A 72,089-nucleotide genomic window follows, 5' to 3' on the forward strand; every position below is an offset into this window, starting at 1 on the left:
CATTTCAGAAGAGGAACACAAATCCTTTGTACCACGCCCCTGCCAGAAGCCCTAGAGAAAGATAATAGGAGTTCAGACTAGGTATGCAAATTATGTTCAGAAGAATTTGTCTTGCCAGAGGTCTTTTTCCCACAAAATGAAAGGTGGACATATACATTGCATATACTTTGCCACCTCCTCTTCACAGTGCCAGCTTCTCATTTCTTAGTGCAACATTTTTGCTTTTCTTCATCTCTGTAAACAAGATGTAGTTTGGTTTGTGGTTTGTAGCTAGTCTCACTAGGACTCTGAAAGGGTAAGCAGGCTGTAGCTGAAGTGGCATTGAAATTGTTACTGCTGCTTTCCTGTTTCACCAGAGAAGTCCCACAGCAGTCCCACTCGGTATCACCACAAGGTTGGAGAAGAGAGTTAGTGTTTTTTTTTCTGTTTCATCAGCTAATTCACACTCCTGAGAAACGATCTGGTGCTTGTGTTTCTGACCCTTGCAAAGTGTCAGTAACACAAAGGGGGCAGAATAAACCACAGAATCTATTCTGATGCATTATATGTGTTAAAGGTATCGGATGTTTCAAATATGTTCTGCCCTCAGAATGACAAATACGAGCTTTGATATAATCAGAGACTGTTTAGAGGGGGTGATGCAAACATGTTTTGATATTCATGTTATCTGGTATGTATAAAATAAGGAGGATGTTGTAAAATTTCTCTGTGGACAGCAGCAGATATTTTATTAAACCATGTCCTGGTCCATTTTTCTCTTCACTGACCATGTGTTAGCTGCCCTACACATACTTTGTGTCCTAGAGATTTCTCAAGTGTTACAATAACTGTGAAAAGCAGATATACAAAAGTGCATATATAAAAACTCTCACTGAATCATTCTCCCATCTGTGAGTTACACAGCCTGTTGTCCTAAACTGCTGACATTTTCTTCCTGTTAGGTTTAAACATAGTTTGAAACAGACACTAGGATTTTTTTTGCCATTACATTCAGTAGTTTGCCCTCAGAATAAGAGATGAGACCCATAATGTCTGAATGTGTCAGAATAATCTTCTATGTTTCTTCCACCATTAACATGTCCTTATAGCCATCTGACAACATTCCAGCTTTAAGGCTCTGTGTAAATGTTAGATTCCCATTGTAATAAGACACAACATTCTCTTTTCCAGTCAGAATGCTTCATTATTTCCATACAGTCATCAGAATTATCACAAAAATATAAGCAATATTTTAAGGCTGAAGCCAGCAAGGAAATGTTTCATTTAACTGTATCTTAGGCCAAAAATCTTGTGCCTCAATCACAGTAGATACATACTTGCCAAATGATGCACAGTCTTCAAGTGGTTCATGTCAATAATGCAAATAATTTATCAAAAATAAACTGAAAATTAACCTGGAAAAAGACCCACACAGATGTTTGTAGGTGATGATTTTTACCTAGCCTGCATTTCATTACAAACTATTAATGAAAGATCTGATATTATCTGTGCCAGAAATTTCCTAATGATCCTGCTTGAAATTGTAAGTTTGCCTTAACATCAAAATGTTTTCAACATCAAAATGTTGAAAGACTCTTGCTAAACGTATCTCACACAAGTACCCTACCTTACTGCATCAGCTTCTGAAGCAAACCATTTTAAAATAATGGACAGTATATAAGCCTGTCTGTATATAGCAGATGTTATGCAGATACAAGATATTAAAGTTCAGTGTAACTCTTGGGAGCTTACAAATTCTTGTAACCCATAATCCAAATATTTGCTGTCAGTAATTTTCTTTCATGTATTTAACAAGGCAAAACAAGATCTAAAACTTGGACAGTGGCAACAGCCAATTGAACAAACATTCATTCAGTCTTTTAGCCAAGAAAAGCTAAAAGGAAGGACCTGATGAAAACAGCTAGCTTTTTTTTCCCTTCATCTCAAGACTTTTTGTTCGCATAAACTTTATAACAATGTAGAAAGATTTTGCAAGTCACTCAGCTAGTGACTTGTCCTCCCTTTTCATTTCATTTCTGACACCTATTTTCTGTCTCTAGAAAAAGGACTCTTTAATGGAGCCAGATGCATTTTGACAATATTAATGCTTCATCGTGTGTTTTGCATACCATTCACTGGGCATAATGTTAACATACCTCAGGTCATAATGTACAGAATTATGACTATTCAGCACTCATTCTGCATGAAAATTTATTCAGCTGTATAACAGTAGAATGAAATTTGGTAGAATGAATTTTTTAATGGTCATTTAATTTCATAAATGTTTATTCTAATTTAAGTTTTCTTCCCTAAAAATGATCTAATAACCATTCAGGTTAATATGCTTTACAATATTAAAACTGATTTTTACAAAATCTGTGTGTGTGTTGTAATTTTTTTAATCATGTTTCAAAAATTGTGAAAAGTAAACATCAGGGAGTTATAGAGAGTTCTTTAAATCAGTAGTTTAGATGTTACATTGTTAGCAATTGTGTCAAGGGAAATAGTGAAGTCACTGTTTTTAAAATACATCTTAAAAGTCAGACAACTTCAAAACCAACTAAGAAGGTGGCTTACATATGATTTAATATTATATGTCCAAATTCAACTAGCTGCACACAACAGTGAGCAGGTAAAAGGGAGGGACTTTTTACAAGGCAGGGAAAGGGGGAATGGCTCTAAGTTGAAAGAGGGGAGATATAGATTAGATATTAGGAAGACATTCTTCATGAGAGAGGGTGGTGAAAAACTGGCACAGGTTACCCAGGGAAGTTGTGAATACTCCATCCCTGGCAGTTTTCAGGGTCAGGTTGGATGGGGCTTTGAGCAACCTGGTCTATTGGGAGGTGTCCCTGCCTATGGCAGGTGTGATGGAGCTACATGATCCTTAAGGTCCCTTCCAACTCTAACCATTCTATGATTCTATGAACATCTTGAGCACAAGATACTGGGAAAAAACAGTGGTCAAGAGAAAGAAAATCAAGAAAGACCCAGTTTTACTTCTACAGAAAACAACAGCAACAACAACAATCCTATCTACTTTAATGAAAGTTAAACTGGGTTGAAGAAAAAAATAAAGCAAAACACAAAAAAAACCAGAAATTCCAAGTAACTAAAACACTGCAAAATAAAATCTCATTCTGATTTTAATTGTATTAAGTACAGGGAGAGGACAGTCATTTGAAGGCCTTGTGACTGTTTAAGCCACATAAACATAATCTTATTTATTACTGAAAGAAAAAGGACAGATGCAACATTATAAGAATTTTTTGTATCACTTAGGTTAAGTGAACCACTTCACACTATAAAAAAAACCAAAACTAAATAGGTTCTTGCCTCTGAAAAATAAGTGTAAGTTATTTAAAAGCAAAAATAGAAGAAGCTGCAGTAGAAAGAAAAAATGTTAATCCCTTTCTGGAAACCAGAACACTCTATGTTACTTCTAAAGGATACAATGCTGACAGAAACAAAAATCTCTCTCTTCTGTTTATGCTCAAGGCTATACAACAGACTATCAGTTTGACTTATGCACATCCAGTGTCTCTCATGGCCTAGTTTCTGACTGAACCTCTTACTCATTTTAGTGAGTGTGTACAGCAGTAGACTCATCTGTCTGTAATTCCACTGGAAGTCTTGGTCAGATCCTTAAAAATGCCTACACAGCTTAAGTGGGATCAGTCTGACTCTTTCTCATTTTTCTTATAGAGGTACACAAAATACTAGAGAGGCAGTTCCCAGACTGTCAATCTGGGCTTGAGAGGACAACCTAGGATTTTGGTTCCTTGAAGGAGGGCAAATTGGAGGCCTGAATTAATATAAGTTACAACTACATTGTGGGATGCCTTGACAATATTTCCGAGGGAAGTATGTAAAAACTTTCTAAACTAAATGTGAAAAAATATAATTTAACGACGGTTTTATTTGAAACACATGACACAGACACCTTCCCTTCATGTCTTCACTAATGTATTTTAGTAACTTTTTTTGCTAATATCAAGATGATGTACCTTTAAATGTAAACTTTCAAATAAGTTGCTAAAGCTAGATTTCAGAATTATTAGCAGTTAGAAAGTACGAAAGCTGTTAATCTTTCTTTCCAAAGACTGAGTAATATTTGTCTGTATTTCTCCAGATTCTGTTTGGGTTGAGCAAGTTAGAAGTTAAACACAACAATGGCCCGTTAGTCTAATTTTGCTGTTATCATATGCTTGTAAATGGGAAATAGGCTAATAGCTGAGCACTGGTGTGTTTCTGTGACCTTTTAGGTTTTACAGGCAAAAGTATCTTGTCATAAAGATTGTACAATCCTATCTTAACTGTAGATCCCAATTTTCCTTCATAGAAAGATTTCCCAATGTTTCTTCTGAGATTTAGAAACCTCAGGAATTTTTAGTAAGATACCTGTTGAAGTAGCTTTATTTCAGTGTACTGGAGTGATTATAAGAGTCTTTCTTTGGTAGGAGAACCTCAAGATACAGGAAAACCTTTTTGCTTAGAATTCCAAGCTCCATGAACAATTAACTTGTGAAGCTAAGTCCTTTAAAGAGAAACGTTACTTTCTTTTTAATCTAGATAGGACTTTTTTCAACCATTTTGGTTTATATTTTTCTCTAATTCAGGGACTGCAAGATAAATATTTAAATCTAAGCTGTTAAATTTAAGGCATTCCATAGAAAAAAATAATAAACAGGTAAATCCCCCAAAGGGAAATCTCAGCATAAAACAGTCATGCCTAATTCTTTCCATTAGCTGTAAGGGAATCTAGGCTTACTAGTTAGTATTTAATTAGTTTAAATATCTTTAGCTGAGTGAGATAACTCTGACCCTTCATTTAACGAGGCAGCCTTCTAGTTTTGATCTTGATGATTATTTTCCTTTTCATTAAGACTTTGACAGATACACTCTTACTAATCCAGCTGTTACAAATGAGCAAGTTACACTGCCTGTCTATTTTTCTAGATAATTGCTGGTGATCCCTGTCCCTTACCGTCTCCTGGCAGCTATGTCTTCGTCACAGTTGATTCAGTGTGCAGTCCATCAGCTTATACAACACCATGTTGTCACCAACTAACCTCCTAAAATAAAATAGCCTCCTAAAATTTCCACCAAAGAGGCTCACTTGCTTTTCTTCCTCTGTGTTATAAACATAAACATAAATATAAAAGTTTCCAGCAGGGAAATATTAATGAAAGTTGAGGAAGATATGGGAAACCATGTAGTGGATCTTAAGCATTATAGGTAGTTAGCTGATTGAAAATATAGAGTCATAGAATGTTTTGTGTCAGAAGAGACCCTGATCATCCAGTTCCAACGTCCCCTGCCATGCACAAGGACACTTTCCATTAGATCAGGTTGATCAAAGCTCCAACCAACCTGACCTTGAAGACTGACAGGGATGAGGCAGCCACAATCTCTCTCAGCAACTTGTGCCAGTGTCTCACCTCCCTCACAGTGAAAAATTTTTTGCTAATATCTAAACTCAATCTCCCCTCTTTCAGTTTAAAGCCATTCCCTCTTGTTCTGTCACTATATGCCCTTGTAAAATGTCCCTCTCCAGATTTCTTGTAGGCCTCTTTAGTTATTGGAAGACTGCTACAAGGACTCCCCTGACCCTTCTATTCTCCAGGCTGAATAAACCCAAGTCTCTCAGCATCTTTTCATAGGAAAGGTGTTCCAGCCCTCTGATCATCTTCATGGCTCTCCTCTGGACTTGCTCAAGCAATTCCACTTCCCTCTTGTGCTGGGGGTCCCAGACCCTGCTGCGGTACTGCAGGTGGGATCTCACGAGAGCAGAGTAGAGGGAGAGATCCACCTCCCTTGAGCTGGCTTCTCCCTTGATGCAGCCCAGGATAAGGTTGGCTTTCCTGGCTGCAAAGGAACTCTGCTGGACTGATGAGCTTTTTGTCAACCAAAACCCCGAAGTACTTCAACTCAGGGTTGCTCTGAATCTTCTCACCCAGCCTGCATTTGTGCTTGGGATTGTGAATTTAAATATTGTCATAGCCATTCTTGCACTACACTAATACAACTGCATTAGTGAAAACAAGATGTTTTTCATGGTATACTTATGATGCTTATTGTGGCAAGACTACTAGAGAATAAAGGGTTGAATGTACAATGCTTTCATGAAACACAGTTTAAGATAAATACTGTATCTATAAGAAGTACTTGAAGGTGTGTCTTTGGGGAAAAAAAGGTTTCATCTTGGCACAGATATTCATAGGATTTTAGACAGGTTCTGATTGTCTTACTCATGACAAACAAAGCCACTTAATAACGTTTTTTTTTTCAGTAAAAGACATACCAAGAGTATTTAGAAATTGTTTTTGAAAATATTATTTCCCAATCCTAAAGATAAAATAAAAATCTAGGTGTTTGTATTTGTTCAAAGGAAATATTGTTTTAAGCGGAAAAAAGGTTAATGAGAAAACAGAACTGACTAAAACCACTTAATAAAAATGGTTTTTGACATACATTCAATTTTGAAACATAGAAAAATGAATGTACACTCTAATTTTTCTGTAGCATGTTCCACTGTGCTTCATATTTTGTGAGGGGAAAAGAAGAAACAAGAAATAGTAATGTCCTTATAATAAGTGTCCTAAAGCCATTCATTTTGTTGAATTTTGACTTCTGTTTATCTGTTCATTAAGAATAGATTGGACCCTAAAATGTGTTATAATAAACTTCACAGAGGATCCTAGCATCTGAGATTGTCCTTTCACAAAGTCATTAATCACATGCAACTGCACTACTCTTTTCTATCTTCTTCCTTCTCCTACTTAGAGAACAAAATAAAATAAAAAAGATCATATATTTTTGAAAGCCTTCTTTTATGGGATACAACTTACTGTGTTTTGTGTGTTTTCTTCCTTTTTTATTAGCTCAGGATGTCTGAATTAAATTATGAAACACAGAATTCTTTATAATGTATTGAAAAACTGGGGATTCCAAAACTAATTCAAGTTTAAATGTATGGAATTATACTGCCCTATAATTTGAAAATAAAATAAAAAGTATTAATGCTGAGGAAACAAAATATCTTTGCAGAAATAGCGCCATAAATTACTTCTTTGTAACTCCAGCTGATACAAAAATGTGTTCTGAATAAATAATGGTTTCAGATTAGTACCGAGTTTAGATTTTAGATACAAGAAATTAGTTGAATATATTGTGAGAGGTCCCAGATTACTACTGAATGTAGACTTTAGGTACAAAAAAGGAGCCTGAAAATGAAAGGTGAAGATTGTTATTGTTTATGACAATGGAAGAGAAGCCAGCTTTTTCTTTCACTGAAATAATATAAACATTAGTGTTACTTTAGAATTTCAGAGGCGTTTTTGGTCATAATAATGACCTATTTTTATGTGTGTTATTTTCATGGTTTAACCCCAGACAGCAACTAAATGCCAAACAGCTGCTCCCTTACTCCCCTCACAGTGAGATAGGGGAGAAAACTAGAAGGGTAAAAGAGAAAATATATGGGTTGAGATAAAGACAGGTTAATAGATAAAGCAAAAGCCATGAACAGAAGCAAAGCAAAACAAGGAATTCACTCACCATTTCTCATCATCACGCAGGTGTTGCGCCATTCCGGAAAAGCAGGGCTCCATCACACCTAATGGTTACTTGGGAAGACAGATGCCACCACATGAAAAGTCCCCCTGCCTCGCTCTTTATTTTCCCCCCTTTGTATGCCAAGCATGACATCATAATGATATAGGATATCCTTTTGATCAGTTGGCGTCAGATGTCCCAAATGTGTCCCCTCCCAACTTCTTCTGCACCCTCACTCGCTGGTGAGGTGGTCTGAGGGGCAGAAAAGGCCTTGACTCTGTGTAAGCACTGTTCAGCAGTAATGAAAACATCCCTGTGTTATCAACACATCCAAAACAGTCCCATACTAGCTACTGTGAAGAAAATTAACCCTAAGCTAGCCAAAACTAGCACACTCTACAACCCTGTTTCCTTGTCATTTACATCATGCTCAGGTCTCACACTATCCAGTGCCACCTCATTAATCACAACCCCTTCCCATTCTTTGTTATAATACACAGATATCATTTCCTTAGTCTATGGACCTTGTAAAATGTTTTTAAAATACACACAGGTGACCACTGAGTCTATTTAGTCCATGACTTTGGGCTCCATCTGTTATGGTGATCACTCAGGACAGGAGAGGTAGTGTGTTGCATGGAGTTACAGGGCACCAAAGCCAACTCAGGTCAGGTTGCTGATGCACTTGCACTGCTTCTTGTACAGCTTGTCCTCCACTGATTCAGGTGGTTCCTGCTATAGTAATTCTTATAACATGCAACTCAACTCAAGGGTTACATCGATTTAAAGGTATATCCAGTACAATCTCCACCCCTGTTCCCTTTGGGGTGCAATGAATTCCTCCCCTCACCCCTAGCCTTGCTAGTAATAAAGGGTTCCTGCTGTTCCGGGCTTATCGATGGCCACATGCTTTGAGATGCTCCAGCATGACCTCATGCACAGCTAGAGGTGCTTCAAGGTGTATCTGCTGCAGCATGGACTTATCCACAGCCACAGATGCTTCAAAAATGTTTGAAATGTTCAAAACTATCAAAATGTTTCCCAGCACAGCAGAGATGTGGAAACCTGCACAGCAGTATAGAAAGCAGCAAAAGCAAAAAAGCAGCCACGAACAAGCCTTTACAGTAAGACAATTAAGACTCAAGTACAGGAGCCTGCCAATTTGTAACTAAACATCAATAACAGCTACAAATTTGACTTAGCACATTCCAATAAAATCTATCATTATCTTGAACCCTTTGAGCCTCACATTGGGTGCCAGAAAGGAAGGTTGCGGTTTAACCCCACTGACAACTGAGCCCCACACAGACACTTGTTCACTCTCAGAGCCCCTCCCTCCAACCCCCTGTGGGATGGGGGAAAGAACTGGAAGAGTAAAAGTGAGAAAACTCATAAGTTGATGTAAAGGCAATTTTATAGGTAAAGCAAAAGCTATGCTCGCTTTACCTATTAAATTGTTTTTACTGTGCTTGCGAAACAAAAGAAGGAATTCATTCACCACTTCCCATCATCAGGCAGGCTTTCTGCCATCTCAAGGAAATAAGGGCTCCCTCACATGGAAAGATAAACACCATCATTCTGAACGTACCCCCTTTCCTTCTTCTTTCCCTGGCTTTATAGGCTGAGCATGACATCATATGGTATGAGATATCCATTTGGTCAGTTGGGGTCAAATATTCTGCTGTACCACACCCCCCTCTTTGTTTGCAGGGGACAGTGTGGAAAGCACAGGAATTTTACTGCATGTTTGCTATCTACATTTATTGTAAACTTACACATGCATGGATAGTGGCTGGGTATTTTCTTAAAATGAGGAAAGAGACTAAAAGAGTCTTCTGAACTTCACTAGCTGAAAAAAGAGCAGACTTCTAGACCGTGTTCAGGGAAAGTGAAAACTGAATAATTATTGTCTTGTAACCAAAGAAATACAGGGCAAAAATGACACTGACATTCCTTCATTATCACTGTGGTCAGTAGACACAGTGTAATAAACTGAGAGAAGATAGAGCAATAAGGATACTTGGTAGACCTGAAATAAAGGGCTATTCCACTGAATTAAAAAAAAAAAAAGCTTAGCTATCTGGGAAGTAGTAATTATTTTTTTCTTATCATCTCACTGCAAAATTCAAACAAACTGTATTAATTCTGATCGGATAAAAACACAGACATATTTATGTTGTAATGTGGTCTCACATAGTTGATCTGAGATACTTTCCCCATTTAATTTTGCATTGCAAACTCCTCCTATTTTATGTATCAGCAGTATATTTTAATTACAATAAATGATGAGTTTCCTATAGTGAATAAAATGGAGACACCATCTCATTACTTTGGCTAAATATTCTGGCAATATCCATGCAGAGTAAATCTGTTTTACCACTTAGTAGTTTGTATTTACTCAAGTGTTCCGCTGATTTAAGGTGGAAGATAATGAGTAGCCTTAGCATAGAGCATACAGTGGAAATTGGTGGTGAAAAAAAAAAAAAGACTTTTAAAAATGCCATGTGCCATGTTTCTGGCATAATGCCTGATGTCACTGAGACATTTGTTATTATGTCTTAGTGACATAAAAACAAAGGATATACGCCATGTATAATTATATAACAAAGAATGCATCTTTGGAATGGGCCATCCTCAGAGATCCATTCCTTCGAAGGCCCATCAGTCAGTGACCTAACAGTTCTGTTCTTGATATTGTGAGCATAATCCTTTGCTTCCTAGAGTTTGCATACCAATGTGTTTAACCAATTTTCCTGACTTATTTATTTATTTAATGCTGAATCCTTGCTTACTCTTCTCACAAACTAGAGGTCCTTATCACAGAGATGTATGCTTACATTCTACATATCATTCCAATTTCACACACACTCAGAACCCTATCTTGAAATTGAGATTACTTCATCTGTTCAGTAAATAATAGAATAGTATGATTAAAACATTACCGTTGACTAACTGAAATTTAATATAATAAAATTAACCAAATTAAAGAGGCATTCCCCTTCAGTTTGAAATTAAAACATACAGGTTATCTGAATATATTCAAGAACAGAATAACCATAACCCATTAATATGATGCACCCATGAAAAAAAGAAAGCCTAATTTTAAAATATATGAGGTGAGATATTTCTGGCAGAGATGTTAATATAAATGTCTAACATTACTTCAATGTATCTCACCTGATGGGATGGTAGAAAAATTATTACAAACAATTCAGGTCACCTACATTCTAAAAAAAGAATATATAAGGAAAAGAGATCCCAGTCTTTCAGGATAAGACAATAAAATGCTAGTGTAATCCAACAGAAGGAGGACTGAGGGAGATAATTCTGGTCACTGCTGAAAAAGAAGAATGTAAGCTAATGTGCAATGTTAACACTAAAGTAAAGGGACACAAACTGGACATTAAGAAGTCCAGTCTTTAACCTTCAGAAAACTGATATTTTAAAAACTAGCTTCCACATCAGAATAGAAAAAACAGAAATCTAAATAATTTTAAAAAGAATGTATGATATTAGGCAGCACTGGATTCCACAACAGGAGATACAATGTTTTAACCCTAGGTTTAGATTAGACATTAGGAAGAAGTTCTTTACAGTGAGAATGGTGAGACACTGGAACAGGTTGCCCAGAGAAGCTGGGCAGTGTTCTCTGGCAGTGTTCAAGGCCAGGTTGGACAGAGCTTTGAATAACCTGGTCTAGTGGCGTGTGTTCCCTCCACTAGGGGTTGGATAGACAATCTATAAGTTTCCCTTCCAACCCAAACCATGCTACAATTCTATTGTTACAACATGGCCGTAGACAATGATCAAGGTCTAGGAGCTTACATTTTTCCTAGAGAGATTAGTGGAAAAGGAGAGAGAGATCTTTGGATAAGCATCTACTCCAAAGATGTTTTAAGCTGTGTCTCAGCTGTAGGGCAGATCAATTCTATGGTATTCCTTGAGCTCCTGGTCCCTCAGAAGATTGAACCTAGGATGTCACTAACAGTGATCCTTCATTTCACTCAGTTCCAAGAGAAAGCAGTTGGAGAGAAAGGGAAAGTATATGAATTCAAGGCACAGTCAGGATATATACTGAAAATTATAAAGTACTGAGTTTTTATGAGATAGATGTAGTCTTTTTAAATTCAGTGAAGAGTTAGAGAAGCAGCAGCTTGTGTCTCTGTGTGTCTCTAATGATAGGAGAGGTTTAAGACAGAGATGAAAAATGTTTCCTTGGAGCTGCAGAACACAAAAATCAATGCTTTTGCTGAGACTTTTAAAATAATAGTAGTAATAGCATAACAAAATTGATTGAATTTTTTGTCCTCTGCTGAAAAGCTTGATAGTAATATGGGCTGCTATATAGTAATATATATATAGTATATGTACACTGTTATATAATAATATATAGTTGCTCTGTACCTTCAGAGTCAGACATGCATAGAGAGCTCTGATTTTAATTAAGTATCAGGATAAAAGCTAAGAAGTTGTAATACCTACTCACTTATTGGAAACTGATGCTGGCATGATGGAAATAAAAATACAGTCCAAATGGAAATGACTAGCAGGACTTTTTAATCTAACTATTCCTCTCATAATGCAGCTGAAGTCTAACCAGATGATTTCCCAGAAAACAAGAAAATGACAAGGAAAAATGTAAAATTTTACAATGACATTTATGGATTACTAACTTCAGACAGAATTTGAAAGTCTAGGAATGCCAAACTGAAGTTAAAACAGTCAGATGCTTATGGCAGGGACTATAAAGATCTGTCATGATTTTAACAAGTGCTGCCAGCTGAGATTTAAAAGCTTCTGGGCTGAGCTGAAAATTTATTTAATTTGTGAAGGTAGACTATTTGTGTACTACTAAAATAATTCTCCTGTTTTCTTTTTAATGCTGTGGACCACTGAAATAATTTTATTCTAGACTAAAGCATATTCTCCACTATATAACTCTTAAAAATAGCTGAAATGCTCAGCTTGTATATAATTGATGCTGTATAACTATAGCAACAAGACCCTGAGGAAAACCACCTAGGGAGAAAATTCTTTAAAGAAAAAAGGTGATTCAAAATAATGGGTCTAGCGAGAACCTTACTGAACCTACAGAATAACTTAAAGAGAAAAATCAGCAAGGCATAAAATTTGCTTCCTCAAAATCATCCTGAAGGAAACCAAAAACCTCACAGAAGTGACAGCTACTCTAAGAAACAGGGTAATCCATACTTAACATGAGGGATATGTTGGAGTGTAATGAAGTAGTAATGTCATTCATGTAATCAGAAAAAAAATAGCAAAGACTACATATTACTTGGGACCAAATACAACAGACAATTAAGGTATTGTGATCTTCAACATTACACAATGTAGCTTTTACATGTGTGAGCCCCAAAGCAAAATTTGGCTAGTGTGGAATGCCTGATACACTTAGTCTAATGCATTGAAGAATTAAATGACCATGAATGACAGAATTTATAGCAATCACCTTACAATTGCCAAAAGCAGCTAGTAGGAGACTTTGTAAAGAGAGATGTGTTTCCAGATCAACCCTTCACAGATGCCAGAAGACCTGAATTGCAGGAAAAGCTACAAAATTTTCAGCCATGGGCTTTTACTTGTTTAAGGAGTTTGCAAGACTGCAGCGAATGATGTTTACTTCTTTCTGTTATAAGACTATAGAGAGTCTTCTTTTGGAAAAAAAAAAAAAAAAAAAATCATACTCATGTGTTATGTAAGAGATTCATGTTCCAGTGTTTTCATAAAACAGTTTGAATTCTGTACTCTCAAAGAAGTGTCACAACCAGAGCTATATGCTGTTCTACCATAGCATGTCTTTTCCTGCCAATGTTGTCTACATTAACAAAATAAATTGCACTGAATAAAAACAATTAGTCGAATATTAGATGAGATTCAAGAATGATCACTAACAACCTAACCCAGTAAAAATGGTTCTAATTTGGGAGAGTAGGGAGTTATGTTTGATGCACATTCAAATGAAATTTCTATATTTTATCCAATGACTGTCATGACCAGAATGAGAACATAAGCTACTGCAGCTGAATGAAATGCCTCCATTTTTATATTTTAGTAATGTCAGTCTGCCTAAAGTCTTAGTATCAGCTATCATCATTTCAGCATTACACACACAGGCAGCATGATACATATAAAAAATGTAAGTACTCCTTTTTTTTTCAGTCTTTTACTGACAGTCAACCTAGGGATAAATGGAGACAGCTACGAATCATGTATAAAGTACAATACATTGTGAGGCAGGAAACTAATTTTGTAATGAAATTATCATACCTGTTTTGGTTAATATGAATTTTAATTCTACTAAGAATTATATCATTCTGAGTCAAATACTGTAACAATACACATGGTTTTGCTTGTAGGTTCATACTTTGCTTTTCTAACCAAGGGCAATAGATATTATTCTCCATTACAATGTATTCATCCATTTTTGTTGAAGACTTATTTTAGAAAATCATGAAATGTTAAAAAATGAGACTTTTTAGAAAATGATCAGGTTATTGGTTGCAATTAGAAAAAGATTCAGCTTTATTGTGCAAAAAAAGAGTTCAAAGCAGACCTCTGTAGGATTTTCCTAGTAATTATTTGAAATTATTTGCAAAGCGAAGGAGCCAAGGATTGTGTTCTCACCTCAGAAACAGTTAAAATATTCTCTCCATAAGTAAAGCACTAACCCAACTCTTCCAAGCAGAGCACAGAATCCCATCAAACTGAAAATAAATCTGAAACTCTCTTCCTGTTCCAAATAACATGCTGTTATACTAAACATAAGACTGTCACATCTTAAAAGAGCGTTGCAGACACATAAGTCTTCTGTTACCTCTATCCCACCCTGCCTACTTTCAGTTTTTATTTAATTCTCTTAATGTGCTAGGAAGTCTTTGGGATTTAGTCTCCACACATTAATAATTTAAATATAATCATCACTTCGTTGAACAGCTGTCTTTCTTCCATCACTTGATCTAGCTTTAATTCCTCTGGCGGTTCAGTAGCACTGAGGTTTGAGTTTCACAGTGTAACTAAGTTGAAAGTTGGTACGAAATAAAGCTGTAAAGTACAATAAACTATCATGAAGGATTTATTCAAGAATATGGATCTGAGTCAACAGTATATAGAACATCAATGCAGATAAGAGAAACACTCTTTTTTTCCTTTGAAGTCCTTAGCTGCTATCCTTAGACCATGGGATAATTTGATCATGAACTAATTGAAACATACAAATTAATTGCACTGATTGTTACTTATATAAGATGATAGTCTTTTCCTGACAAATTTGCTTAGATGAGGCAAAGGAAGCACTTGACATTTTGCCATTGAAAGTTAATTGCTCTCCTGCACCAATTAAAATGACACAGTATTTGAACTGAATTACCTAATATTCTGTTCCAAAGGAAAAAAAAAAAGAATCTAAGGTGTTCATGCTTTTAAAGCACAGTGTATCAGTGTGACAAAACATGTAATAAGCCTAGAAATCCTTTATCCCTCAGCGATTTTTGGCAGAGAGTTACGAATTTCTTAGAGGAAAAAAAATTATGGTGTTTTAGTAAACTACTGACAGACTGATGATTCCTCAGTGTTAGCATCAGCTCTGAAGGAAATTTTCTTTGTTTTCCTACAACTAGAGAAAGAAAAAATAAATAATGCAAGTAACAAAGACTAAACATAAGGAGGAATAATGGAATAAAAGTGGAATGTGAAACAAATGACTGCAACCTGTTCTGAACTTTTTTCTTGCTGGTCAAGTTACTTACAATAACAAGGGCTCTAGTACATCACAGAATATAAAAATAAATGCTATTACGTGAACATTGATCATAGCATTCTAATCTCCTCCCAGACATCAGTTCTCCCTTTGTAATGCAATTCACAGCCTGTCATTTATGGTTCTTCCACCACTGGTTACTTCCAGAGAAGAGCTGATCAGGCACTACTAGCTAAAATGTGTCTTCAAATCTAACAATGTAACATTGTAGTAAATGTAACATTTAAAGTAAGTAATATACAATAGGACACAAAAAAAATACCATTTCATCTATTGACTATTTATTATAAAATGTATAAACAACTTTTTAAGACAAGGCTAGAATCCAGGTTTTTATTTTATACTGTAACAGCTAATCTAGATAGTCATCCATATGGTTTCTTCATTTCCTTGTGTATTGTTCAGTTTTAACATGAGACCTTAAATTCCTCTTTCTAACTAAACTGCCTTCTGTCTTCGTTGCCATTTGTAGCTGGATGGTTGCACTATTTTTGTAGCAGATGACAAGAGGACAGCACTTCTGGCTGAGACATTGATATGCACATGAACAGGAACGGAATTATCTGGGGGGTGAGGAGGGATACAGCTCTCCCTGCAGAGGGGAACCCAATGTGAACATTCCCAGTCAAATAGCAGGCATACCACCAAGTCAATGCCCCTTCCTATCATGACTGTGGATACATATTTCTTTGACTTGATGGCCTGAAGCCATAAACAGATTTTGTCTTTCAGCTTCACTGGATACCACCATGACTGCTTACTTGAATGCTTAAGGCACTTACTTTTTATTTTAATCTGCTGGGCTACTATTTTGGGCTGGGATTTTTTTTCCAGTTCTGAACCTCCTAATAAGGTTCATAGGTGATTTGCTACTTTAAATGAGTTCCTAATGCCCGCAAAACACAGCTGTAGTAATTATCTACTAGGAAATTGTCGTGGTTTAAACCCAGTCAGGCAACTCATTCACTCACTCCTCCCCTTCTTTCCCTTCCCCTACTCCTGGAGGGACGGAGAGGAGAATCGAAAAGAATGCAACTCTCATGGGTTGAGATAAGAACATTTTAGTAACTAAGGTATAACACAAATCACTACTGCTACCACCAATAATAACAATGATAAAGGAAATAACAAGGGAAGAGAATACGACATGTCACCACCAGCTGACAGATAACTTGCCCCCCCAAGCCTGACCAAGCTCTGACTGATACCTCTTCCAACCCCACAGTCCACCAGCCCTTCCGGGTAACTCCCAGTTACATCCTGGCCATGACGTGCTGTGGTATGGAATACCTCTTTGGCTAGTTTGTGTCAGGTGTCCTGTCTCTGCTTCCTCCTGGCTTCCCCTCCTCCCTGGCAGAGCATGAGGCTCACAAAGTCCTTGGCCAACCCAGAACATCATTGTTATCAGCTCTGTTCCCGAGCCGAAAGTCAAAACACTGCACTGCACCCAGCTACCAAGAAGGAGAAAAATGACTGCTACTGCTGAACCCAGGACACAAATATAAAACATTGTTATAAGCTGAGAGATGGTAGATTTAGATTGGATATTAGGAAAAAAATCGTCATAATAGAGAGTAGTGGGGCACTGGAACAGGTTGCTCAGATAGGTTGTGGATGCCCCATCCCTGGAAGCGTTCAAGGCCAGGCTGGGTGGGGCTTTGAGCAACCTGGTCTAGTGGAAAGTGTCCCTGACCATGGTAGGGGTTGGGAATTCAGTGATGTTTAAGGTCCCTCCCAACCCAAGACACTCTATGGTTCTGTGATTCCATGATTACCATTTTATTGTGTTCTTTTTTTTATCTTTTCTCACTATGCTGCTGATTATTTTGAAAGCCACCCACAATGAGCACCTTGGGTGCCATCTTTTTTCTTTAAATATAAAAGGCAAAAAATTCAACTAAATTCAGTAAAATCAAGGTTTCATACCTCGCTTTTTACTTATGCTCAGTCTCCCATATATCACTTTATTCAGCCCATTAAGTGCATTTATTTTCAGCAGCTTTAGAGTACTTGGTTATTAGGATTTAAAAAAATATTGGTAGCACTTGAACTAAAATTATTTTAAAATAAACTTGTGCATTTCAGCAGTTATGAATTTGGAACTATTATTAAAAGGATAAAGATCAAAAGATAGAATTAATATATTACAAAACTTTTTCTGTTTTATATTAGTCTTTACAGTTCATGTAATCTGTTTTTGTTGCAGTTGAAAAACTAGGAAAAACATTACATTTCAGTTCCAGGCATGTTAAATCATGTTTTGACATAGTCTTCATTGTCACATTAGTCAAGTCAATACATGCAGTAAAACTGTCCTCCAGATAAGATATGTGCTAATACAACTAAAATCTCACAAAATCAGTAAAAGGAACTATGGTATTTCAGTGTAAAAAGTTGCAAATATGCCTCTAGATTATAAACAAACAATTACAGGAAATCTGTTAACATTGGGTCTATTGAACTGTTTTCTCTACTTGCAGAAGTTATCCAATACAAAAATGCTGAATCAGATGTTAGTCATTCAGCTGTTCCTGAAAAGGATGAACTCTTGGTGGGTAAAAGCAAAAATTGACTAAATAAAACTTTGGCACCCTAACTCTTTTTTAATAAAGCTTTATTAAGCCAACTTAATGAAACATGACTCTTCAGAGCTTTGCTGAAAATATACCACAAAAAAACAAACCAATAACCAAACCAACAAACAAAACCAAAGCAGTTCTAGAAACATCTGTGAGCTGGGCAAAGTAACAAAATCATTCCAGAACAGACTTACTGGGAGTTGTTCAACTCGCCTCACCCTCAAGTATTGTGAAAGTCTTTGTAAAAGGACATGACGAATCACCAAAAACCTGTAGGAGATGGAATTGTGATTTTCCCTGAGACTGATGAAAGAAGGGCTCTGAGATGTAGGACATGAAAAAGAAGCTGGTATATGAAACATATTTCCCAATGGTAACCTGATGCAAAGGTGCAACTGAAGAAAGCAGTAACAACTGCTTCTACTTAGGCCACCCACGTTGGGTATAAAGACAAGTATAACAGAAGAAAGTGTCAAAGTGAGTTTGATATGAGATGACTTTATAAAACTCTTGCTTTTCATCACTATTATCATTGGGTTTTATTTTATCTTGACCTTACAATTTTACAAATTTAAATCTGGTATAAAGAATTTCTTTATGCAATTGTTGGTAAAGTCAGTTTGAGGTAATATGGTTGTTTACCATGCTCAGTAAGATTCAGTTGAAAACAAATAACTTACTCTTTTTAATTCAGGTTGTCAAATGTGAGCAAAATCTTATTTAGTATATATTTGTTTATACATTTGTTATATAATTTTCTATTTATTTGTAGCATCCCTCCCACAAGATACAGTCCTTCACAAACTCCAATGTCAGTCCCTCCCATAGGCTGCAGTCCTTCAAGAACTATTCCAGTATGGGTCCTTTCCATCAGGTAGAGTCCTTCAGAAACAGACTGCTCCAGTGCAAATCCCCCATGGGTCACAATTCCTTCTAGAAAACCTGGTTTTGTGGGGGCTTTCCATGGGCTGTATCTTCTTTCAAGGTAATCCTTGAAACAGAACAGAAACTAGACCACCCTGCTACCAAAACCTTGCCATGTAAACCAATTACACAATTTTTACAGAAAGAGAACACCTGAAAAAAAAAAAAAAAGTGCGGATTTGGTACTTAGTAATGTTTTCAGATTGTTTTGTGTTTTCAGTATGATTGAAAAAACACATTTCTAACCAGGAGAAATAAAAAAGAAAATAGAGAAATTAAACTCTGCAGGATACACAATGTTGAAAGGGGCGGACTCTGCAGGACTTCTGATCACCTTGCTGTTTAGTGTCAGACCCTTATGTGGTATAAAAAAATCCTGATGGATACAGTAGTAAATAAGTACTGAAGAGTATGGGGATAATGACGGGTAAGTGTACATACATAGACATTAGCATTTTCCCATTTTACTAAAAAAGCTTTCCAATTGAAAAAGATGAAATTTTATGTAACAGGGAGTAAACTGATTTAGATAAGAAAAAACAAGCTGATTTTTCTTTTTGCTTTCAGCTCTGTAGCCATGCAGCTTTCTCTAATTTTGTTGAGTTACTTTTCAGTACAGTTAAGATGTACAGAGAACTGCAAGAGAATTTTTAACTTCAGACCCTGCTTAGAGCCATGAATATCTTATTTGCAGTGAAGCTTAGTATGTCTGTCTGGAGAAGGAGGAGGAAGATGCTCCTTCTTCTTGGCCTAACTGTGGCTTTCAAATGCCTATCAGACTAAGCAGAGCTTTATTATGAAACTAAAAGTAAAAAAAAAAAAAGGTATATAAGGCTAAGATAAACAGAATAGCTTTAACACAGTGTGCTAAAAGGAAAAACAGGTTATCTGTTTTACTTATTGCATTTCTGTAAAACTTTCCTCACCATTTTCTCTTCTTAGGTGTCGTGGTTTAAACCCAGTCAGGTAATTCGTTCGCTCACTTCTCCCCCCCCTTTCTTGCCCTCCCCCTGCTCTCGGAGGGATGGAGAGGAGAATTGAAAAGAATGCAACTCCCACGGGTTGAGATAAGAACAGTTTAGTAACTAAGGTATAACACACATCACTACTGCTACCACCAATGATAATAATGATAAAGGAAATAACAAGGGAAGAGAATACAACACCGCAGCACCAGCTGACCGATAACTCAGCCCCCAAGCCCGACCAAGCTCCGACCGATACCTCCTCTAACCCTGCCGTCTCCCAGCCCTTCCGGCTAACTCCCAGTTACATCCTGGGCATGACGTGCTGTGGTATGGAATACCTGTTTGGTCAGTTTGGGTCAGGTGTCCTGTCTCTGCTTCCTCCTGGCTTCCCCTCCCCCCTGGCAGAGCATGAGGCTCACAAAGTCCTTGGCCAAACCAAAACATCGCTATCAGCTCTGTTCCCGAGCTGAAAGTCAAAACACTGCACTACACCAGCTACCAAGAAGGAGAAAAAAATGACTGCTACTGCTGAACCCAGGACATTAGGTTAAAGTGTTCACAAATGTATCCATAATTTGAGCATTTATATATTGATTTTTTTCCCTAAGTTTATGCAGAAGTCATATAATGAAGCTGCACATGAGTTGTCCAGTAATAGTTCACATGAACAGTGGGCTCAGTTATGTTAAGCCCTGAGCCTTCTCTTTTCTAAGGTAAACCTCACTCTCTCAGCCTTTTCTAAAAGGAGAGGTGTTCAAGTCCCTTCTTTATTTTAGTGACCTTTTGTTGGACTTTCTCTGGTATGTCCATCTCTGGTACCGAGGAGCCCAGAACTGGACACAAGACTCCAGGTGTGTAGAATGCTGAGTAGAGGGGAGATCAACTCCTTTTATTGGCTGGTACCACGTACCCTAATGCAGCCCAGGATACCATTAACCTTCTTTGCTGCAATGGTACATTGCTAGCTCATGTTCAACTTGGACTCCACAAGGACCTCTGGGTGTTTTAGAGTCAAGCTGGTTTCCTGCCGGTGCCCCCAGCATATGTTACTGTATGGGATAGTTCCTCCCCAGGCATATGACTTTGCACATTCTCTTGTATTTCATGAAGTTTCTGTCAGCCCATTTCTCCAGCCATCCAATTTTAAATCAGTATTCAATCCCAAACATATTAACACATAATTTCAGGATTATGCCATCAATAATACAGCTGTCATAAATTTAGTAAGGTAAATGAGAAGAGTCAAATGTCTTAACAGAATGGTTTACCCAAATCACACAGCTCGGGATAATCAGCATAAGAACTAGCATAATAGTGGCTTTTCAAGGTAACTAAGAAACGACATTCAGAGGAATTCTTTAGCCCAAACATTCCTTAATTCTCTTCTGGGAAGTGATAGAGCTTCCAGAGGTAGGGAAAATAAGGAACTATGGGCTAGTTTTCTGTTTTGTGGTTAGATAACTCTCCAGAACCATAAAAGTTAAAGTTTATAATGCAGAGAAAGAACCCAGACATCCTGTCTCACAATGTTCTAGCCTATGTCAGGATGTGGATCAAAAATACCATGACTGAGAAGATACTGGCTTCTACAATTTCTCTGCGGAGCACCATCCTCCAGATACATGTGCAGTGCTCTGGAAGAATCCCTTTTTGCTACAAGTCTACAAAGATCTTGGTTGGGAAACACATCATTCCTGCATCCTAATCAAGTTTAAATATGAAAAAAAGTGCAAAGAAACTGTTTCTGTCTTGTTACAATTCAGTCCTTCACAACATGGAAAGAAACGTAACTTCGGACTCCTACTGATGTGTAACTATCAAAAAAAAAAAAAAGAAAAGGTAATATGATTGTGGAGTCAAGGCATTTTCTGCGTTCAGATAGCAACTGAGCTTTAAATCACACATCTAAGTTCTACTAATCTCCTGTATAAAACACTCAGCTTCTTTCTGGGATATGGCCTTTATTACCCAAGCAGATTAATTGCCCTACTTTAGACTTTACTGGAACTACTTTTAAAAGAATTCATTACTCATAGTCTCTATCTACACTGGTGACTGCATCCATCTTAAGAGAGGTGTCACCCTACAGTTTGGTACAGGGTACAGAGTGTTTCATATCTATATGGGTTAGGACTAGCTACTTCTAGAACAGATTGGTCATAAATGCACTACAGTTCACACACACACACACACACACACACACAGTATGCTAGAGATTGGAAGGGACCTCGAAAGATCATCTAGTCCAATCCCCCTGCCGGAGCAAGAACACCTAGATAATGTTACACAGCAATGTGTCCAGGCGGGTTTTGAATGTCTCCAGGGAAGGAGACTCCACAACCTCCTTGGGCAGCCTGTTCCAGTGTTCCGTCACCCTCACTGAGAAGAAGTTTCTTCTCAAGTTTAAGTGGAACCTCTTGTGTTCCAGTTTGTACCCATTACCCCTTGTCCTATCATTGTTTGCCACTGAGTAGAGCCTGGCTCCATCCTCGTGACACTCCCCCTTTATATATTTATATACACTAATAAGGTCACCCCTCAGTCTCCTCTTCTCCAAACTATAGAGACCCAGCTCCCTCAGTCATATAACCCTGGGCAACTGGGGTCCCATGTAGCTTCTGAGAATCAAGATCTTTTTCTTTTCCTGTTTAAAATGTCTGGCATACTATGCAGATTATGTTACAGGAAAGTTATTTTTATATTCTTCTTGATTTAGGATATGATATTAAGTAATATGAGCATGAGTTAGGGTCTACTACAGTGTGAATGCATTCATTAAACTAGAAAGTACCCAGTCTGGTACTATTTCACCTATGTTGGATTTGGAGGGTGACACTGGAGCCAGTTCCTAAAGCTATGCAAGAATTTGTTCTGAGGGAATATATTGACCCACTTTGACAGAGAACCTGGGCAAAAATTAATATTTACACAGTGCAGATGTGCAGAGACAAATGAATTGGTGATGTAAGCAGCCATAAAGATGGCCTGGTTAGAAAAGGAAAATTAACAACTGGAAGAAAATGTCTGCTGAAAAATGCTGAGAGACATATTGCTTGCCACCATGGGAAATATGAACCTGGAAACTATGCCTTGGAAACAGACGTATCCTTGAAAAATGCAGCTGGCACATTTGAAGTACAGCTGGGCACATGGAAAGGCATCCTGAGATGCCATTGATAAGTTCAGAAACCAAGAAATTCTAATGGCAACTTATCGTCTGAAAACATGGAAACTGTCTGGGAAAATAAAATTGATCTGAAGGAACAAAAAACATCATTATCTTTTACAGGTGCAAAATAGATATTAACATCATCTATTTGCTGTTCAAAATGCTTGTGTCCTATGCCCTCATGCCTCTATCATGTAAAAAGGACTCAATTTTTATCCAAATGTAATCTCTCTTTCTGAGATCTTCACGTGCTGCATGTAGTTTCCCTTTCCTAAAGAGGATGAATTCTCCTCATGAACTTTCTATGAGATCTTGTATACTTGTTGGGGATGCCTGGCTGACTCCAGACTGTGACGTGAATCATCTTTGAAGTGAGACTCTGTTGGTTACTTCATTGGTTGGCCCCCATCTGGTCCCACTAATGGGGTCAGCTTGGTTTGTCCTTCACCTCTAGGATCTGTCTAATTCACTTTGTAGTGGTATTACATATTCATTTAAGTAATCTATTGTATCTGCTGTTATATTGTTGATAAGTTTTTTCCACTAATTTGAAGTTTCTGGTAACTGGTACTCATATACATCTATTCTGTTTTTGCTATACAATTGATTGTTGCTATATCATTGATTGCTGCTATGACTGATTGATGCCATGCTATTGGTTGATACTGTTTTATTGATTGCTGATGGAATACCGTGATACGTACATATATAAATATTCACTTTATTAACCATAAATTTACTTGCTAATAGTGATTTTGTTGTAATATACCTGCTAGAGATGATTTGGAGGATATTTGCAGTAATCTGTCATAATGCAGAGACATTTAGAGGATAAAAGCCTCCATGACCCTGTGTATTATGGAATCAAAGGAGCACACAGTTGCAATTTCTACACACCCACAGAGCAGGTAATGTTTTAGGTTGTGACAAATGGTGAGATAAGCAACTGGATAGATTTACTCATAATAAGTGTCAGAATCTCTGACCAGGTTCCTTGAGATGTTCCATACATGGGGGTTTTAATGTTTAATATCAGTTTTACTTTTTGTAAAAATAGTTGATGTTACACGGGATTTCTGATTTAGCAGAGTGTTTCAAAAATATACTGTATAACACAATCAGATGTAGTTACAGTTAGCAAAAGTCTTGGAAGGCAGATGCAGGGACTGTGAGAATGAAGACCTTGGGCCCACTGTAGGAGAGGATCTGGTACAAGACCATCTTAAGAACCTGAATGTGCACAAGTCCATGGGACCTGATGAAATCCATCTGTGGGTCCTGAAGGAGCTGGCAAATGAAGTTGCTAAGACACTGGCCATCATATTTGAAAAATCATGGCAGTCAGGTGAAGTTCCTGATGACTGGAAAAAGGGAAATATAACCCCCATTTTCAAGAAGGGGAAAATGCATGACCTGGGGAATTACAGACCAGTCAGTCTCACCTCTGTGCCTGGCAAAATCTTGGAGCAGATTCTCCTGGAAGGCATGCTAAGGCACATGAAAAACAACACGGTGCTTGGTGACAGCCAGCATGGCTTCACTAAGGGGAAATCCTGCCTCACCAATTTGGTGGCCTTCTATGATGGGGCTACAGAACTGATAGACAGGGGTAGAGCAGTTGATGTCACCTACCTGGACTTGTGCAAAGCATTCAACACTGTCCCACATGACATCCTTGTCTCTAAATTGGAGAGACATCAATTTGGTAGGTAGACCACTCAGTGGCTAAAGAACTGGTTGGATGGCCACACGCAAAGAGTTGTTGTCAATGGCTCAATGTCTGGCTGGAGACCAGTAATGAGTGGTGCCCCTCAGGGATCAGTGTGGGTACTGCTCTCATTCAACATCTTTGTCGCTGACATGGACAGTGGGATTGAGTGCGCCCTCAGCAAGTTTGCCGATGACACCAAGCTGTGTGGTTCAGTTGATACCCTGGAGGGAAGGAATGCCATCCAGAGGGACCTTGACACACTTGTGAGGTGGGCTGATGCCAATCTCATGAAGTTTAACCATGCCAAGTTCCAGGTCTTACACCTGGGTCGGGGAAATTCCAGGCACAGCTGCCCAACAGCTACAGGTTGGGCAGAGAAGAGATTCAGAGCAGCCCTGCGGAGAAGGACTTGCAGGCATGTTGGTCAATAAGAAACAACATGAGCCAGCAGTGTGGGCTAAAAGCCCTGAAAAGCCAACTCTACGCTGGGCTAAATGAAAAGAAGTGTGACCCACAGGTTGAAGTAGATTCTTCCCCTCTGCTTTTGTGAGACTCCATATTGTGTACAGTTCTGGTGTCTTCAACATAAAAAGGACATGTGTCCTGGGTTCAGCAGTAGCAGTCATGTTTTTCCTTTGTGGTAGCTGGTGCAGTGCTGTGTTTTGACTTCCAGCCTGGGAACAGTGCTGGTGAAGCTGATGTTTTCGGTTGTTGCTAAGTGATGTTTACCTTGACCAAGGACTTTGTGAGGCTCATGCTCTGCCAGGGAGGAGGGGAAGCTGTGAGGAAGCAGATGGGGCGCCTGACCCGGGCTAGCTGGGGAGGTATTCCATACCACAGCACGTCATGCCCAGGGTGGGGGGTAACTGGGAGTTACACGGAAGGACACGGGCTTCTGGGTGGGACTCGTTTCTTGGCTGGTGGTATTGTATTCTCTTCCCTTCTTATTTTCCCTTATCATTGTTGTAGTTGGTAGTAGCGGTGGTGATTTGTGTTGTACATTGGTTGCTGGACTGTTCTTGTCTCAACCCGTAGGAGTTGCACTCTTTCGATCTTCCTCCCCGTTCCTCCGGGAGCGGGGAAGGGGAGAGCCCCGGTGGGGGGGGAGGGGGGGGCCTCGATTGTTGTCACGCCTGGCACCACTCACTGGGAGTGAGTGAACAAGTTGCCTGACTGGGTTTAAACCACGACAACTGTTGAAACAAGTCCAAAGGAGGGCTGCAAAAATGATCAGATGCCTAGAGCACCTCCCATATGAAGATAGGCTGAGAAAGTTGGGTCTGTTCAGCCTGGAGAAGAGAAGGCTGCGTGAGGACCTCATAGAAGCCTTCCAGTATCTGAAGGGGGCCTACAAGGATGCTGGGGATAGACTCTTCATCAGGGACTGTTGTGACAGGACAAGGTTTCTGTTTTTTTTTTTTTTTCCTGTTTTCCCATACCACCATCAACCACTTCTTCAGGTGTGGACAAATGTGTACCTTCCATTCTGTTAAGATACTTCTTCCCACTATGTATCATTTCATTGCACTGGCTTTTCAATATGATAAATTACTTGTGATTGTACTATCATGACATTGTAGTGGAAAACAAAGGTTTTGAGATTTTTTTTTTCTTTATAAGAAAAGAATGAATCATTTGCTACTGGCAAATAGGCACTACTATTTACTAAATCTATTATTTCCCAGAAGAATTACACATAATTAAGAAGCAATTAACATAAGCGGCGTGGAACAATGGCTAAAAGAATATACTATGAGAATCGATATTATTGAAATACACATACCAAAATTCCTATGTTAAGTATCATATAAATTTGTCAACTAAACCCAGTTTTATTCTAATAATTTATAAAACCATTTAATTAATGAAATATCTGATGATATTTGAATGTAAAAAGAAAAAAAAGATGATATACTTCCAGAATATATTATCAAGTGACTCTTATCTTTTCTTGAGTTATCAGGAAATTTGTCTTATATTTTCATAATTGTAGCATTGTACATTAATATACAAAAAGAGAAACAACATTTCTGTTAGGTTTACCCATCTTATTAACACAAAGCTTTCATTTCAGTTTCTGGAAAGATAGGAAACTGGATCTAAATATGCTAAATCATAAAACCACAAAAAATGTATATGAAAAAAAAACATCAACACAGCACATGCAGAATTTTCTCAAAGAGAATGACTCATAGTTATAAACATAAGGTTAGTAGGAGTGAGTGGGAGGTTTGTGCACTTGAGGTAGTCTGCTAAATTTAAAATTATTTTTCCCAAACCAGTAGAATCCGTAGTAAATAAAGACTTTTTAAGGTTACTTATCAAAAACCATTATGAAGTAAGGAATGTTACCATAGTGAATGCTACAGGAAATTACCTTTATTGGCATACAGAAACAAGTAAGTTTCAATGTCTGGAAGAGAAGGCCATTATCACTTAGTTAACAGATGACCCAAAATTACACCTGCCAGCCAATGCACCAGACTTTTATTGAGTGCAACTGTTACTAAAAAAGATTATTCTGACCTTAAACAGCATCTCTAAGTTTCTACTCTTACTGTGTCTGATCAGTCTTTTCAGCCTTCCCATATTATCCTGCATCTCTACTCCTTCAGAGAATACAACCCTGATTATGTCTCTTAAGAAATGTAACTGCCTACCCTCAATTTTGCAGAAAGATCAGTCTAAAGTACTCATCTCTGTTCTCCCATTTGTATTTGAGTAACTGTAGACCCCCTCTGAATGAGTAATTCTCATTCCTGCTCCTTTTCATCTCTTTGCATTTCCTTCTGAGTGCCTTCTTTCCAAGACAGTTTCATCACTGATTTACATAAACTTCCACTAGCAGCTAAACCCTGGAGTCTCTCTTTTCTAGTGTCTTACCCTAAGACTGGTAGTGAATTACATGTTTACTTCAGTCTAATTTTCTTTAGCTGGGAAAGGAAGGTAAAACATGGAAAAAAAATCCTGCCAAGCCTTAAGCATCTTAGAAGGCTATCTGGAGGAAAAAAAAAATTGCAGCAATAACTAGAATTAATGATTTATGACTAAAATTCAAAATTGTTGGTAGCAAACCAAAAATTGAATGTTTTTGTACTGCTTCACATGCAAATAGACTGTGAAAGCTGGTTGGACTAAAAATGAAACATAGGATTACCTGAACTGATTTATCAATTTTTACAATGCCCCTGAAGCTGTGCACCAAGAAGGGCATAGCAATGACATTCTGGGAGAAGGAAAAATTCCTGTTGGTTCCATGTGCAACTTTGTCAATTTGACATACTGTGACCAAAAAGAAAAATTAGTCTATAGCAAAACTGGATCAATAGATTAAGCTTCTATTGCTCATTTTAGCCATTGTGAAGGAGTACTGCTGGTATACATTTGAATACACATGGCTTACAGTTCTGGCCCAGTGTTGACTGTGGAGATGGAAACTGCTTCTAGAACTGAAGAGGACAAGATACAAGTTTCACTTGTATCTCGCTCATTAAATAAAAGGCCAAGTTAAGGTTGTAGTGAACAAAGAGGGGATGACAGAAAAGAAAAATGAAAAAAAAAATCTGCTAAGATTTCAAGCAAACAAAATAGATTCTAGAGAAAGCAAGTAAATAAAGGAGCAATTGGATTATCCTCCCATTCTTCTTATGCATTTACGCGCTATTATGGAGAAGCAAAACATAGCCCAGTGAGTTTTGGTGTTATTTTACCTTATACCAGACTTGCAGTACAATATATTTAAGATTATAGCATTGTTTCTTAAAGTCCTAACCCCACAAAACTGTTGAAATAAGTCATATTCTGGGGAATTTTTAGCTATATATTCTCAGTAGATTTTTACAACGACCCTATGTTAATTCATTCTTTTTCTTCCGATATCTCACTGTCCTTCATTCCTTGAAACCGCACACAATTTCACTTAGAAATTCTTTTGACAGCACGATTTCTTTGGTCTACATTTTTGTGAGTTTTTAATGACCAGCAGGTATTTTATATATATTTATATATATATATATAAAAATTATATGTTATCCATGCTCACTGCATGAAAAATTGTTTTATTTTTAATTAGATCCCTGACCTCCATGGGGTTAGAGCTTAATTTCATTTATACTGGTGCAAATCAGAAGTGAATTACAAAGGCAAACTGGAGATAAGTATGAGTAGAACAGTACCAGTCACTTGTATCTGATAGCATTTTTTGAAGTTAGGGAAAGACTTGAATTTTGATCTTACAAAAATACTGCAGTTTTCTTGCTTGACAACAAACCTAACCAAACCAAAAATCCCTACAACAAAACAAAACAAAACAAAACCAAGAACCTAGATTTAAATTTCCATACTGTTATTATGCTGTGATATTACTCTAATCTTTGACTTCCAAAATTGATAGTCTGTTCTGCATTTTTATAGATTTTTAAATTAGAAACAAGCTGGCTCTGATAAATCAGTCTAGACTGAATGAAAAAGGAGAAACAGAATAGAAAGAGCAAGATTTTTTATTGCCACAATGACAAATTATATAGTAGCTTTAACAAGACTGAAAGAAAAGATAGATGAAAAGATGACACTTATTCTGATCATCTTTGAAGATGTGACAATATTGACTCAGAAAATTTTAAATATCCGTTAATATCTGTGCTATTTCACAATCCATTAAAAAAACATTACTACAAGGACTTCATATAAAAGAGACACTTTTCTGCTGCTTCCATCAAACATGTCTGTCACAATGCATTTGCTGTCATGTTAAAAAAGTCGTATTTCTGCAAAGTAGCACTTGTGGGAATTCCAATACTCTTAACATGGTAGCTAGATAGCATTGTGACTACCTGAAGGTATTGCTTCCAGGCAGCTGTTTGAAATATTCATAGTACCACATAGACTAGTTCTGGTATGGTTCTGCATATGTACAGAGCATATTAATGTTGCAATTCTAAAAAAAAAAATAAAAAAACTTTTTTTTTCTTAACACTTGGGACTTGAGACTGAAGAGGACAACACTTGCAGTATTTACTTTAGCACCTGACAGTCTAAAATTTAAAATAAAAAAAAAAAAACACAACAATTTCTCATTGAGTATAAGTCACACAAATGTCTTTCCTGAAGGAAGTGACACTTCCATCATGCTGCAAGCATTTAATCTTACATTCTTCAAGATGTTTAAATTCTACATGAGACAGTGAATAATTTTAATATTCCTTTGAGATCTTCTCAGACTATACCAAAATTACGAATTTCTTAGTCCTTTTGGTACTGTTCATTGGCAGAACAATTCCTTGGAGTGGGTGTGAGTCATTCTGAAAGTATGAACTCTGTGAATTCAACTCTATCAGCAAAATCAATTCCTAGATATTTCCATTTTCCATTGATTTACTGTTTTTTATTAAAAATAGGAAAGGGTCTCTCCCTTGCTAATGAGTAGAGACCCTTTCAGGATATTAGGAAAAAAAAAAAATTTGGTTTTCACTTCCGAGGATATTGATATTAAAATTCAGCTTTTTAGATGCCTCTGTAACACAGACAATGTGTTGGAGCTAGAAGAAACATTGATTGTACAATGTGAAAAAAAAAACTGTATGCTTATTCAACAGTACAAGAGAGTGGCTGGAAGATTTTGCATCTGTTTGAAACTAGCAGTGCAGTACTTTAGGGGAAAAGACTCACAAAAAACCAAAACATATTCATTGTCCCTATGCTTAGTAAGGGGCAATGTAATTTTTGTTTTCTTAAGTGGTCCATCTGCCATTATACTGCTAGCAGAATATTGTGAAACCATATCCTGTCTTTTAGATAATGAAGAAGAATTTTACATGAATTGTGCTTCATTGTGAATACAAATGTATATTGCTGTAAAGAGTTTCCTTGACTTAGTTGTCATATTTCAATGGGAAAGAGACATCAGACTGAGATTCGGCATTTAGGATACTAAGTGGTATTTGATATGAATTACCAGAATTTAATAATTAAATAATTAATTAGAAAGAAAAAATGTTTTATTGTGTTACTATTTCATATAAAAATACATTTACCTGTCAAATTACTTATACTTCTTTTTTTTTTTTTTTAGGGGATCTTGAATGAGCTACTTTAGAACTAAATTAAAAAAAAAATACTAAAGCCCCAGATATCCTATGAGTACCTACCATATATTCATAGACTGTGTTAATCGTCACTTTCATATGGAATCACAAAAGAAGTTCCAATCAACATTTCCTGTATGAGTTGATACAGATGTCCCGTAAAACCAGAAGATTTTCTTCAGTTACAGTAATGTCAACCTTCTGATCTTGTTCTGTAGAAAAATGGGTATAAATTTCTATTGGACTACTCTCTGTCCTTAATTTTAAATCTTGCCAAATGTTGAAAATCTGAAGCTAGAGAGAATATGGATGGAAAAGGAACATCTACTCTCTAAGCATGAATTCTCTGAGCAATTCAAGACTTTTAAAGAAGCTTCTACGAAATTTTACACTTTCTTATTTGTCTTTTTTTTTCTTTTGTTTCACAGCACACATTCTCTGAACAAATATCCATACTATTATTCAACTCTACTCCTATCTTTAAACCTAAGTCTAAGAGCCTTACCATCCACTCTCATTACAGCTTAATGGCATCTCAGCTCAGCTTCTGCTGCTGCTTTGAGAAAGATAGCATTCCTATATATCAGAACATAACCCTATGCTTGAGACAGTATGCCAAATCTGGGTATGCCAAGTTAACTCATAATACTGTGAATAAATCTCAGAAAACACTGCAGAATATTCACTATAACTTAGCCTTATTCTAAAAAAGAGATTCCCTAGTTGTTATGATGGCAGCTGGAGTGCGTGCTCTCAATTCATTAATAAAGTATGTAACTTCATTAGTTCTTCTATATTTCAGTCTTGTAGAAGTAAATAATCACCTTCACTGCATACTTTTAATATGAAAGGAATCTTTCCAAGGCATACATAGATCGTGAATGTGATGTCTCAATTATATAATGTGTACATTTAAAATAACAGATTATCTGCATAAGAAACTATTCCCTGGTGATGCACTTCCATGTTTAAGAAAATGTCACTCTAATAATTCTTGAAATGGGAAGAAAGCATTTAGATTGCTTTTCAAGAAACTCCTATAACCACATTTAGTTTATGTGGTTTCAAAGCACTGGTTCATCATCTGTCACTGAACCTTTGAAATTGTTCTCTGTGATTTACATTAAAAAAAAAATAATATTTTTTACATTTATATTTCTCTGATTGCATTTTTAATGTTCCTGTCAGGTTAAGGAAGAACCAAAAATCATCTCTATAATTAGAAAATTATAGCAGGGCAGCAGGCAACTGAGAATATTTACATGAGATATGTGTGAGATTTTGTCTTTGTGCCCAGATAACTAACAAACTTGTCTATTTAATCTCCAAAATCCAGCAAGTTTGATTTGACGAATTTACCTAGCAGTAATTCAGTTTTTGAATTCTGTCTCTTTTACCGATGATTATTAAATTATGACTTACTGGGAGCTTATTAATATTAAAGAAGATAATTTTTCACCTGTAGGGTTTGAGTTCCATCTGGCTCAGCAGGAATTAAAAGCTGCTCCTATCTAATTAATTCCATTGTTTCATACATGAGAGATTTTCAGTTTGAGCTCCAGTATCACAAATTTACCACCATACTAATTCACTAGTTGCCACACTCAAACAGCAAGACTTTTAAATATTCACTTAAATTGAACTCTGTACTATCTGCCTCCTTTATAAGGGTTGCACCTGACTAAGAAAGCACATGTGGAGAGCAATCTTTGCTACAGACCTGTGAGCACACACAGAAATAAATTTTCTGAGGTTGTCAGGATGGAACTTCTTAGCCTCACTAGCTCCACACCATGCTTTGAAGTGAATGTAGTAGGTAGGTTGTAAGCAGCTTAACGGAGGAGCCATGTTTTCTTAAGCATGTTGAGAAAAATAGTCTACCATTTAAAATTCAGCATTTCTATGACCATTCCCGACACTGAAAACAGCAAAAGCCTTGAGCACCTGCACCTCTGCAAGTCTCCCTCCCTGTGATTTTTTTGTTGTTGCTGTTCAGGTACCTTTACCATATGAAAAAAGACACTTCACACAGACAACTTAAGAATTATTAATAAAGATAGTAATTATCTATGGGCAGATGTATAAAATAGATAGCTAGGAATAGTGTGGTACTAAGCGAAACACATGAATATGCTCAACACTCTGGATGAGTCATCACTGGCAGTGTTCAAGGCCAGGCCAAATGGGGCTTGAAGTAACCTGGTCTAGTTGAAGGTGTACCTGCTTGTAGGAGGGGGGTTGGATCTAGATGATAAAGGTTCCTTCCAACCCAAAGAATTCTATGATTCTATGGTTTTATGATTCCATCTAATGAGTCTCTGCTGTGCCAGTTAAGTGAGTGTCGTGGTTTAAACACATCCAGACAGCTCGTTCATTAACTCCCCCCTCTTCTTGCCCTCCCCCTACTCCTGGAGGGATGGGAAGGAGAATCAAAAGAGTGCAACTCTCATGGGTTGAGATAAGAACAGTTTAGTAACTAAGGTATAACACAATTCACTACTGCTACCACCAATAATAATAATGATAAAGAAAATAACAAGGGAAGAGAATACAACACCTCACCACCAGCCGACCGGTAACTCACCCCCCCAGCCCGACCAAGCACTGACCGATACCTCCTCCAACCCTGCAGTCCTAGCCCTTCCGGGTAACTCTCCATTACGTCCTGGGCATGACGTGCTGTGGTATGGAATACCTCTTTGGCTAGCTTGGGTCAGGTGTCCTGTCTCTGCTTCCTCCTGGCTTCCCCTCCTCCCTGGCAGAGCATGAGGCTCACAAAGTCCTTGATCAAACCAAAACATCAGTGTTGTCAGCTCTGTTCCCAGGCCAAAAGTCAAAACACAACACTGCACCAGCTACTAAGAAGGAGAAAAATGACTGCTACTGCTGAACCCAAGACAGTGAGGTATGGTTGTTTTCTGGAACAGGCTGATTCTTGATGTTGTTTGTTGCTATACTTTTCTTCCTTACATTGTACATCCTTTTATGCCAATAACTTTCCTGTTACACATTTAAGCTATTATTTATATCTACTTAATAACACTTCTTTCAGTGGTTTTACTACACTTGTCTTACATGGACATAGTTTATGTGCTACTACTGCCTTATACTTCAACAACTTTCTGAGAAAAATTGAGGTTATGCAGCTGAACCGCACTAAACTGGGTTTTGCGTCTCAGGATTATATCTTGTTCTTTCTATCACACTCTTCTATTGTCCAAAGGGTATAGCTGCTTGAAAAGTACTGAGCGGATAAGGTCTCTTTTTCCATCAAACTTCTGAAATATTAATGGGAAATATTGGGAAAAATGATGGGTGGCCCAGACTTAAAAATATTTGGGAAATACTCCAATATTTTAGCCATATAAAAAAATTCAGTTCTGGTGCCTCTCACTCTTCAATCTGTAATGAAGTCAGAACAATAAGATTTCAGTCACAGATGGAAATCTCCAAAGCATAACACAGTGCAAAGAACAAAAGTATAAACAAATTCCCAAATTAAGTGAACAGCATGTTATGTTCAAAATCCTTTCAAGGGCAAAGAGGAAGAACAACTTGAATATATGTAAGTAAAGCCAAGACTTTACTAGTTAGTGTAATGGAAATCATAACACCCTAATTCAAGAATCATCAAAAGTCTAGATTGAATTATTTCAGAGAAACAAAGAATTATACAATCTTGTAGAACGGTTTGGGTTGGAAGCGACACCTTCTTCTAGACCAGGCGCTCTAAGCACCATCCAACCTGGCTTTGTAAACTTCCCATGATGGGGTAGCCACAACTTCTCTAGGCAAGCTGTCAGAGAAATGTCTCTGACGTATATCTAAAGAGGTATATCCATATCTAAATATACTGCTGGGGCTTGATGTGGTCCATCTGGTAGAGAAGTGGATGAGCATCTGTCGTGGTTTAAACCCAGTCAGGTAACTCGTTAACTCACCCCCTCCCCCCTCTTTCCCTCCCCCTACTCCTGGAGGGACGGAGAGGAGAATCGAAAAGAATGCAACTCCCACGGGTTGAGATAAGAACAGTTTAGTAACTAAGGTATAACACAGATCACTACCGCTACCACCAATGATAATAATGATAAAGGAAATAACAAGGGAAGAGAATACAACACCTCAGCACCAGCTGACCGATAAGTCGCCCCCCAAGCCCGACCAAGCTCCGACCGATACCTCCTCCAACCCTGCAGTCTCCCAGCCCTTCCGGCTAACTCCCAGTTACATCCTGGGCATGACGTGCTGTGGTATGGAATACCTCTTTGGCTAGCTTGGGTCAGGTGTCCTGTCTCTGCTTCCTCCTGGCTTCCCTTCCTCCCTGGCAGAGCATGAGGCTCACAAAGTCCTTGGCCAAACCAAAACATCGCTATCAGCTCTGTTCCCAGGCCGAAAGTCAAAACACTGCACTGCACCAGTTACCAAGAAGGGGAAAAAAGACTGCTACTGCTGAACCCACGACAGCATCTTCAGTAATGGTCTTGGGAGCTGCTGAAGAAGGCTTTATACTACAGCTGGGGGAGGGAAACCTCCATCCATCACACTCCTACCAGTTTCCCTGAGGAGAAAGATTTTGAGGTGTTGGTCAACAAGAGGTTCAACATGATCTAGCAATGTGTGCTTGCAGCCCAGACAGTCTGGTCTTCATCAACAGAAATGGGATTGGCAGCTTGAGGAAGGTGACTCTCCCCCTCTACTCAGCTTTTGTGAGACCCCACCCAGAGTGTACTGTATTCAGCTCTGTGGCCTCCAACACAAGAGGGATGTGTTACTGCTTGAGTGAGTCCAGAAGAGGGCCATGAAGATGATCAGGACTATCTCTTCTATGAAAAGAGGCTGAGAGAGTTAGGTTTGTTCAGCTTGGAGAAGAGAAGGCTCAGGGGAGAACTTACAGCAGTCTTTCAATACCTAAATGGGGCCTAGAAGAAATCTAGAAAGGCACTTTTTACAAGGGCACGGTAGTGAAAGAACAAGTTGGAATAGCTTTAAACTGAAAGATGATAGATTTAGATTAAATATAAGGAAGAAATTCTTTACTGTGAGAGTGGTGAAGCACTGAAACAGGTTGCCCAGAGTTGTGGATGCCCATCCCTGGATGTGTTCAAGGCCAGGTTGGGTGGGGTTTTAAGCAGCCTGGTTTAGTGGAACATGTCCCTGTCCATGGTAGGGGATTGGAATTCTATGATCTTTAAGGTCCTTTCCAACCCAAGCCACTCTATGATTCTATGATTCTCTGATCTAGCCTCAACTACTGATCAAAGTAATTTTAGGCATTTATTTTCATTTCTTCTATGGTTAAAACAAGTACCCCTCTGTCCATTACCAGTAGTTCTCATGAGTTACCAGAATGGCTATGATCATTATTAAAGTTGTAGGTTTCAGGACCAAATCCTGTTCTTTGCTGCACATCAGAAGAGTGGAATAAGTTCTTTCCTGAAGGTAATTACTGCAGCTTTAGATGAGTGTCACTGAGCAAAATCTAGACCTTTTCTTGTGGAAAAGTCAGCTTTCATAGCAAACAGTGTCATCATCTGTGCTTGTGCAGTGTATACTTGGTGATCACCAGTAATACCTTTGTTGAATCTAATGTACTACCTCTATTACAAATAAAAACTGCATAAAATTATGACCAAGAAGTTAAGGTGCTGATATGCATTCTTTCATGAACAGTGCCATACATTACTGTCATTTGACTAAAAGGAAGGCTCAAGGCCTGAAAAAAAAATACAAAGCTTGGTGGTTTCAGCCACTTCTTTGCCAGACAGAAGTAAAAAAGGAAAAAAAAAAACCAACAAAAAACAAACAAACAAAAAAGAAAAAATATTTGAAAGAGAGACTGAAAAAAAGGAGAAAAAAATAAAAAAAAAATCAAAGGAAATGCTTTTGTAATCAAGCAATTGAAATTGAGTTTAGTCCCACACTACTTCTAACTGACAGGCTCTGTACATTTGATAGTCTGCTCCCGAAAGCTACAATTTTGACTGTAAGCTTTATCATCTTGTCACAGAGTAATGATAATTTGCATGTACTCTCCTAGCCTATGAGATGTGAATTTACTGTTGGAACTTAATTAGCCTTTTGCCACCAAGTGATTAAGATGCACCCTATTTTATCCAAAAGTCATGTCCTGCTTTTAACACACTATCAGTCTATTCACGTTCTCATGTCTGGATTTTATAACTGTCTGTAAAACTGTCCTTTATAAACTTAGGAATTCAAGACTGTTCTGCTGCTCAGATAAAAACCATTGTGCAACAGCACATTTCATGCAGTAGCTTAACAAATATACTAAAAAAAAAAGGAATTGTAAATCTGAAAATGCATAAACACAGTCTATGAGCTAAGGGACTAGTAGAGCTTTGCATTTTGCCTAAAGAGACCACTGGACAATATTGCCTCTTTGTTTTCTCAAAAATCAGATTATACCTGCGTTCATTCTAGTTATGTACATGACAAAAATCCAGTAACAGACTAAGCATATTGATCACTGTAGTGCAAGGCACTCTTTTACTATATGTTAGAGTGGCTGATCAGGCACAAAAATATTATACCCCTACAAATAAAAACTCAATATTTTTACATTGTCAAGGTTGTAATTTACATTTACTGGTCTTATACTCAGTGTGGAATAACATTAAAGAACTCTGATCTGATTTATCATGGTTTTTGTCATTTAAAGTTGGTTTAGTAACAATAAATATATGTAGATACGCAAACTAAACTTATGTATCTTTGCATTAAATGGGTAAAACATATATTCTTTTACTGAGATTGTATTTATATTTTTTAACTAGAAAGTAACTTTTTTTTTCATACATTCAAAGTGATGTAGCTGTCAGACTTCTTGGTACCTTCTATGCGTTTTGCAGATGTTCAGATCTGCTGGTATCACTGAGATACAGGGTCCTTACCCTGATGTAAAGCATTCAAAACATAAAAAAAAAATATATAATAAAAAAAAGTGAGGGGAATAAAATAGATCATTGATTATCTTACAAGAATGATAATGCAAAAAATTAGTTTCCTGAATTCTACCATTTTCTAAAGAGCTGCTACACATTATTGTCCAGAAACCACAAAAGAGCTATGTAGCTTCTTGAAAGTGTTTATGATGAGGTCCAGCTACATAGGTATTACAAGTATTAAAGTAAATAATTAGAATCATAGAATCGTTAGGGTTGGAAAGGACCTTAAGAACATCTAGTTCCAACCCCCCTGCTGTGGGCAGGGACACCTGACGCTAAATCATATCACCCAAGGCCTCGTCCAACCTGGCCTTGAACACTGCCAGGGATGGAGCATTCACAACCTCCCTGGGCAACCTATTCCAGTGCCTTACCACCCTAACAGGAAAGAATTTCCTCCTTATATCCACTCTAAACTTCCCCTGTTTAAGTTTTAACCCGTTACCCCTTGTCCTATCACTACAGTCTCTAATGAAGAGTCCCTCCCCAGCATCTTTGTAGGCCCCCTTCAGATACTGGAAGGCTGCTATGATGTCTCCACACAGCCTTCTTTTCTCCAGGCTGAAAGCCCTCACTTCCTCAGCCTGTCTTCATACAGGAGGTGCTCCAGTCCCCTGATCATCCTTGTGGTCCTTCTCTGGACTTGTTCCAACAGTTCCATGTCCTTTTTATGTTGAGGACACCAGAACTGCACACAATACTCCAAGTGAGGTCTCACAAGAACAGAGTAGAGGGGCAGGATCACCTCCTTCGACCTGCTGGTCACACACCTTTTGATGCAGCCCAGGATACGGTTGGCTTTCTGGGCTGCAAGCGTACACTGCCTGCTCATGTTCATTTTCTCATCAACCAACACCCCCAAGTCTTCCTCCACAGTGCTGGTCTGAATCTCTTCTTTGCCCAATGAGGTATAATAAAATAATCAAAATTAAAGTATTTAGGGAGAACATCGATGGAAGTCATTACTGTGGGAATCTTTTACAGAATAGGAATCTGTGGATGAAGCACTGTATAGACAGATAGGAACAGCCTCACACTCGTAGGCCCTTGTTCTCATGGGGGACTTCAACCACCCTGATATCTGTTGGAGGGACGGTACGGCCTGGCACAAGCAATCCAGGAGGTTCCTCGATTGTGTGGAACACAACTTCCTTCTGCAAGTAATAGAGGAGCTGACAAGGAGAGGTGCTGTGCTTGACCTCGTGTACACCAACAGGGTGTTGGAAATGTGACGCTCCAGGGCAGCCTTAGTTGCAGTGCTCATGAGATGGCCAAATTTGAAATCCTCAGGGCAGTGAGAAGAGCGTGCAGCAAGCTCACTGCTCTGGACTTCAAAAGAGCAGACTTTGGCCTCTTCAGGAACCTCCTTAGTAAGGTTCCATGGGATATAGCCCTAGAGGAGAGGGGGGCCCAAGACTCTTGGCTGATATTGAAGGATCACCTACTACAAGCTCAGGAGTGTTGCATCCCGAGTAGAAGAAAGTGCAGCAGGAGGGCCAGGAGACCTTCTTGGATGGCTAAGGAGTTGCTGAGGAAAATTCAAAGGAAAAAGGGGCTTATAAAAGGTGGAAGCAACGACAGGCAGCCTGGGAAGAATACAGGGATGTTGTCCAGGAAGCTGGGGACCAGGTTAGGAAAGCTAAGGCCCTTGAACACTGCCAGGAACAGAGCATTCACAACTTCTTTGGGCAACCTGTTCCAGTGCCTCAGTGCTCTCACAGTAATGAATTTCTTCCTTATATCTAACCTGAACTTCCCCTGTTGAAGTGTAAACCCATTACCCCTTGTCCTATCACCACAGTCCCTGATGAAGAACCCCTCTCCAGCATCCTTGTAGGCCTTTTTCAGATATTGGAAGGCTGCTATGAGGTCTCCACACAGCCTTCTCCAGAGTGAACAGCCTCCATTTTCCTAGCCTGTCTTCATATGGGAGGTGCTCTAGGCATCTGATCATCTTTATCGCCCTCCTTGGTACTTGCTCTAGCAGTTCCATGTCGTTCTTACATTGGGGACACTGGAACTATATGCAGTATTCCAAGTGGAGTTTCACAAGAGCAAAGGGGAGGAATCTCCTCCTTCAACCTGCTGGTCACATTTCTTTTGATTTAGACCAGCATGCAGTGGGCTTTTCAGGGCTTTCAGCACACACTGCTGGCTCATGTTGAGTTACTTATTGACCAAGTCCTTCTCTACAGAGCCGCTCTGAATCTCTTCTCCCAACCTATAGCCTGGAATTGCCCCGACCCAGGTGTAGGACCTTGCACTTGGCATGGTTAAACTTCATAAGGTTGGCATCAGCCCACCTCACAAGTATGTCAAGTATGTCTGGATGGCGACCTTTCCCTCCAGAGTATCAGCTGAACCACACAGCTTGGTGTCATCAGCAAACTTGCTGAGGGTGCACTCAATCCCACTATCTATGTCACCGACAAAGATGTTGGACAAGACCGGTCCCCACACTGATTCCTGAGGGACACCACTTGTTACTGATCTCCAGCTGGACACTGAGCCGTTGACCACAACTCTTTGCATGAGGCCATCCAGTCAGTTCTTTATCCACTGAATAGTCCATCTATGAAATTGATGTCTCTCAAATTCAGAGACAAGGATGTCATGCAAAGGACAGTGTTGAATCCTTTGCACAAGTCCAGGTAGATGACATTAACTGCTCTACCCCTGTCTGTCAGTTCCGCAGCCCCATCATAGAAGACCATCAAATTGGTCATGCATCTGTTTTTGTAATAAATAGTGTATTTATGATTATCTTTTTGCAGTATTATTTTTACTATAGAAAGCTGCTGCAAGACGTAGCTGTCAGTGGCATCATCTTATAGAAAAAGAAAAATTACAAGAAATCAGTATCTCCACCACAGACATTTCAGGAAATCATTAGTCAATGGAGAAAACTTTATCCATTTATTATTATGCCAACTTACTGTAGTTCAATGAAAAAAAAAAAACAAAACAAAAAAAGAGTTCTACAAAAGCAATTCTAACATTAGTATTTTAGTGAATGTTCTTAATTGACTGCTTAATTATATGCTGATTATTTTGACAGCAGAGCTAGACTGTTACTGAAAGAAAATGTATTATTTTCCATAGTAAAATGTTTATGCAGAAATATGTTTATGGCTGAAAGCATCAAGTCTTTTTTGCGTGGCAGTTGAGTCACCTCTACTTATGGCTTGACTTCAAAGTGCTTAAAATGCAAAACTATTTTTTAGCTGAACATTCCAATTTGAGCCCAAACCATATCTTACTAAACTGTTTCCTTCATACATTAGTTGACTATTCAGGGGTGAAGAGAAGCATGTTGTAGTTATGCTGATACAGTTGTCCACAAAAGGGGTTCTGTTGAAATATTTTGAGCTGCTTCACATTATTTTAAGACAAATTTAACCAAGCCCAAATCCATCCATACAAAAGAAGCAGTTGTAGTAGCAGTATTTCACCTTTATCCAAAGATTCATCTGATCATTTGTTGCAGAAAGCATGTACTTGATGTACTCACAACCACTACTGTGAGTTGTCAAGCAAAGTACTAATCATACGTAGTTATGACATAGGGTGTTTCTCTTCATTTGACAGGTTGGCCCTTTAACAGTAAAACTTTTCCAATAACTAAGATAATAACAGAGAATATTCAACTTGGAAAGTGGCTTTAAAAGAAAGCCAATACAGATGAAACTTACCATTCTATAGCTCTTGCAAATACATCCTTGCTGCCATAAAATCTTAGAGCAGAACATTGCAATTTGGCTGTATCCAGACACAACAGAGTTCTTCTGCCATTCTTACTGCACACACTCCTGGCCTCTACTTTGTCATTTCATATCTTCAAATGTTCTTGCAGCCCACAAGGGGTCCAAGAATCTCTGATAGTGACACATTTCTTATAGCTAAGGATAGAAGTGGAAAGCCAATTATAATAGCTTCCCTACTAGGCCCTGTGGTGTTTGAATCTTTGTAACCCTCGTGGCTTAGTTTTCTCTGAACTGCACTATTAAATTTCTAGACTGCCCTTTGAGGTGGTCACCATTTTCTGAATCAGAACTGATGAAGAAGACTGTGGAGGAGACATGCTGTGCTCTTTCAGGGGGGGTTTATTATAGTTACTTCTGCTTTGTTAAATCCAAACTTTCAAAATGAAGTTGAGCTGAAGACAGTTATGCTACACAGTCACTTCTCATTGAAACGAACTTTATAAAACTGAAAATGTTTGTTAAAAGGTTGTATATGCTTATATACATATATACACTTACATGTATCTAGTTTGTCCTTTCCCCCACCTTGCTAGAAACTGAACTGTTAATATACTATACTCTGAAGTCCAAATGTTTAAGACTGTGACCTGGATCAAAAAGAATGTGTGTCTTGTAAATAATTAATTATGAATCTTCTTGAAGTTTAATGATATGGCTCAGAATAAAAACCAATTAATTCAAATTTCTTCTGACTGGCAGGAAAATTATTATTTCACACACAGTTTCCTTCCACATCAAATGGGGAGCAGTTTAAAAATTAAACACCAGCTTAATTTAATGAGTGACCTTGAAGGAACAAAAAATGGGCTCTAGAAGAAAAGCTATTCAATAGCCTTAGGGGGAGAAAAAAATACTCATCTATACCAACTAAACCTCAGAAATTGATTTCTAAAATGAAATATGACATTCTCAGGAAATATTCAATAGAAATTCAGTAAATATTCAAGAGAAACACAGTAAATATTCAATAGAAACTCCTGCTTTTTAAGGAATTGCAACTGGGTGTGCTTCTTCCCCACATCACTCCCTGGGACCAGTCTTACCTTTATTTCCCATAGCCCTGTGCAAGTGATGATAATCACTGGCAATCATAAAAGATGTGCATAGTCATGACATCTGCGTCCGACGCAAAATGGATTCTAGGGAGCCAGAAAACACAATACCTAAGGGCTAATTTGAGCAATGCACCCACCCTAACCATAGTGCTGGTCAATATCTAACTTCATAGAATCACAGAATGATTTAGGTTGGAGGGGAATTTAAAGCTCATCTAATTCCAACCCCTCCAGCCATTGGCAGGGACACTTTCCACTAGATCAAGTTGCTCAAATCTCCAGACAACCTGACCTTGAACACTTTCAGAGAGAGGACAGCCACAACTTCTCTGGGCAACCTGTGCCAATGCCTCACCACTCTCACAGTAAAGAATTTCTTCCTGATATCTAATCTAAATATATTCTCTTTCAGTTTAAGACCATTCCCCCTTGTCCTGTCACTATATGCCCTTGTAAAAAGCTCCTCTCCAGATTTTTTGTCATCCCCCTTCAGGTATTGGAAAACTGCTCAAAGATCTCCTCTGAGCCTTCTCTTCTCCAGGCTGAACAACCCCAGCTCCCTCAGCCTGTCTTTATAGGAGAGAAGCTGCAACCCTCTGATCATCTTTGTGTCCCTCTTCTGGATTCACTCAAGCAGTTCCACATACCTCTTGTTTTGGGTACTCCAGAGCTGAACTCAGTACTGCAGGTGGGGTCTCATGAGAGTGGAGTTCTCATGAGAATTTGGGGTTCCCTTCATGGTTCTTTTTGTTCAGACTCCTGAAAGCTGTTTTCCCCATGCTCCAGTGCTGAAGGCATCCTCTTTGGAGATACTCACCTCGTGGAAAAAAACAAACAAACAGCCTTTAACCAAGTTTGGAAGAAACTAAAATCTGCAGCAGGTATGCAAATATGAATATGAGATGATCATCTTATCCCTAAAATATTGAGCTGCATGAGAACCCTTTGAGTTCTCCTGCATAGCAGCAGGCTGCACAACAGGATCTCCCTTGAGCAGTGATACCTTTCAAGGTTACGCCTGCCACAGAGATCTCTTACTCCTTAATATTGAGAGATTTCTTGCCACAACAGATCCTCAATAAGTGACTACTAGCTGAGTAGGAGTTTAGAAAACAATGAGGTTGCCTCTGAACCTCATGACTTAAGCAAAGTATGTTCCCTATGTGTCTAACTTATCCTGTCCTCTGTGTAGTAAATAATCAAATGTTCCTTGCCACTGACTCTTGTTAGATCATTGTTGCATTTACTATAGAACTTTGTTAAATTGTCATTTTATATCAATAAATGTATCGCTGCGTCTCTCTTACAAGTGAAGTGTACCACTTCATCCATGACAAGAGTGCCTGCTATATGGGAAATGCAATCATGCAAATTATATGAAACATGTATTATATTATTATTATATTATTATTATATGAAACATTATATATGAAACATTTGACTGGCCAACAGAGACATCAGAGAAAACTATGTGGCGAAACAAATGAGAAAATATAAACAATTGTTGTGGCCTTTAAGTTATTACAATTGACAATTAAATAGAAAAGCAGAAAATAAGTGTAGGCAGAACTATTGCTCTTAAGAGAAATATTTACTACTTCAGCTGCTATGCAGCTACCATTTTATATGTCTGTACTTCACAGACAATATAGTTATCTAGTTATCTGCTTTTATATTAAAATTATTTGCTGGAAGCTCTGCAATTTTATAGAAATATCACTATTTTTCAAGGTTTTCATGTTCACTAACTATCTCAAATTTGTGCTATGTTAAAAATTTGACATTGCTCAGCCTAAGGTCTTGAGGTCGTGATTCTCATAATAAGTATAAACCCCAGCCAGTTCAGATTATTTACAAATAAATATGGTAACCACTTTCATTCAAAAATTGGTGACTCCTTACTATGTGTATAAGTATATATACAGAGAATCCACCTGACAGTTTCAGTTTAGACAGTCAAATTTAGGCCTTTTTTTCAGTGTGATGGGTTTAAGGACTGCAGTTGCCAGTGATTCTGTAACCTCAGGATAAAATTATAAGAGAGAACAGACCTAGAGAAATAAAGTGAATATTCTTCTCCAGCTACCCTTATATACAGCCACTGTACCAAAGTGTAACTATGCTATCATATAATTTAACCCACCAGTTCATTCATTGCATTCATGGTCACACTTATTGTAAATAAGTTATTTTACCCCTAGTTCTCCAACAGCTATCTTGAGAACCTACACTTTTTTTTTTAAAAAAAAAACAAACATTGTGAATTTCTGGTGCTAGTGTCCATCATGCCAGATTTCCAGGCTCATAGAGTATACTTTAATTTTTGTGCTCAAAACCCACAATCTGATGGTCTGTAATACAACATTTAACAGTGTACAGATAGACTACCCAGCCAAAAGCAAAAGATAGATCACATTTCATACTCTAGTTTTGTGTTGGAAGTTATCTGTGAAGTAATACTTGGAACTTCTTCTTTTGTTTTTTTTTTTTTCTCTGACACATTTTATTCAAAAACTTGACTGCATCCTATCTTGCTCTTCAAAGCAAAGTTTTAAATGTCTATTTCTGGAGAAAGGTGCAAGATCTGACTTAGATGCTTTCCTACAAACTATATACAAGGCATCTTTAACATAAAATTGCAGACTTACTTAGCCTTGTTTAGAATGTTCCTGCTACCTTATTCTGAAAAGTTTTCCTTTCACTCCTAGAGGTTTGGTATCTCACTCTGATTTACTAACTTTCTTCACATGCCTAGATGCTTTAACATCTAGCCATGTGGCTGTGATATATCAATTGAGCAATTACAGAGACGTAGTGGGACAGCTCACATGACTGGAATATAGTCATGGAGGGCTATGTCCTTTTCAGGAAAGACAGGCCAGCCAGGCGGGGTGGTGGGGTTGCTCTTTATATACGGGAGCAACTACAATGCACTGAGTTCTGTCCAGGGACAGATGACGAGCGAGTTGAGAGTCTGTGGGTGAGAATTAAAGGGCAGGCTGGCAGGGGCAATACTGTTGTGGGTGTCTGTTACAGACCACCAGATCAGGGTGAGGAAGTTGACGAGGCCTTCTACAGGCAGCTGAGAGCGGCCTCACAGTCACAGGCTGTGGTCGTCATGAGGGGTTTTAACTTCCCTGATGTTTGCTGGAAGAACCACTCAGCAACCCAGCCACAGTCCAGGAGGTTCCTCCAGTGTATGGATGAGAGGTTCCTCCAGTGTATGGATGATAACTTCCTCCTGCAAATGGTGGATGAGCCAACCAGGAGAGGAGAGCTGCTGGATCTCATCCTCACTAACAAGGAGGGTCTGGTCGAAGTAGTAAGGGTTGAGGGCTGCCTTGGTTGCAGCGACCACGAGATGGTGGAATTCAGGATCTTGTGTGGTAGGACTAATAGAATAGCAAGTAGAATTGCAACCCTGGACTTTAGCAGGGCAAACTTTGGCCTTTTCAAGCAATTGCTAGGGGAAATCCCATGGGCAAGGCTGCTTGAAGGTAAAGGGGCCCAAGATAGTTGGTTGGCATCCAAGGATTGCTTTTTCCGACCTCAAGATCGGAGCATCCCGACGCGTAGGAAGTCAAGGAAGAGGGCCAGGAGACCTGCGTGGCTAAATAGGGAATTGCTGGGTATGCTCAAGTGAAAGATGAGAGTTTACAGGTCATGGAAGGAGGGGCTGGCCACTTGGGAAGAATATAAGGCTGCTGCTAGAGGATATAGGAAGGCTGCTGCTAGAAGATATAGGAAGGCAGCTGACCCAAACTAACCAAAGGGGTGTTCCATACCATAGCAGGTCACGCCCAGTATATAAACTGGGGGGAGTTACCCAGAAGACACTGATTGCTGCCAAGGTCGGGCTGGATATTGGGCAGGAGGTGGTGAGCAATTGTATTGTACATCATTTATGTTGTCTGAGCTTTCATTCATTATTTTTTGTTGTTTCCTATTATTATCGTCACTGTTATTGTTGGTATTCTTCCTATAATCACTATATTTTACTTCCTCTTAGTTATTAAACTGTTTTTATCTCAACCCATGGGTTTTGCATTCCTTTGATTCTCCTCCCCATCTTGCCTTGCTAGGGAGAGGAAAAGGGGAAGTGAGCGAGTGTCTGCATGGTATTTAGTTACCAGCTGGATTTAAACCAGGACAGAATCTCTGGAGACCCTCTAGCCCAACTTCCCCACTCAGAAAAGGGCTACCTACAACAGGTTGGTCAGGGCCATGTTGCATCTTTCTTACTCACACCTACCAGATATTTATGCATATTGATAAGATTCTCCTGAGTATTCTCCAAGCTGAACAGTCACCAGCTCTCTCAGGCTTTTCTGATATTACAAATATTCTAATTTTTTAATCAACCCCATGGTCCTTCACTGAACTCTACGTACCTCTAAGACCAGGGAGCTCAGGCCTGGAGCTGGCAATCCAGATGTTGCCTTCTTTCTAACTCTTTCCTAGGTAAGGGCTGTATGTGCATCTGTGCATATGAGTGTCTGAATGCCTGGAACTGGAGACAAACCATGGGTTGAAAGGCCGTGTTTCCATGGTACTAATGAAAGGATCAAGTGTGGGTGTGCAAGTATGTATGTGACTGGAGATCAAGCTGGAGGAGCTGGTGAATGGGTGAAATGGTCTGGAAGCAGAGGGAAATAAGAGAGAACACTGGGCATTAGCTGCTTGCACTCAGGAAGTCCTGGTTAGTTGGCTGTGTACGTATGCTTATGATGGTCAATATCAGCAACTGGAGTGGGGTTTTGATCCTGGGGGCTCATATGTCCAGGTGCCAACATGTGGTGAAACGGGTCCACAGATCAGTTACTAGGCAGATTGTCTGAGTCCATTTGCTGGAGGGATCTACATCGTATGTACGTATCTCTAGTGGACCTCCATCCTGCCCAGTAAGAGAGGGAGCTGGATGAGCCTCTGGGTTCTGCCTGTTTTTGTGTGTCGTGGTTTAAACCCAGTCAGGTAATTCGTTCGCTCACTTCCCCCCCCCCTTTCTTGCCCTCCCCCTGCTCTCGGAGGGACGGAGAGGAGAATCAAAAGAATGCAACTCCCACGGGTTGAGATAAGAACAGTTTAGTAACTAAGGTATAACACAAATCACTACTGCTACCACCAATGATAATAATGATAAAGGAAATAACAAGGGAACAGAATACAACACCTCACCACATGCTGACCGATAACTCGCCCCCCAAGCCCGACCAAGCTCCGACCGATACCTCCTCCAACCCTGCAGTCTCCCAGCCCTTCCGGCTAACTCCCAGTTACATCCTGGGCATGACGTGCTGTGGTATGGAATACCTCTTTGGTCAGTTTGGGTCAGGTGTCCTGTCTCTGCTTCCTCCTGGCTTCCCCTCCTCCCTGGCAGAGCATGAGGCTCATAAAGTCCTTGGCCAAACCAAAACATCTCTATCAGCTCTGTTCCCGAGCCAAAAGTCAAAACACTGCACTGCACCAGCTACCAAGGAGGAGAAACATGACTGCTACTGCTGAACCCAGGACATTGTGTGACTGCTCTGCATATCTGCCTGTGATCTGTGTGGCTGGCCATGTATATATGTATTTATGTACATAAGTCTTATATATGTGCACTCTGCGTCTACAGGCTTGCTGTTGGCTGGACCTGGCAGCATGGAGACAGCAGCCTTATCTCTCTTGGGCTATTGAATCTAGCAGGATATATCTTGCTCTAATAACTTGAAGAACAGAAATATCCTTGATCAAACACCCCTGAGAGATGAGTTATGATTTTGACCAGTTTTAAAAGTCTATGCCAAGTATATACTGCAAGCTACCAAACCCTAAATCTTAGAAGATTAACTTCGTAACTGTGATTATTTTTTACTTAAAGACATTTCCAGTGAAATAATTTATTATTATTATTAATAAATATATCTGTTTATAGATTCTATGCAGCTATGTAACCCCTAATCCTCCAATAGTAGATACAAGACAATAATTTTTTTTGTGCTGATGAAATAAAATTTCACTTTGTATTCTTTTACCTAACAACTTCCAAAATTCTTAAGATCACAGTAATCTTGATAATAAAAAATATTTTAAACAATGTCTTAAAATAATTAACACTGGTACTATTTAATACTTTAAAAAGACACATCAAAGCTCAAATATACCAAAATCTTTTCTTAAAAAATTTCTGCTTGGATCAGAAATAATATACTAGAATCACTAGTAAAAGTTCATATAATTTGAAAGTTTTGAAGCTTTGCCTTCAAACAGAGAACATCTAAAGATACTAACTTTAAGAGAAAGAATACGGCCTTAGGAGAAAATGTTAAATGAGTATATTAAATTCTTCTCCAAAGAGAAATATAAAGAAGTTTGCCTTAAAAATATTATTGGAAGATATACACTTCACAATGTGATGCCAAAGCAAGTGTAGATGTATAAAAAGACTACATATTTCCCATGAAAACAGACGATTTCTCCTGTAATATTCAAATATTTCATGTCTCTGACAGTGTTTACCTCTGTTCATTAGAGAAATACTGCAAAGAATATTCCCAGCAGAGACAGGATTTTTAGTTGATAAATTAGCTCTTTCCTTGGCCATTATCCCTATTTTTTACCTCCAAGGGACACTGGAATAATGGGTATTCTAACCTTCATTGCAGTCCATTCACCCTCCAGCTATAGGAAAATTACACAGAAAACTATGACTTTAAGCATTCAAAGTCTGTGTTAAGATATTGTTCTGTACAAGAGAAAATAATTTTTTTTTTTTTTAATAACAAACCTATCTTATAAGAACATCTAATAAGAGGGAGGAAAAGGCTCTTCCTCCTAGACTCATTTAAACACTGCAACAAATTCAGAAGTGTCACTTGCCAGCCCGAAGTACTTGATGTCTCAAAGGTATACAGTAGGATTCAAATTTCCATGTAGGTCTACAATAAAATGCGTAAACCTATTATAACATAGTATAATTTAAAGATATTTTGGATTCATTTTTCACCTGTTTCAAGATTTTTCTTTTCTAAATAAGATATTCAGATACATAATCTGTTTTTTCTGAAACAGTTTAAATAGAAAGTAAATAAAAAGTTTACACAACATCAGGCCTGCTGGTGACAGATGGGATACACGTGTCCCAGAAGGGGAAAAGGGTCTTGGGACAGGAGTTATCACAATTCATTGAAAGAGGTTTAAACTAAGTTTGAAGAAGGAAAGGGATAAAACCACTAGAGATGAGCACCTGAGGTAATAATGTTTGATGAACAGTGTGCTAGTCTGCTGTTTCAGTGAAGGTAGGGGATGGAGATCCATGCAGCAGCAAAGATGCAGGGGTTGTTGATGTGTCAGAATCCATGAAAGTGCCTGAGAATAATCACATAGGAACTGGGGTTTCTTCCCGCCAGAAGGTGGTGGGGTAAATAGCCAAATGAAGCACATCACATTAATGCATGAAACATGGGCAACAAACAGCAGCCAGAATATACACAACAAAAGAACATGGGTTTTAAAGAACAATAAGATGAAAGTTAATGCCATGGAGAAACTCTCTGACATCCATTCTGTAGCTATATGATTTTTTGTGTGGTGTTATTCATGCTGTTTACTATGTGATGCCATTCAGAATAAATGATTTTTTAAAAAGTTCAAATTTCAGGTCATTATACTGTACAAGAATATATTTTAAGCTTGAAATATTGATACTTTATTAATTTACAATGGACGTAAACTTAAAGTAATTTCTTCCAGGAAAAGTCAGCTATGTTTCTCCTTATCAGTGACTTGACCGCTGACAAACAGTCAGCTTAGGGAGAGCCAAAAGACAGGAGTTACTGCTCCAGATCCTCTTTCTGATGAGAAGGGGTGGCATTTATTTTCCCATGGTCCATGTGTTCTGAATTAGGTGTTTAAAAACAAAGGGCAAGATGGACCACTCAGTAGATAAAGAATTGGATGAATGGTCGCATGCAAAGAGTTGCGGTCAGTGACTCAATGTCCAGTTGGAGACCCGTAACGAGTGGTGTCCCTCAGGAATCAGTGTTGGGATCAGTCTTGTCCAACATCATTGTTGGTGACATAGACAGTGGAATTGAGTGTGTCCTCGGCAAGTTTGCTGATGATACAAAGCTGTGTGGTTCAGTTGATACTCTGGAGAGAAGGAATGCCATCCAGAGGGACCTTGACTTGCTTGTGAGGTGGGCTGATGCCAACCTTATGAAGTTTAAGAATGCCAAGTGCAAGGTCCTACACCTGGTTCAGAGCAATCCCAGCAAAACTACAGGTTGGGCAAAGAAGAGATTCAGACCAGCACTCCAGAGAAAGACTTGGGGGTGTTGGTTGATGAGAAAATGAACATGAGCCGTCTTCAGTGTGCGCTCGCAGCCCAGAAATCCAACCTAGGATTGCATCGAAAGGCTGCATCGAAAGGACTGTGACTAGCAGGTCGAATGAGGTGATCCTGCCCCTCTACTCTGTTCTCGTGACACCTCACTTGGAGTACTGTGTGCAGTTCTGGTGTCCTCAACATAAAAAGGACATGGAACTGCTGGAACAAGTCCAAAGGAGGGTTACAAAGACAATCAGATGCCTAGAGCACCTCCCATATGAAGACAGGCTGAGAAAGTTGGGGCTGTTCAGCCTGGAGAAGAGAAGGCTGCGTGGAGACATCATAGCAGCCTTCCAGTATCTGAAGGGAACCTATAGGGATGCTGGGGAGAGACTCTTCATTAGGGACTGTAGTGACAGGACAAGGGGCAATGGGTTAAAACTTACACAGGAGAATTTTAGATTAGATATAAAGAAGAAGTTCTTTACTGTGAGGGTGGTGAGGCACTGGAATGCCTTGCCTAAGGAAGTTGTGATTGCTCCATCCCTGGCAGTGTTCAAGGCTAGGCTGGACAGAGCCTTGGGTGTCATGGTTTAGTGTCAGGTGTCCCTGCCCACGGCAGGGGGGTTGGAACTAGATGATCTTAAGGTCCTTTCCAACCCTAACTATTCTATGATTCTATGATTCTACAAGACAGCAGTCTTGTCTGCATCTTTCCCATGACCAGTTAATCTCACTAGTGTCCAAAAAGAATAAATTGCTTCTTTTTTAGCCTGAGGTTCCCTAGGTGTCTAATTGCACAGGAATTCTCAGGAGCATCTGTCCTGGGAGATTAGTATTGATGTATTCAGGGAAAGAGAATTAAAGTCCCCTCAGAGACCTTGCAAGATTCCATGTAGGACAACTAATTTAATCATTTGGAGCTGCCTAGCTCTAACATTTAGATGGAAAATATTAAGTTCTTAGTCCCAAAGGAGGCTAAACATATGCATTTCTTGGGAATATGACAACTACTAAAGAATGTTTTAGTAAAGCATAGTCTCCACCTATTTGGAGAGAGAAAAACAACTCTCAGAGCAGGAATCAGACATCCCTATTTTCTAACTCAGCTAAGGACCTTAAACCTCAGGTTCTGTGTTGCCTTATTTATTGCCTATCAATGATTTTTGTATGCCTAGTTGCAGATAAAAAGCATGAGCTTTTTTAAAGCAATGATTGGATGTCTCTAGAGTAGTAATACTCTCCTGGGGTGCAAAGCACTTTTCTTCTTACTTTGATTGAATGAAGCATAGAACCAAAGACTTTCCACATGTTGCAGTTCATCTAGCTCTCCACAGACTTATTAAAAGATAAAGGTATTTAACTTAGCAGACTGGTTCAACCATGTGGTTAGTAAAAATCCTTAGACATCTGTTTTTAAAGCGTCTGCTATCTCTGCAGATTTTCAGAGACATTAAAATTTCTCCATTAATATCATAAGGTAATCATATAAATTACAACGATACACATATCTGAGCCAAGTGTGCAATATTTTGGTGAGGTAGCACCTAACTTAGTCACCTAAATTGACACTAATGGATAGTATCTGAGCTCCAAAAGCTTATAAACTGAAAATATGCAGATTTATGTCCCTCCACTAAGGTGTAGTTAACTCACTGTCATTTTTATTTGAGGTTGCAACTTACAGAAAGTTAAGAAAAGAAGGTCTGACTATATAATGGGATAATTTTTAACATCTAGTTCACATCTTCACTTGGAAGATCTGTTTATTGACAAGCTCTCAGGGTAAAATATAGTATATAGAATTTATCTTTTCATAATATTTTTTGTTGGTATTCACAAAGTCAGAAAAGGCAGTATCACCTTGGCTGAATTTTGCCTGATTAAAAAAACACCTTGCCAAATGACAAAAGATCCTATTGTAGACAAGCAATCCCTTTTGCTTATACATCCACATAGCAATTTTTTCTGTATATATTTTCAACTTAAGGTGCAATTACTTTGCAAAATGAGACCATAAAGCAACACACTCTCTAGGTATTGAGCTATCATATTCCAATTACCTGTAAACTAGGCTTCAGCAGAAAGTGATGCTACGGAGATAAATGGACACATGTACGCTAACTGCTTGGAACATGTAAACTTTATTTAACAAGTAAAATAACAGTTCTGCTGTTTTATCTATTTTCAGCACTAATAGTAACCAACAGGGGGTATAGCAGTTTTCTACTGAATGAGTTATAAATGATCTAATTAAATGTCTCCTTGCAATTGTCTTCACACTTCATTAGTGACATGGTTGTTTATTAAGGTAGGAAATCTTTTGTAATCCTAATAATTCACTCACTTTTAGTTAAATCTATAAAGGCTTTGATGGCATTATTTGAATGAGGATTTGACAAACTGTTTAAAAATATTTTTCCCTAATTATTTATTCTTTGATAACAGATATTCTATGTTTTTCTTGAAAACATTGAATAAACCGTGGAGGATATGCATACGTTATGTGTTTTACAGATTATTTCACCCAACAGATCTTCTACTCCACCAGATTCCTTTGCCTCTTTAATTTTGGAATGCAAAGAAGGTAGCATAAAATAATTTCATCACCTCAGTAGATGAATGGAGCAGCAATGGACCAGCAAGTTCACCATAGACCAGAGCAGACACAGGAAAATTGTATGCTCAGTGGAATTTGGATTATTAAAGTGTGAAAACTTTGGTTTAATTCATCACTGTGTTTATGTTTTAAGACAGACATTAGAAGAGCAGTTTAAAAGATAGGCTGAGAACAATCAAGCAAATGGTCATTGAAAACAGCTGCAAAGGGAAGGTATTATACGATGACTGCTGATTTCCGTAGACAGGAGTTAAGTCAGGAAGGCAGAAGCAGCACAGCAGTTAAAATGTTGGTCCTCCAGTTCAAATGCTTGCTATTTACAGATTCTGTTTCAAGATTTATTTTGATTTTAGTTATCTGTTTTGTTGTATAGAACTAACAAATACATTTTGTGGTGTTCAGCAAATGCCCTGTTGAGCCACATACAAGTTAAAGGCCAACTCTAAGCTTATTTCGGATAGCGTACTATTTTGTTGAATGTAGTATCATTGAAAGGCCAATTTGCAAATTGCTATTTGCCTCTAATGAAGGATAAAGACCATAGGCTTGTCTCTCTTTTGTTGCCTTTTATGAATACCATAAAAAAAAAAAAGAGAAACAAAAGCTTTTTTCTAAAATTGGATTTGGCTTCAAAATTCAGCGTTATATTGAACTATAAAGATAGTTTATAAAAAAAAAAGGGCAAAACATTTTTTTTTCATGGAATCATCAAATTTTCACTTCAATATCTTTATGAGCCAACACATATGGTGCCCAAATAGACTGCTATGATATTGAAAACTTGACAAATTCACATTTTAAATGTATGCACAAGAGACCACTGGAAATAATTGACTTACATTAAACTTTGTAGACAATAAGATTTGATGTTATTAGAAATTAAAAAAGTATACCTATCAGACCTGGAAATATATTTAGAGGAGAAGTGAATTTGTGATATTGGGCTGGAGCAATGCACTTCATTTATGACAGAGAAGTAGCAATATGTTTACTGATATAAACCAGTGATTTAACAAAGTTTGATAGTAAATGCAACAATGGTTTAACAGGATTTGATGGTAAAGTACACTTGATTATTTACTGCATAGAGGACAGGGTCAGACAAATTGTCAGGGAGATGCTCCTTTTGAATCATAACTTTCAGAGGTGACCCCCTTTCTAAACTCCAAACCTGTTTAAGTGTGTCTCCAAACTTAGTCCCAGACTTGGTCAATGGTTTATATCTAGACAATTGTATATACAGACTCAATCCTTTATATCACTTAGCTACAATTTCAATGTCTACGAAGCTACTGTCCATTTACCAATAAGGAATCTCTCAACCTTGAGGAGTAACCTTGAGAGGTGTTCCTACTTAAGGGGAGATATTTGTGTGTATCCCACTGCCATGAAGAAGAAATCTGTGGACCCTGGGCTATTTACTATTTATAGAAAAAGATGATTGACTTACGGTCCTTTTTGCATGCTAGCTGTATATTGGGTTGGTGAACGCTTAAGTAGCCCTCAGATTTTGAGCAAGGTCTATGGCCCCTAGCTGTTGAAAAAGATTTATGGCCCTTAAGCCAGATGTAGCCATCACAACCACCACTGCTGGCTATAGCTTAAGCAGAAAAAAGCAAGGGGTGGGGAGCACACCACACAGATAACTTTATGATACAAGCAAAAAACTGTTCCAGAATTCCAGAGTGAATTACAGACTTAGTAATTGTGGACTAAAGATACATACTCACTAGAACTCAAACCAAAATTCAATGTACATCTGTATTTTGGATTTAGCTAGATTATTTTAGTCACAAAACTGGATCTCTACTTACTTCTTTATCACAGCCCTCTCTCCCCATGTGATTTTGGATAGATGGGTCAATTAGAAATCTTTTCCTCTATGAGAAGGCTGTTTTTCCCACACGGTCTCTCTGATGAGAGAGCTCAGCTGATAAAAGATTTAATCACAGTCTGCCAATCAGTATGGGACTCCATGATAGAAGTCAATCAGGGACTAACCTACTTTAAAAGAAGTACTGAAAATAGAGATCAACATCTGTTGACACGGGAGTCATGGACAACGCAGAGACGATCAATGTGATCAAGCGATTGCCCAATTTTATTACAAAGCCTTAACTCCTTATATACTATTTCTTACATGCACTTACAGTGATTTGGCATATTGTGATTGGATACATGTCTTGAAGACCCTTAGTGACTAACATATAATTGGTTAAGCACAGGTGTGAGAACTCGACCTCGAAAGCTTTCCAACAGTCCACAGTTCTCATTAACTCAGTGAATTCCAGCTTCTTCTTATCTTGCTTGCTTAAGCTTCTTCAGGCCTCTCATGGTCTTGCTGTATCTTTTAGGATTATTCAGAGTTTATGTACCAATTATGCATTCTCCCATGAGAACACTGTCTCCACAGACATCTCCTTGACCATCGACATTTAGACATAGTTCAGTCACCCTAGAACAATTAATCCTGTGTACTGTACTGTGCTTGTACTGTAATGAAAAAAAAAATCATTATAAAAGATTCATGTTCTTTTAATCTAGCACCATCACTCCAAATGACCCCTCTTTCCTTCTCCTTTCCCCAACTTTAAATGCTGAGCATGATGTCATATTGTATGGAATATTTGGTCAGTTGCAGTTAGCTGTCATGGCTGTATCCCTTCCCAACTTCTTGTGCACCCCCCAGCACTAGCTGGTGGGGTGGGGTGAGGAGCAGAAAAGGCCTTGACTCTTTGGAAGCACTGCTTAGCAATAGGCAAAACATCCTTGTGTTATCAACACTGTTTTCAGCACAAATCCAAACATAGCCCCATGCTGGCTAAGTAGAAAATTAACTCTATCCCAGCCAAAACTAGTACAAGAGTGCATGCAATTATCTCTATTGATGAGGAGTTAAAAAATAGACATATGATTCTACGCTTCATATCCTGAGACCCCACCCAGAGTACTGAATTCAGCTCTGGGGCCCCAGCATAAAAACTGTTGGATATGGACCATTTGGAGTGAGGTTAAAGGAGGCCACAAAGATGATCAGAGGGCTGCAGCACATCTTCTATGAAGACAAGGCTGAGAGGGTTGGCCTTGTTCAGCCTGGAGAAGAGAAGGCTCAGGGGAGACCTAGAAGCTTTCCAGTACCTAAAGGAGCCCTACAGGAAAGCTAGAGAGGGATTATTTACAAGACCAAGCATTGATGGGACAAGGGGTAATGGCTTTAAACTAAAAGAGGGGAGATTTAGATTATATATAAGGAAGAAATTTTTTACTGTGAGGGTGGTGAGGCACTGGCAGAGGTTGCCCAGAGAAGCTGTGGCTGCCCCAGTCATGGAAGTCTTCAAAGCCAGGTTGGATGGGTCTTGGAGCACCCTGGTCTAGTGGAAGGTGTCGCTGCCCATGGCATGAGATGTGAAATCAGATGATCTTTAAAGTCACTTCCAACCCAAGCCACTCTATGATTCTACAATGTGTTGGTCACTTTCACAGTTTGATTTTTCTTTTAGTAAATGTAATATAATTTTCCTCTTTATAGCTCTTCTCTTTCAGATTTTGTACACTTCAGGAATTTCAAGTTTCTATTATCATTAGCAATTTCTCATCACCTGTTTACAGTATACAGGTTATTTATTCTTCAATACCATCTTGAGTTCTTCCATATGGTAAATTGGTTTTACTTTTAATTTCTATTTTTTCTATTTTGTTAAACTAGTCTTCATTATAAAGTGTCACAATCTGCTTAGTGTTGTAATAACTGATTGCTAATACCAAAAAAGCAGAAATATCCAGTTTACTTCCCAAAATCTTTATTGCTGCAGTACAGCGTTGTTTTAATTTTGATTGCTGTAGTACCTTGAAGCTCACATCTGGTTTGTTATTTTCATCCCCTGTCTTTATTGTCAACAAAATTTCCTCACTCCTTCAGACGGTCTTTCTGAATTGTTATTCCCAAGATGTACAGCTTGCATATTTCCCAAGACTAAATATCATTTTATTTGCTGCCAATAATTCTAACCTCCCTTAGTCTTGTTATATTATTTCTTTATCCACAGTGATATTTGCAATACATTTCGATTTCATATCATCTGAAAATTTTATTAATGTGGCATTTACTCCTCCATACAAAGCAGAAATAAAGTTTCTAAATAAAACTGGGCCTAACACCAATACTGGCTACGTCTCCTTGGCCATTACAATTTTACATAACTTTTCTGATTGCCCTTCAGTCAGTTTTCCATCAGAGTGATGGTGTCAGTTTGAACTAGTTTTGTAAATAACAATAGGAAATCTGTATTGAAAGTATTCAGAACAAGATATTATAACATTTGAATGTTACTTTTGTAGCCAGGTTGTATTTCAATTCATAAAACTTGCATCCCTAATTTATGTGACTTTTTTAGAAAGCTGAAGTCCTAAAATAGCTGAGGTTATCACAGATATCTGTATGATGCTAACAGATATTACATAGGTTTTGCAGGAAACCACAGCGCTCTTCAGCTCCAGCCTGGAGACCAAACAAGATTCCCTATAGTATCAAAAGTGACACTAGGACCAATGTTTAGTACTGAATCATTCCTTTATTTTCCATTTTTAGTCAGTGGAGTGTGGTAGTCACATGGAATAAGCAGTTCAGAAAAGTGGCCTGGCTTATAAGTAGATATAAATCTACTGTTTCATCTCCTGGAAGAGATGCTCTTCTTCTCTTTGACTAATGAAAATTGACAATAGAGCTCATTTTAGTTAACATAATTATCCAGAAGACAAATATGTACAGCTCAATTTGGCTATGCACACAAAGACATCAAACGACAATTCAGATTCCATAGGGTGTGTGAATTTCCCTCACAGGTCTAAGAGAAAAGGACTGTAGTGGTTTAAGCCCAGCCAGTAACTCAGAACCATGCAGCCACTCGCTCACTCCCTCCCCTTCCTCCCCCTGCTCCCGGAGGGATGGGGAGGAGACTCGAAAGAACGTAACTCCCAGGGGCTGATAAGAACAGTCCAGTAACTAAGGTACAACACAAACCACTACTTCTACCACCAACAATAATAATAAGGGAAATAACAAGGGAAGAGAATACAACTGCTCACCACCTGCCAACTGATAGCCAGCCCGGCCTGAGAGGTGATCTAGCCCTTCCAGGTAACTGCCCCCAGTTTATATACTGGGCATGACATGCTGTGGTATGGAATACCTCTTTGGCTAGTTTGGGTCAGGTGTCCTGTCTCTGTTTCCTCCCAGCTTCCCCTCCTCCCTGGCAGAGCATAAGACTCAGAAAGTCCTTGGCCAGAGTAAACATTACTGAGGAGCAACTAAAAACATCGGTGTCATCAGTGTTGTTCCCAGGCTGAAAGTCAAAACCACAGCTCTGCAGCAGCTACTAAGAAGGAGAAAAATGACTGCTACTGCTGAACCCAGGACAAGGACCTATAGTTGAACCATGGTCTTCTGGAATAGCTAGAATGCCATAAAAATCTCAAAACCAGTAGATTCCCGTCTGTATATAATGTTATTAAGCCCCTATATTCCATTTAGTGTTTGAACAGATCGCCACCCTGTTCCTCCCCTATCTCCTCACCCTTTGCTTGTAGTTTTAGTCTACAAATTTGTGTTCAGATGCCTTCACTATTTACTCTATACCTTTTCATTTATAAATTCCTATACAATAAATAGATCCTAGCAGGTAACAAGGTAGTAGTCCTTTTTCATATTTGATAAATATTACCCAATTAACATATATGCACAAAGCTTAACTACCAATTAGCATGCAACATTGTCATGGTTTATACCCTAGCCAGACAGCTTGTTCACCCACTCTCAGTGAGTGGTGCCGGGCTGAGAGCAATCGAGGCACCTCCCCTCCCCAGGGCTCTCCCCTTCCCCGCTTCCCTGAGGGATGGGGAGGAGAATCGAACTAGTGCAACTCCCACGGGTTGAGACAAGAACAGTCCAGCAACCAATGTACAACACAAATCACCACCGCTACCACCAATGACAACAATGATAAGAGAAAATAACAAGGAAAGAGAATACAATACCACTGGCCAAGAAACGAGTCCTACCCAGAAGCCCGTGTCCTTCCAGGTAACTCCCAGTTACCTCCCACCCCGGGCATGACATGCTCTGGTATGGAATACCTCTTTGGCTAGCCTGGGTCAGGCACCCTGTCTCTGTTTCCTCACGGCTTCCCCTCCTCCCTGGCAGAGCATGAGCCTCGCAAAGTCCTTGGTCAGGGTAAACATCACTTAGCAACAACCGAAAACATTGACTTCACCAACACTGTTCCCAGGCTGGAAGTCAAAACACAGCACTGAACCAGTTACCACAAAGGAGAAAAATGACTGCTACTGCTGAACCCAGGACAAACATCCACATCTAATTAAGCTGCTTCAGCCAGTACTGATACACTTCTAAACTATCACTAAGGAGCTAGAGAGAGTCTCAATGAAAAGTGAAATTGTACTAGGGAGAAAACATGAAAATCATCATTCATTTTCATCATCATCATCTTCATTGTCATCATCACCTGATGTGTTGGGGAGGATGCCCAGAGGATGCTATTCTGGTGATCCCATTGCCTCTCTTCTGACCTGGCCATTGAAGAGAGGTTTCCCTTTCTCTTTTCCTTTACTTCCTTACTTTCTGATTAGGAGCTTTAAATTGAAACATGCCATCAATTGCAGACCCTAAAATGGAAGTTTCCTTCATTTTAAATTATTCCAAATTTCTTTGTGCAGCAACGCTGCTATCACTCAGAGACCTGCTGAAATATAAAAGCAACAGCACAAAGAAAAATGGGAAAGGAAGCTGGTATGTCAGTGAGTTATCTTGATACAAAACTGGGATGTAGCTGGTGCATATGTCAAGATCAGATCAAGAAAGACTTTCTGTTTTTTCAGTCTGTATGAATTTAAATTAGATAACCCATCTTCTGGAATATAACTGCTGAAAAAGCAGATGGAGATGAACAAAACCACTTGTAGGACTGCATCTAATCAAAATAAAAAATTGTATAGCTCCTTTTATTCTGTTTCTCATCATTAAATTCACAAAAATCACCTTTTTTCTTCTTAGCATCTGTACTTTCATCTTTCCTACAGCATATAGTTGTTTAAAAATTCATCAGAATAAAATGAGATATCAACAGTTATTTCCCATAAAGATTTCACTTTATACGTTTTAGATAACATGTCTTCAAAGCTCCTGAGAATAAGTTAGCTGTGGTTTGTAGCAATACCCAAAGTTTTCTTACTTGTTTGATTTGTTTAACTCTATAGTGTTACTAACATTCCTACATTATTTATTTGGTTTGGAGGTGCTGGGGAAATAAGCAGAAATAAATCTCAGGAACTCCATAAAAAGATTTTACTCATGCACCTTGAAGGAAGCTTGAGAAGGAAGACATCTCAACTACACGCTGAAAAGGCCTATTGCATGGTCCTTTTCATAGCCTGCAAGTGAAGTAATATTTATGAAAGAATTATACTGCTTTGGACAAAGAGAGACATGAGGAAGCATCTGAAGTCACTGGGATCATTCCAGTTTCCAGAAGAGAGATATTTTTACCTAGATATGCAAGATTACTTTGAAAACTAACTTTTTTCATAGTTGTTTTTATTTTTTTTTTTAAATACTATTAGAATTTATTGTGGGCATAAGTATGTGCCTGGTTTTTGGAAGCTAGGATGGCAGCTAGCTTCTGGAAGAGGGAGAAGAGACTAACGTATATAGAGACCATCTACAAAAAAAAACCCTCAAACCTTTCTTAAAAAATCAAATTAATGTAAGCCAAAAGAATTCCATTTCAGGAGATAGCTTCATTCATGTGTTGTGTAAAAGCTTGGTGGCAGGGGTCTCTCCTATTACAATGTATATTTTAAGCATGGGATAAGAGTAAAAGCATTGAAAATATTGGCACTGATTGGAAGTTGAAGGCTCAGACCATAAACAATATAGCGATAGTGTGACTGACTAAACTCCTAGGAGTAGAGTGTGAACCACTAAATAACATTGTGTAACAAATTGAGGCTCGGTGGAGGTGGGGAAGGGTGATATGCCTGTGAAGCTCAGAGACTAATGCAAAGAAGCTGACTTAATCTCAACAGCAAGGGTGACCAGAGAGACCAGCTTTTGTATTAGACAAACAGCTGTGAGTAGCTGAGTGGATCAACTGATGGTAGTGTTGTTCCCTTAGTCAGCCAGACCAGCACAGAAGTAATGAATACATGGCTCTGTTCAACACAGTACAAAACCTAGACCACCAGGAAAAAGATTTCAAAGACACCAATGACTTTGAGCTGGCTTCAATCCAAACATTTCTTCCTGGTGACTGGAGACACAAATGCAGTGACGGTGATTGAACTGTGTAATTGCATTTGCTGTATTTTGCCAAGTGTCACTTTTTGTGTGTGTGTGTTTTCAGTATGTTTTCTATCATTCTGCTGAATCAGAAATCCCATGTAACATCAATAAAATAAGTAAATTTTATATTAAACATTACACCTTCCATACACAGAGTATTTCAGAGAACCCGAGGTACTATGATACTATGAACCTGAGATACTATGAGATAAAATGAAGATTAGAAAGACTGATCTTTATCAGTCTTCTAAGCAATCTCATCATATATGTATCTAATTTCCTGCCACTTACATGTATATCCAGTTGCAACAGATGTCTTCAGAAAAGGTTCTTTTTGCAGAAAACCCTGAAGCTGAGATTCTTATATGATCTTTGGTTTGAAGAATCACTCTCCATTTCTTCTGTTAGGAGCCTTCAAGGGTAATGAGCCGGCAGTGTGCACTTGCAGCCCAGAAAGCCAACCATATCCTGGGCTGCATCAAAACCAGGTTGAAGGAGGTGATCCTGCCCCTCTACTCTGCTCTCGTGAGACCTCACCTGGAGTATTGTGTGCAGTTCTGGTGTCCTCAACATAAAAAGGACATGGAACTGTTGGAACAAGTCCAGAGAAGGACCACAAGGATGATCAGGGGACTGGAGCACCTCCCGTATGAAGACAGGCTGAGAAAGTTGGGTCTGTTCAGCTTGGAGAAGAGAAGGCTGCATGGAGGCCTCATAGCAGCCTTCCAGTATCTGAAGGGGGCCTATAGGGATGCTGGGGAGAGACTCTTCATTAGAGACTGTAGTGATAGGACAAGGGGTAATGGGTTAGAACTTAAGGGAAGTTTAGACTGGATATAAGAAGGAAATTCTTTCCTGTTAGGGTGGTGAGGTACTGGAATGTGTTGCCCAGGGAGGTTGTGAATGCTCCATCCCTGGCAGTGTTCAAGACCAGGTTGGATGAGGTCTTGGGTGATATGGTTTAGTGTGAGGTGTCCCTGCCTATGGCAGGGGGGTTAGAACTAGATGATCTTAAGGTCCTTTCCAACCCTAACTATTCTATGATTCTAAGAGGGACACGTGTGTTTTCTCCCCCTCCTTACTGCAACTCTTACCCACCTGGTATGAGTAGCTTTTTGTTTGGGAGCACAGCTGGCTGGTCAGGAGCAACAGCCTGACAGACCTTAGGTGGGGGAGGAAGCAATAGCAATAGACCGAGGTGGGGCAGGGGTCCTGTGCCAAGAGGACTGCACCTTCCATGGCATCCTTCTCTTTCTGGGCTGGGATGTGAAGTGCTGGTGATTTATGGTTGCATCCCCCAGCCCAACATCCCTGAGAACAGCTGACAATGACAACCTTTGGGCCCAGAGGGAAGGGTGGTTTCAGCACCACAGCAAAGAACAGTTGCATGAAAGAGGCAAATTTTGGTGGGCTAGCCTTGGCTAAGGGCCAAGCTCCCACCCAGCTGCTCACTCTCCCTTGTTCCTCAGCAGGTCAGGGGAAGAAAACAGAAAATTCATGGGTTGAGGTAAAGGCGGGGGGGATTGCTTACCAATTACTGTCATGGGCAAAACAGATTTCACCAGAGGAAAAGTCATTTACTTCCTTAATAACTGAAATTGATTAGGAGGCTGAGAAACAAAGTCAACTATGAAAACATCAACTTTCTTCCCCTCTCCCAAAAGTTAGTGGCAGTGTGGTCTCAGAACTAAAGTGGTAGATATTCAGATGTGTGATTGTGGTAAGTGGGTACAATAGTTTTATCTCTGTCACTGATAAATTTTTGTCTTCATTAGTAAAACTAACTGGTCTAATGCACAATTTTTTTTTTTTTTTTTCTATGTATGGTGTGTTCCCTTTGCCATGAGTCTAACAACCTGCTGCTCTTTCTGGAATAGTTGAAACATTGCCACAGTGTGTTAGCAAATGTTTGTGGATAGACAACCTTCTCTAAATTGTCGCTCCTTTAAAGCAAGCTCCTGTATGAGAAGAAGCAGATGCGTATATCTAATTCAAGTCCATACACATGCCAGCATGCAGTCATCTTGAACTTACATGACGGGCAATTTGTTTATCCAGTGTCTTAAAGGACAGTAATAGTACATTGCTAGAACTCCCTTTGACATTTTGTTTAGCAGACTGTTTCATTTAGTAGTAAGTACTAATTACATTTGTTTTCTGAAGTGGTTTTCCCACTCTTTATCTTCTTCCTCAAAACTATTGCTGCTCACAGAGTACTAATTTGTCTTATCGCTGATTAAATAAAATTGTCTTCTGATGTATCAGAATCCACATCACTGCATACAAGGACTCAAGGAATTAGTAAGAAAAGCAGTTGTAGGTAAGATTTTGTGAGAATTGCAGTATAAACCTAATAGGAATAATTCTTAGTCAGCTGTGGCTTACTGTTTTCTAATACCAACATAATCAGAAGTCCAGTCAGTTAACATTTAACCTACTTATCTATGTAGTATTTTATAAATGGAATTTGATTTTCTAGGCACTATTTTAATGTTTTCCAGGTACACTTCACTGTATGAAATAGTTAATGAGTAATCAAATGAAGAATGAAGCAATTAAAATAATTGTTGCACAATAATTTTGGCCAGCAGCAAGATTTTAAACAATTTAATTGTAACATCACAGTTTAAAAGAGGAATTTAAATGAAAAGTGTATAATAGGTTCTAGTCCAGTGCTACACTTTATCAAATACCTGTTTCCATAGTTTTAGAAAACTGTTTATTCACTAGTAGTAATATCCTTAATATACTAGAATGAACATAACCTCAAAATGATTCTGTACCATGACAATGTGAACTTGAGTATGATTCGGAATTATTACATACCTTCTTTATGCCACTTTTTAAAGACTTTTATTGCTGTTGTGGTTTAAACACAGTCAGGTAACTCGTTCACTCACTCCCCCCCTTCTTTTCCTCCCCCTACTCCCGGAGGGACGGAGAGGAGAATCAAAAAGAATGCAACTCCCCCAGGTTGAGATAAGAACAGTTTAGTAACTAAGGTATAACACAAATCACTACTGCTACCACCAATAATAACAATGATAAAGGAAATAACAAGGGAAGAGAATACAACACCTCACCACCAGCTGACCGATAACTCGCCCCCCCCAGCCCAACCAAGCCCCGATCCATACCTCCTCCAACTCTGCAGTCTCCAAGCCCTTCCGGCTAACTCCCAGTTACATCCTGGCCATGACGTGCTGTGGTATGGAATACCTCTTTGGCTAGCTTGGGTCAGGTGTGCTGTCTCTGCTTCCTCCTGGCTTCCCCTCCTCCCTGGCAGAGCATGAGGCTCACAAAGTCCTTGACCAAACCAAAACATCGTTATCAGCTCTGTTCCCGAGCAGAAGGTCAAACCACTGCACTGCACCAGCTACCAAGAAGGAGAAAAATGACTGCTACTGCTGAACCCAGGGCAATTGCTTAATATGGAAACCTGCAGTGTAAATGGCTTTAGTAGTGTGCTTACTGGCTTTGTCTGGGACAGAGTTCATTTTCTTCAAAGAAGCCAGCATGGAGCTATGGTTTGGATTTGTCACCAAAATGGTGTTGATAATACACTGGTGTTTTAGTTCTTGATGAGCAGTGCTTCCACAACATCTCCCTTCCACAATATCAGCCTTGCTTTAAACTGCAAGAAGATAGATATAGAATGGATATAGGAAGAAATTTTTTACAGTGAAGGTGGTGAGACGCTGCAACAGATTGCCCAGAGAAGATCCAACATCCCTGGAAGTGTTGAAGGCCAGGCTGGACAGCTCTTTGAGCAACCTGGTATAGAGGAAGATGTCCCCACCCATGGCAGCGGGGGTTGGGATAGATGATATTTAAAGATGAAATCCAACCCAAATGATTCTGTGACTTTGTGATTCTATGATTCTAGGAAGCTGGCAGGAGACACATCCAGGACAGCTGACCGCAACTGACCAAAGGGATATCCCATACCATATGACATCATGCTGAATAGAAAAGATGGGGAATGAAAGAGGAAGAGGGAGAGTAATGGCATTTGTCTTCCTAGGTGACTTTATTCATGATTGAGCCCTGCTTTCCTTGAAGTGGCTAAACATCTGCCTGCCAGTGGGAAGTAGTCAATCAATTCCTTATTTTGCTTTGTCTGCATGTGCTGCTTTTGCTTTTGATATTAAACTGTCTTTATCACAACCCACAAATTTTTGGACTTTTACCTTCTGATTCTCTCTCCAGTTCTGCTGTGGGGGAGTGAGCAACCAGCTCTGTGGGGCTTAGCTGCCTATCAAGGCTATCCCACAACAAAGAGAAAACTCCTGATAAAAAAGACTCTTTTTTATCGCTTTCTTAATAGTGTTGAACATGGCGTTTTTGAATTGTGATCATTACTTCTGTTTAATCACAGTACCAAAATATATTTGCCTTATGAGCAATGTGTACTCCCCTTTTTATCATATGATTAGATTAGTATAAGCACTATAATCTCAAAGGAATTCCAGACTAAACCAAGTAAGGCCTACTGTAGGAGACACTGCTTGTATCTGTCTTCACATATTGGGATAACTGCAGATGAGTTATTCAGAAAATGGAACCAATTAACTCATCTTCTTTTGAAAAGTTTGCCTGACTTTTTTTAGGAAAGCTGTTAACTTGTTTTTGACAGTTTAACATATTAACAATAATGAACAACATATTTTCTAGACTCAACCCATAATAATTTCTTTTTTAAATGACAAGGCACATTTTACCAGATTTTCTTTATTATGAAATTGAACTACTGTTTAGGTCCTGCTTTCTCATTTTTCTATGGATGAAGATAATTACTCAAAAATCTGTCCTATGGTACCTATAAGAATTGGGGGTTTTAATCAGATAATTTGTGTCTGCAAAGCTTCATAACTTTTGCTGGAAGTTTATGATTGAAAATTTTGACTGACAGACAAAAATCGCATAGACAAATGAACTGTATTGTTTGAAATAGAAACATAGAATACTAATAATTAAACCATAAAACATATGGTATCAAACATTGACTATTTATTATATTTTGCGATACCTAGTTTATGGTACTCCATAAGTGTTTTAAAAACATTCAGAATGTATGAATTTAAAATTTAATCCAGGCATATCTTATCTTTGTTCATTCTCCATCCCTTTCAATAAGAGTTAGGAGAGTCTGACAGATTCAATACTGATTAAGGATTCCTTAGGGCAAAATATTTCATTCTGATTCTCATCTGCACTGTTCGCTTTTGTAGTTTTAGGAAAATCTGTTTAATCTCCCTCTATTGCCTGTTCCAATCCTTTGACTATCCTTCTGTCTACTGAAGAGAGAAATGAAATCCCAAGGAGGCTGTTTACCAGAAGGTAAAACATAACATTGGTGTTAAAATAGCATAAGTGCCAGAATCCAGTTTCAGGATTATGTTCTCTAGTTTTCTTTCATATTACTTATATTTGAAAATGGAGGTTTAGGTTTTTAAATTTGGTATTATAATTTCTTATATTTTTCTTGGAAATTAGAAAGGTACAGTTTTTACATCTACCAGCAAGGCATCATCTTAGTAATTCAGACAAGATGAATATACAAAAAAAAAGCAGGGTGAAGTTACTAAAAATGTGAATAAGTAGTATTAAATTCAACACACGCTGGACTGTGTTTGTTAATAAACTATTAGAACATTTCCTGGCACATATTTGACCTATTCCAAATAGCACTCACCCTAGTAATTACTGGACATGGATTATCTGTCTAACTGCTCTTCCCGAGTATGCAGTGCTTGGGATCATAAGGCACACTTTATAAACATAGAAACATACGGTATCATGGCACCTGCTCTCAGTGCCTGGAAATGGCTCTGAACACTTTAAGTACAGACTTAGTACTGTTAGTATCGATACAGCTGTAAGTTCTTGTTAAAATATTTGTTATTGCTGATGATGTTCAACCTGAGAACTAAGAATTATACTAAAAAAAATCAATATGTAAATAAGTCTAAGAAAAGTAATTTTAAAAGTAATTTTAAGTCCTGATAGCCTGCCAGGTACTAGTTATGCTTCACATGCATTAAAATGAATGTATGTCCTTACTAGCAGAGTATTTTCTAATGTCAAATATGGAGGAAAAATGAATTGCTAACATTTTTGAATGATCAGAATAGTCAATCAGTTACTTTGCTGTGCTCATAAATCTTTCTTCTGAAGCATATGAGCTTAATTTTATGTGCATGTCCAGTTGTGACTTCAATGTCATGGTCGTTCTTCACCCTTTTTTTTTTTCCATTTTCAAGCAGACATTGCTTTTCTCTAGAGAATATTCCAGTGAGAATATAGAAACATATGAGTATTATCTGCTACTAAAAATTTTAAACCTTTACATCCCATATCTAGCAGATGTCTTTTTATCTATACACCTTCTCTTTCTGCGTGGTTTTTAAAAGTGCAAAAGTGGAGATTTTCCTTTATGCAGTCACCATACACTTACTTTGTGGAGTGTAGGAAGTATATTTTAGTGACATGATTAAACACAGTTTAAAAAAAAAAAGCAACATACAAACACCTCAGAGTGACTTACTTAAAGTCACCAAAGTAATAAGAAGGAAGACTGGGTCTTCTGATGTAACTGCAAGAGTATGTTCTCTATGTAATGAGCAAACCAAAATACTAGGTCTCTTTGCAGGTAAACAGAAATCAGGGATTCCTTTCAAAACCTCAGAATCTTCTTCTTCTGAACTATACTTGGAATATAATTCTTCATTTCATATACCACTGAGCTCCTTCAAATTTCTCATTCAATGGAACGTAGCTTTCATCACTGTTCCCTGTTTCTTCTCTGACTTTTAGACAATACTTTTCCCAAAGAACTGGCAAAATGCAAACTAATTTAATGATCTTTTGGTATTGAAACCTTCATTCATTTTCCAAGTTCACTTATATAGCACTGTACTGTATATATCATTGCTTGCAGTACCTCATGGACAGGCACTAGAGCTTCTGCCTATGAAGCTACCTCCACCTGCAATATTATAAGAAAGTACACAGGCATCTGTCAGTCATCTTGCAAAAATAATAACCCTTTCTACTCAGTCTTTTCAAAGAGATGAGTTTGAAATAAAGTCAGTTTGCTTTTCAGTTAATGATAATATAATCAGTAATATAGTTGTACTTGCTTTAGGCTATGTAATAGACAAGTAGCAATACTAAATTGTTGTTGCACAGCCTATGTACATGCTTTTCTACATGTTGTACGCGTAGTTGTAGGTGCTTTGGACTTTGGAATAGCACAGTAACAATAATAACTATTTAAAGTGGTGTCAGCAAAAGCCTTGTTCTGAGGGGCTCAATACTGGAGGAAACAAATCTCATAGAGGCATTAAATAGACAGCAATTATAGGATAAGGCTGCTAATGCTTTTCAAAGTAAGTGTTAATTTTTAATTGAAGTTTATATTCAGTATCATATAGTTTATCATTGACAAGATTAGAATCACAAATCATCAGGACCCAACACACAGCTGTACAAGTTAGTGTAACAAGTTTTTAAAAACTGTTGTCTGAGTTACTCCTTACCCAACAGCAGCTGCCGACTATTCCAACTATTCTTGTCCAACTACCCTTTAAATATTAAGCAATTAACCCTTCACTGTATTGATAGAAGTTGCTCCTTACAAAGGACATCCAATATACAGAAATACTCATTTAGCTTCATTTAGCTTTTCTGTTATTCTGAGACCACTTTTTCTTTTTTTTGGGGGGGTGGGAAAGGAGGGGAAAGTGGGAGGTGGTTTTGGGTTTTGTTGTTTTTTTCTTTTCCTATTAGAATTGTGATTCATGAATTTATCATTTGAATGCTTGTCGTACAATGTATAAATGAGTCCTGAAAATATTATTTCACTCCTTCTTTCTACCCTTTCCTAATATTTAGGGTCAATAATATGACATTATCATCAGATAAGGGTGTTAATAAATATAAAAGCTATAAATACAATAACTATATAAAGACAATGTTATTAATCTCACTTGAATTTCCATATTTAAAATGCATATATGGAAATAAGCTATAGATTATAAATACAAAAATATGCAGGTGTGTAACATAAGTTTCTACATATGAGCTAGGTTGTCTCTTTAGCCAGTGGAGATTCAGGGTGGGATATATTTGTCTAAACATACATATTTAATGGCGTTGAAGATGTTCTGTGAAATCCAGGAAGTCTATTAAGGGTTAGAAAACATGGCACAGAATGTACAAAAATCCATATATTTCTGGATGTAGGCCTAATTTGGCTGTCCATATATGGGTAGATAGTGTAATTCGATATTCTGCTGGAGATCTTGCTGTTCTTTCAGTTGCTGCTCAGAAAAGGCACAAGTCCACAACTGGTATTCAAGTACAAGGATAGTAGATGGAACAGAGGACCAATAGAAGATACATGTCCAGGTTGTCTCCTGGGTGTCGGGAGAAATGCCTTAAGGCATCTCAAACGGTACAAGCTGTCTAGATGGTAACAACTGCACTGACCCTGTTTGTTTAGACACCTAAATCTAAATGTCTTGAATCTGGAGCTGAATGACAGGCTATAAATCATGGATGCTTGTGAGGTGGGCTGATGGCAACCTCATGAAGTTTAACCATGACAAGTGCAAGGTCCTACACCTGGGTTGGAGCAATCCCGGACACAGCTACAGGTTGCGCAAAGAAGAGATTCAGACCAGCGCTGCGGAGGAAGACTTGGGGGTGTTGGTTGATGAGAAAATGAACATGAGCAGGCAGTGTACGCTTGCAGCCCAGAAAGCCAACCGTATCCTGGGCTGCATCAAAAGGAGCGTGACCAGCAGGTCAAAGGAGGTAATCCTGCCCCTCTACTTTGCTCTCCTGAGACCTCACCTGGAGTATTGTGTGCAGTTCTGGTGTCCTCAACATAAAAAGGACATGGGACTGTTGGAACAAGTCCAGAGAAGGACCACAAGGATGATCAGGGGACTGGAGCACCTCCCGTATGAAGACAGGCTGAGGAAGTTGGGTCTGTTCAGCCTGGAGAAGAGAAGTCTGTATGGAGACCTCACAGCAGCCTTCCAGTATCTGAAGGGGGCCTATAGGGATGCTGGGGAGAGACTCTTCATTAGGGACTGTAGTGATAAGACAAGGGGTAACAGGTTAAAAATTACACAAGAGAAGTTTAGATTGTATATAAGGAGGAAATTCTTTCCTGTTAGGGTGGTCAGGCACTGAAATGTGTTGCCCAGGGAGGTTGTGAATGCTCCATCCTTGGCAGTGTTCAAGACCAGGTTGGATGAAGCCTTGGGTGATATGGTTTAGTGTGAGGTGTCCCTGCCATGGCAGGGGGCTTGGAACTAGATGATCTGAAGTTCTTTTCCAACCCTAACTATTCTATGATTCTACTATTCTGTGATGCTGCCAGTCAGCTTTAGAGATTCTGGCCTGAAAAACAGTTGCTGTGAATGACACTGTAACTGACCAGGGAGGCATGAGTCATTTCCTGTGTTACATTAAGTCAGCAGTGTAGATGTCACCTAATGTTCTTCATTCATTATGCAGGAAGCCTACAGGATTAACTCAGCTGGATAAATGTTAATCATGGCTGTCCACATTTGACTAGATGAGCTCAGCTCAGAATAGTTTATATGCCACTACTGATTCCATAATAACATGTAAAATTTCTGGTTTTCTTTGGATGACTGTCCTGAAACTTCTGTGTATTTCTTCCAGCATGTAATTTCCTACACAGCCTTTTAAGTTTAAACCATTTTCTGAAAGGTCAGATGTCGACTACTTTGATCCATTTCAACATTTATAAAAGGTGATGTTTAACATGGCTTCAGGATAAAACAAGCACTATCACTTTTACAGAAATGCTTGCTGTATCAACCTCTGAAACACCAGCAATTCTGAATACAAGTGACTTAACAAGGACTGTTTTAAACATGTATGTATTCTTCCCTAAAATATATGTAGCTGAGGGAATGTATTTTATACACACAAGTCATTACTAAGGAAAAAAAACAGATCTCCAACTAAATGCGATACTCAGAATAAATATATTCTACAGACACCACTTCTGTTCTAGAACAAAAAAAAAATCTTAATAAAGTAAACAAAGAAAAGTGAAGACATTTCTTTTGAAGTGGGAAGTGGAGTAATTTGATAACCTACACTTCAGGACTGGAAAAGCATCATATAAAATAAAATAAGTTTAAAATACAGCAATCTGTATGAACTACCAAGGAGCAAAATGCCTCAGAAGATTTTTGCATATTTATAGTAGTATTTTTAACTTGTAA

Source organism: Pezoporus flaviventris, unplaced genomic scaffold (assembly GCF_033815535.1).
Source record: "Pezoporus flaviventris isolate CSIRO_AGI_PZ_B2104156 unplaced genomic scaffold, CSIRO_AGI_Pfla_v1 ptg000003l, whole genome shotgun sequence".
Taxonomy (NCBI): Eukaryota; Metazoa; Chordata; class Aves; order Psittaciformes; family Psittacidae; genus Pezoporus; species Pezoporus flaviventris.